Source organism: Rutidosis leptorrhynchoides, chromosome 9, assembly GCF_046630445.1.
Source record: "Rutidosis leptorrhynchoides isolate AG116_Rl617_1_P2 chromosome 9, CSIRO_AGI_Rlap_v1, whole genome shotgun sequence".
NCBI classification, from domain to species: Eukaryota; Viridiplantae; Streptophyta; class Magnoliopsida; order Asterales; family Asteraceae; genus Rutidosis; species Rutidosis leptorrhynchoides.
The window spans coordinates 369,547,996-369,620,084 of record NC_092341.1 but is presented as its reverse complement, the minus strand read 5'-3'; the positions used below and the strand labels follow the sequence as shown (position 1 = coordinate 369,620,084).

General features: G+C 35.7%; 2 protein-coding genes and 4 long non-coding RNA genes across 11 annotated transcripts in view; 1 reads left to right on the top strand and 5 right to left on the bottom strand.

The window, feature by feature from the left end:
• Window positions 1-779, bottom strand: part of LOC139866091 (TOM1-like protein 4) — a 4,699-nt gene extending 3,920 nt beyond the window's left edge. Inside the window, exons 1-2 of one of the 2 annotated variants that reach the window (XM_071854225.1) lie at window positions 665-779; window positions 283-442 (exon numbers count right to left, since the gene is read on the bottom strand). In XM_071854225.1, coding sequence (XP_071710326.1) covers window positions 283-410 — 128 coding nt within the window. In that variant the 5' untranslated portion in view covers window positions 411-442; window positions 665-779. Of the gene's footprint in view, window positions 1-282; window positions 452-664 lie in introns of both variants that reach the window. The other variant, XM_071854224.1, reaches the window with a different exon arrangement.
• Window positions 780-14,011: 13,232 nt separating this feature from the next.
• LOC139867631 (uncharacterized) lies at window positions 14,012-15,551 on the bottom strand. Of its 2 annotated transcripts, XR_011765900.1 has the most exons (5): window positions 15,359-15,551; window positions 15,142-15,277; window positions 14,944-14,987; window positions 14,719-14,823; window positions 14,012-14,096 (listed from the first exon to the last, which is right to left on the bottom strand). It is a non-coding gene; the product is annotated as an uncharacterized lncRNA (long non-coding RNA). The 2 variants fall into 2 exon arrangements; XR_011765899.1 differs by having other exon boundaries at window positions 14,944-15,277.
• Window positions 15,552-19,412: 3,861 nt separating this feature from the next.
• Window positions 19,413-24,486, top strand: LOC139865973 (uncharacterized). Of its 2 annotated transcripts, none has more exons than XR_011765180.1 (4): window positions 19,413-19,602; window positions 19,690-19,980; window positions 20,207-20,488; window positions 23,921-24,486. It is a non-coding gene; the product is annotated as an uncharacterized lncRNA (long non-coding RNA). The 2 variants fall into 2 exon arrangements; XR_011765181.1 differs by lacking the exon at window positions 23,921-24,486 and adding an exon at window positions 20,997-21,182.
• Window positions 23,054-26,244, bottom strand: LOC139865972 (uncharacterized). Of its 3 annotated transcripts, none has more exons than XM_071854095.1 (5): window positions 25,909-26,244; window positions 25,667-25,729; window positions 23,695-24,438; window positions 23,375-23,572; window positions 23,054-23,287 (listed from the first exon to the last, which is right to left on the bottom strand). In XM_071854095.1, exons 3-5 carry the CDS (start codon window positions 24,163-24,165, stop codon window positions 23,258-23,260), a joined length of 699 nt encoding a protein of 232 aa, XP_071710196.1. In that variant the 5' UTR covers window positions 24,166-24,438; window positions 25,667-25,729; window positions 25,909-26,244; the 3' UTR covers window positions 23,054-23,257. The 3 variants fall into 3 exon arrangements, with proteins under 3 accessions (XP_071710196.1, XP_071710195.1, XP_071710193.1); XM_071854094.1 differs by having other exon boundaries at window positions 25,667-25,957; window positions 26,069-26,244; XM_071854092.1 differs by having other exon boundaries at window positions 25,667-26,244.
• A 5,706-nt stretch (window positions 26,245-31,950) lies between these two features.
• On the bottom strand, window positions 31,951-35,517 carry LOC139869436 (uncharacterized). Its single transcript, XR_011766060.1, has 5 exons — window positions 35,335-35,517; window positions 34,669-34,731; window positions 33,712-33,837; window positions 33,118-33,638; window positions 31,951-32,240 (listed from the first exon to the last, which is right to left on the bottom strand). It is a non-coding gene; the product is annotated as an uncharacterized lncRNA (long non-coding RNA).
• A 113-nt stretch (window positions 35,518-35,630) lies between these two features.
• Window positions 35,631-38,145, bottom strand: LOC139866191 (uncharacterized). The gene is made up of 3 exons (XR_011765291.1): window positions 38,040-38,145; window positions 37,466-37,596; window positions 35,631-35,821 (listed from the first exon to the last, which is right to left on the bottom strand). It is a non-coding gene; the product is annotated as an uncharacterized lncRNA (long non-coding RNA).
• Between the last annotated feature and the right edge of the window lie 33,944 nt (window positions 38,146-72,089).

The window sequence follows — 72,089 nt, the reverse complement described above, 5'->3', positions numbered from 1 at the left end:
TGCAATTCAAGCAGACGTAGGAATCATCTTATGTTCCAAACAAAATATTTTTAAGTACTATAATCTTGCTAAATTACTCATCAGATAATCACTTTAAAAACCATCCTAACACCCCTTAACTAGAAGCATTTAACTACTTACTACCAAAATTGTAACGCAACCAAATAATTAGAAATCATTATAAAGAACCCACATCCTAACAATCCCAACTACAAATCTGAATTAAGAAGTAATTATAAATAAAATAATGAATAATAATAATATTAGGATAAGAAATAATACCCAGGATTCATATTAATAAGATCACAAAGCTCAATGTTAATAGCCCAATCCGGGCCACTTAATGAATCACTTGTTGCCCTTTCCACACACTCTGCTGGATTGTTACCAACACTATCATTATTTGCCATTACTTTACTTAACCCCTTTTACAAGTCTCAACCTGCAAAAACTTCAAACGAACCCACAAATCAAAATTGGAACCTTGAATTCAAAAAACTAATTAAAAATCACACCCATACGTGAAAACTCGATAAATTTGGTTACTTTTTTACAAAACCCTAAAAGGGGTTGAAGATGAAGGAAAAAAAGTTGTGATTTTGATGATCAAAATTGATAATCTAATAAAAGTTGACAGATTCTTGAAATTGAGTTGGCTACATACCGATAATTATAATTACGTTTCCCAGCTTAAAGTTTACAAAAGGGAAAGGAACGATCGGAATAGATCAAAATAAGAACGGAAGACTGTGATGGAAACAAAGAGATGGGTGTTTTTTAACATCAGCTGAGATTTATTTATTTTTAGTAATAAGATAAAAATAAGGGGATGATTCTCGCACACTTTTTTTTTATCGTCACACACCCTTTTACCCTATTATTAGGAGGAGTTAAAGTAAATTGGTGTGTGAGGATCAAAAAAAAGTGTGTGAGAGTCATCCCCTAAAAATAAGGGGAAAGGGTGTGTGAGGATAAAAAAATAGTGTGTGAGAATCATCTCCCAATAACTAAAAATAAATTACAAAAAACCATCATGGTGGTTGTTATCAAAAGATAATGTAGTTGTGAAATTCTACTTGGTTGATCTACTTTCCAAAATATATTACTTTTACATTAATTGGTCCCAGCCTCTCAGGTTGCAGATTTTAGTAAGGAAAAATAAGGGGATGATTCTCGCACACTTTTTTTTATCGTCACACACCCTTTTACCCTATTATTAGGGAGGAGGGTGTGTGAGGATAAAAAAATAGTGTGTGAGAATCATCTCCCAATAACTAAAAATAAATTACAAAAAACCATCATGGTGGTTGTTATCAAAAGATAATGTAGTTGTGAAATTCTACTTGGTTGATCTACTTTCCAAAATATATTACTTTTACATTAATTGGTCCCAGCCTCTCAGGTTGCAGATTTTAGTAAGGAAAATTTCATAAAATAAAAAGTCCTACTTAGTTAAAAGATGTTCAACGTATTTAATATAAGGATAAAGCCACAAATTGACTATATACTTTTTCAAATGTTTCGATGTCAGCCATATACTCATTGTGTTCCACTGTCGTCTACAAATTTTCAAAAAATGTACCGATATCGCCCATTATACTTTTTTAACTGTAACGAAAACAATTGATGACGTGACTTTTAAATAGTCATAATACGTCGGTAATACATCAGAATAGAAAATGAAAGTATATGAGCGACATCGGAACACAACTGAAAGTATATGGGCGACATCGGGACATATAAAATGAAAAAAAGAAGTTAAATAATTAACTTTACCGGTTCAGCAGGTAACCGGTAACGAAATGTTGACATTAGTACATTTTTTGAAAGTTTGTAGACGACAGTAGGACGCAAATGAATATATGAGCGACGAGACATTTGAGAAAGTATATAGTCAATTTGTAGCTTTAACCCTTTAATCTAAGGAGTATTTTTCTAGCCAATCTCAAATGGTCAAACCCACCTATCACCCAAATAAGGGTTCAAGTGATTTGAACAGAATGACTTGAAACATTTGAAAAAGGGATGTTTGGTGGACTTGTTCTTAGATTGCTTAAAATTAAAGATTGTAATTTCTTTGGAATTTATATATTTTCTCAAAAGATAGTTATATTAAGCTGTGAAAATATTTATTATCCAAATTGCACTAGAAAATGTGATTATTGTGTTACATGCAAATAGTTAATTAGTTGTAAAATTAAACTCACTTACTACTCAGTAGGCATTGGTTAAAACAAAATAAGGTCTTGAATCTTGATTAAACTTGTCCACTCTAAAGAATTTGGGCATCAAACATCCCACTTGGCATACCCACAACGTCCCCAACATAACTTGGAGTGCATTTGTTTACCTCTTAATGGAATAGTTCAGCACTGAATGGTGAACCATTCAGCATTCAGTGTGTTTGTTTCTGACCTCCGAATGAGATATGGTGCTGAATGGTTCAGTTTTCAGTGCTGAACCATTCAGAGTTAAAACACTCTCTTAACCATTAAGAGACTAAATTTTATGTGATGTTCTTCTTAAATCGTATCCAGAACACTTATCAAATAAGTATATTGAAGTTTTTGTTAATGTTAAACGATAACAAGTTGATTTAGTTGATTCATATTGTTTATTCAAAATGATTATCAAATAGCTTATTGTCATTCAGAACTAAATTCATTAAGAGACTCTGAACCATTCAGATTATAAACCATTCAGCATTAAATCATTCAGTTTTATCAAACGCACCCTTAAAGAGCGTTGTGGAACAATAATTTTGAGATGTGGAACAACTTTACACCAATCATATCATTCATATTTTTCCTTTTTTAACTAATGTGAATTTGTGACTTCTAATAATAAGTTTCTTTTCTTAAGATGGGAATCCAAGAAGGTTGGCTTTTACGAATGTCAGCAGCATTTGCTTTCCATAGAAATCAGCAACCTTCTCATATTACCCCTTGTAAAGATAAATTTAAATAGCCATATCCATCTAGCCGAGTTTCTAGAAATGTTACAATATGTTGGATTATATTGAGCTACTTCACTAGATTAATTCATGTACATTATTCACATTGGCATATCCCATGTTAACTCTTTACCAGTTTACTAACAAGAGTTAGTTACAACAGATATTTAGAATATATTATGAACGTGGACATATATTACGCAGGTGAACACACAGATATTAATATGCCCCTGCAAGATGGAGGCTCCATTGGTAACTCCAATCTTTGATCGAAATTTGAGAAACGATAGTCGAGAAAGCGGCTTTGTAAAGGTGTCTGCGATTTAATATTAAATGCTGATATGGTGTACTTGTAATGTGTGATCCTGAATTTTTCGCGTACAAAGTGGTAATCGAGTGCGATGTGTTTCATGCGGCTATGGGACACTGAATTTGCACAAAGATAGGATGCCCCAATGCTATCACAATATAGTATAGGAGAGCTATGCCAAGTTCAAACCACAGATTCTTTAGTCAAAGGATTTGAAATGTTACATTTGCCACTGCCTTGTATTGGGAAATGACGGCCTCACTAATTTCCACCACTCAGCCCAACAATAACAGTAAAGAAATAAGAACAATCCACAACAAAATAAAAAAATGAGAGAGAGAGTGGGTGAGAGAGAGAGAATTTCGAGAGCAGCGAATAACGGCAACAAGAGGAGCACGGCGGCGGCGAGAGGCGACTACAACGGCGACGGCTACTTCAGACGGAATCATAGATCAGGCGGCAGACAGATAACATCTTTTTTGTTTTACAATTATCCACCCTCATGGGATGTCCCAGAATTATGGCGATTCTTCAAACAACATGGGAAAATCAATGACATTTACATGGCCAAACGAACACTACCCAGTGGCCAGAAGTTTGGATTCGTACGATATGAAGACGTCAGCAATCCAGAAAAATTCGCTGAAAGATTAAGATCTTTTAAACTGAAAGATTTATATCTTAAAGTCTATAAATCAAGAAATGAAACAGAAGCAAAGCACAGAGAAGACAAAAAGTCACGTGGTGACTATGCCAATACCACCATGAATACTTCACCCAATCTGCAACCGAACCGCTACCTTCAAGACTTTCCTCCACTAAACACCCCTCACAACCCTCCCCACCATAACCAACCTCTACCACCATGGCACCCCAATCCCATTCCCAAAACACCTCACAACCTCTCTCGGCGCCGGGCACCACCACCACCTTCCTACACTAACACACGTCATCCTCCTCCACCTCACCACACAAACCAACGAACCCACAACCACCTTCACCCACAACAATACACCTATCGACCAAAACATACCTCCAATAATCACAACCACACCCACAAACCCTACATCTCCACTACCACACCCCAATCCAAACCAAACAAGGAGAGACTTGTCCTACTTGATGATGAGAACATAACCAATTTCGATTCAAAAACCCTAATTGGTGAGGTTCCCAACATAGACATATTAGAACACATCCAGGATCTATGTCATGAAGAAGGTTTAACTGATTTCACCCTCAAGTACCTAGGCGGACTTGAGGTCATGATCATGCTTGAGAATGATGAAACAGCACAAAACATCCTTTCTAATGATATACATGGGATAAAAAGATGGATACCAAACCTTTGTACATGGAAACCTAATCGACCATGCCCTGGTAGACTAACGTGGTTAAGCATATTTGGAGTTCCACCCACCCACTGGAATGAATCCACATTCAAAAAAATTGCAGCATGGTGGGGTAGAATTTTAAAGTTAGAAAATTGTTCAATCAATGATAAAAATCAAAATCTAACTTCAGGCAGAGTTTTGGTAAATGTGCGTGGACACGTCCCAATTCAGGAAACGGCTATGGTCAAAACAAACAGTGGTATTTTTTATGTGAACATCACGGAACTAATTCGAGATATATCTGAACTAGATATTAATGGCGAAGAATTCTCCGAAGATTGGCAATCCGACAATAACTCGCGTGTAGATATTAGTTCTGATGATGAGGATGCCGATTCTATACCGGAGACAGAGTTTCCGGTGAAGATTGATCGGAATATGGAAGAAGACAAATCATCAAAGTGCATGGGGACTGCTGCAAACTTCAGTGTCCACAATAATGATGATGAGATCCCCAAGAAGGATGTTGCCCTAGAAAAAGATGAAAGCAAATCTGCAACATCTTTACCGAAGTCGAAAGGCTGCATCAGGCCACACACCTACACATCCCCAGGTAACGATCCATTTCACGCTGATCCTCTTAACCCTAGTAACCCAACCCACGTTTCACCTACCCAAAAGCCCAATACAGGAGAACCTTCAAGTCCATTAAACCCAACTCAACCCAGCCCAATCTTTAATGAAAATGCACAACCCAATTCAAGAATGCATTCAAGCCCAATTCACCCAATCAACCCAATCAATTCAACACTTCTTAGTCCAATTTTAAACTCTGATGTCCCCAAAGACGATAACCGTACCACCCCAACTAGACAAACCTTAACCGCCAATCGAAAACAAACCCCAAAACAAAAGACATCGCAACCAAAACGAAAAACGACACAACCAAAAAACGCCACACCAAAATCCCCAAACCCTACTAACAAGTGTCATAAACCAAATATTCCAACCAACACCTCAAAATCCCGTCTCATAAACCCAAAATCTAATCCAAACCCTAAGACGATACCCCCCACCACATCACCCCTACTCAATAGCCCAACCATTGGTAAACCTGATAACCCCATGGATAACTTGATCAGTCCAATTAGAACACTAAATTTGCAAGAAAAATTTTCTCATATTCCCATTACACAAACTCAAGTGCCATCAACCCAGGCTCCCATGACTGATCCCACTACCAACCAAAACCGATTAAAGCCCAATAGGCCCAATCATGAGGATGTATTCAATTGCTCCAAGCCCATCAAACCTCCCAAACCAACCTGTGTTCGTGATCCCATTACCCCCATTCCCCCACTTACGCACAACTCCACTTCCAGTCAACATCTACCTACTCCCAAAAAATGTTCAACCTCAAAACCCAAACCACGTATCGATCCTTTGTGTTCTAAATTCATTCAATTTAGAAACCGCACAAAAATCACCCCTATATCCCTTTCCAAGCAAACTTCCAAATCTAACCAATCCAACCAAACCTCCAAACCTTCAAAAAGTTCTAAACACCAGATAAGCATCTCACATGAATCTTCGGCCAGTGTGGGTCTCAATGAATTTGGTAACAAATTGGGACTGAGATGGGAGGAAAGTACCCATTGATGACTTCAGGTCACTTCTCGCTTCCTTATGTTGTTTAATGAAGATCATGACTCTTAACATTCGAGGCTTCGGGAAAGATAAATCGGGTAAAAGTAAGGTAGACTGGTTTAGAAAGTTGAGACTCAAGGAGAACCCTGACATAGTTGCAATCCAGGAAAGTAAACGTAATCTTGTTGATGATAGTTGGATCGAAAAGATTTGGGGTTCATCAAATTTCCAGTACATCCAAAAACCAAAAATAGGAAAGGCAGGGGGTATACTGCTAATCTGGGACCCTCTTATCTTTGAAGTCAACGAAGCAGTGGAGAAACAATTCTTCTTGGCAATTAAGGGTAGATGGAAAGGAAAGTCTATGGACTCGATTATTGTAAATGTTTATGGTCCGCACAAAGACGATGACAAGAAGAAATTCTGGGATAGTCTTGAGGATCTACTTTCCTTTTCGAATGCCGAGTGGGTTATCGGTGGTGACTTCAATGAGGTACGATCGGAGGACGAGAGACTTAACTGTGATTTCAACGCTCGGAGAGCAAGTTTTTTCAACAATTTCATAAGCAACAACAACTTGATCGATGTCCCAATAGTAGGCAAACGTTTTACTAGAATTAGCGACGATGGAACTAAATTTAGCAAGATTGATCGATTTCTTGTATCGGAATGTTTTATGAATAATTGGGGAGACGTTTCCACGCTATGCCTAGATAGACACAAATCAGATCACTGCCCCTTAATTCTTCGCGACAAATACATTGATTTCGGACCCAAGCCATTTAAAATCTTCAACGCATGGCTGGAAACGAAAGATGTCGAACCAATCATTACTGATGCGTGGAACAAAAATGTCACCTCGTCAAGACCAGATTGTAGATTTCGAGACAAGTTGAAAAACGTTAAGATTGAATTAAGAAAATGGAGCAACTACCGATACGGTGGCCTTGACATGGAGATTGAGAAATGGAAGAAAATGGCTACTGAGTTCGAGATAAAAGCAGATACAGGTTCCATAACTGATGAAGAAAGAACTTGTTGGTTGAATGCGAGGTCTACCTGGTTCCAAAAAGAAAGCGAAAAGGCAGAGATGTTGAAACAAAAGGCCCGATTAAAATGGGCCGTTGAGGGGGACGAAAACACTGCCTTTTTTCACTCCTCCATTCGAAGACGAAATAACAGCTCCAATATCAGAGGACTTTTCATCAACGGTATGTGGCAGGAGGACCCTAATATCATCAAATCGACTATTTTTGATTACTACAGGAAACTGTTTGAAAGAAACCCGAATTGCCAACCTGATTTCAACAGTCTAGTTGGTATCCCCTTAAGTCGAATCAATGATGAGGACAATGCTTTACTGGAAAAACCGTTCACTGAAGAAGAATTATGGGAGGCAATAAAAAGCTGTGATTCTTCAAAGGCACCGGGGCCGGACGGATTTAACATGTTTTTTTACAAGAAGTTTTTTTGGTTGGTAAAAGACGACCTCATAAGGGCAGTCGAATGGTTTTGGCTTAATGGAACCATATCCAATGGATGTAACGCTTCCTTCTTTACGCTTATACCCAAGAAAAGAGATCCTCTAAATCTTGGAGACTACAGGCCGATAAGTCTAATCGGAAGCTACTACAAGATCATATCGAAGATGCTCACACTTAGACTGCAACGTGTCGTCCATAAATTAATTGGTGTGGAGCAAAGCGCGTTTTTAAAAGGTCGATATATACTTGATGGTATTCTCATAGCCAATGAAACTATTTGGAATCTGAAATCACAAAAGAATAAGGGTCTCTTATTCAAAGCCGACTTCGAGAAAGCTTTTGATAGTCTTAATTGGGAATTCCTATCCATGATAATGAAGCTGATGGGTTTTGGTAATAAGTGGTGTTCATGGATCGAAGCATGTTTAAGCTCGGCATCGATTTCTATACTCGTCAACGGATCTCCTACCAAAGAATTTGCTCTTCATAGAGGCGTACGCCAAGGCGACCCGTTATCTCCCTACTTGTTCATCATTGCGGTTGAGGCACTGAATGCACTAACTAAGAAAGCAATCTCACTAAACATGTTCAATGGCTTGAAAATCGGTTCGGATTCCATTATCTTGTCTCACCTCCAATATGCCGACGATACCGTTTTTTTCGGAGAATGGAATAAAAGAAACATTGGTAATCTATTCAAGATACTAAAGTGCTTCGAAATCTTTGCAGGCTTGAAAGTCAATTTCTCAAAAAGCTTTCTTTATGGTATTGGAGTACAACCACGTCAAGTTGAATATATGGCTGAGTACATCGGATGCCAAGTCGGGTCACTACCATTCACATACCTTGGCCTCCCAATTGGTAACAAAATGACCAAAGCGAGTGAATGGGCTGCTATAATCGAAAGGATGCAAAATAAACTTGCGGATTGGAAATCGAAATTGATGTCTTTCGGTGGTCGTCTCACTTTGATTAAGTCGGTTTTAAGTAGCCTCCCGTTGTATGCATTCTCCCTCTTCCGTGCACCATCTAATGTCCTCAATTCGCTTGAAGGTATGAGACGCAATTTTTTCTGGGGCGGGACGAGTGATAAGTCTAAAATACCCTGGGTTAAATGGGAAAAGACCCTATTAACCTACGAAAAGGGCGGGTTAAATATAGGGTCCCTCAAAGCAAAAAATCTATCACTACTCGGGAAGTGGTGGTGGCGTTTCAAGAAAGAACCCAATTCATATTGGGTTAAAATTATCAAAAGTCTGTATGGGCGGGAAGGGGGGTTAAGCTCTCACGATTTACTTAATTTTCGAAGCAGGCATACTACCTGGGATGGCATACGAAAAGCTGGAATCACCATAGAAGGCCTGGGAATCAACTTTTTAAATTCTTTCAGCAGAGTTATTCATAACGGAGACAACACTAGATTTTGGGATGACGTATGGATTAACAACGCCCCGCTAGCGGTTCAGTTTCGTAGATTATATCGGTTAGATACGAAGCAAACATGTTCGATCAGTGAGCGGGTAACCAAAAATCCAAACGGCTGGGAATTCGTTTGGAGTTGGAGTAGAACACCAACTAGGAGAACAAGCTGTGAACTCGATGATCTTGTCCAATTACTCCAACAGTTCCCGTTTCCAATTGAAGATGGTGAACAAGAAGATGGCTGGATGTGGAATTTAAATAGCAAAGGAGTTTTCTGTACTTCGGATCTTACAAAATTAATCAATGAGAAGGTGCTATCGGGAGGAACAAACGCAAGTGCTACAATGACAAACAATCTCGTGCCAAAGAAAATAGAAGTGTTTATCTGGAGGGCTGTCCAACGACGATTACCGACTTTAATCGAGCTAGATAAACGGGGTATAGACCTACATACGGTCCTATGTCCAATTTGTAGCAATACAGTAGAAACGATCGACCATATTTTATTCAACTGCTCATTCGCGGAGGACATTTGGAACAGATTGTTCCGTTGGTGCAATGTCGTGACTCCAACCACTCTAAATTTCGACACCATGCTGAAGGGCAACACGCGCATCTCCAATACAAACACCGAATCAAAAATCTGGCAAGGAATCGAATGGATAGCGGCTTTTACAATTTGGAGAAACCGTAACCTCACAGTTTTTAAAAAGGAAAAAGGAAACGGAGCTGTAACACTAAACGAAATCCAAGTCAAATCGTTCGAATGGTTGTCCAAACGCTCGAGAGGAAAGTCTATAATATGGTCGCAATGGCTCATCAACCCGAACGTGTTCTTTTAGGAACTATGGATCCTAATTGTGCTAGTTTTTTGTGATTTTGTGTTTGTTTTCTAATGTAGCTGATATTAGAGGCACTCTCTCATGCCTCCCTTGTAATGTATAATTTTTCTTATCAATAAAATTTTTCTTCTGCCTTTCAAAAAAAAAATAAGAACAATCCACAACATAAGAAGTTTAACTTGGAAACTCCAAAACCGGAGAAAACTACGGGCCCCCAAAGAGAGAATACACTATATCACAAATTGTTACAATGATATAGACGACTCTCTTAATCCAACTACACTCTCCAAAGTATTTAACTAATAGAACTCTCAAACAAGGGCAAGAAAGAAAGAAATAATCAAATACTTAAAGTGTATTGATTGGTGCAAATTGGAATATGCCCATGACCCCCTTGAATAACCAAAGGAGTCACCCACACTTTCTTCCATGGGACAAACATCTTTATAGCCAAAGACTATGTAACAGCCGAGCCCAGGGGATTCTTGGGTGCAACAGTCCAGCTACCTCGTAGCATAATATTGCCCGCTTCGCCCGCAGGCGCATGCCTTTTCTTGGCGACCACACACGAGAAGCACTTTCCCAGGAGGCCACCCATCATGGTAGTGCCCTCGCCCGAGCACGCTTAACTGCAGAGTTCTCATGGGATCTGCTACGCTTGTAGTCCCAAAACGCGTCATGCTAGGAAACGTCTCAACACCCTTATAAGGCATGCTTCGTTCCCCTCTCCAACCGATGTGGGACGGATGTTACAGACTATATCTCACATTTCTTCCATTCATCAATGTGGGAAAAGTAACCATACCATTTTTCAATCAAAAATAAACCAACAAATCTCCACATTTTTGATAGAAAATATAACCATACTTTCACATTGCAAAGATAACCGACGTAGATGCTTCCTCGACGACAACTTCAAGAACCTCATCTCCATGCCGTTGACATTATCTTCCAAGAGACAAAACTTTGCATCCTCATCGAACATTGTACATTGTCAAAACACGACAATCATTGTCTTCATAGACAATCATAATTCTTAACCAGAATTATCATACTCCACCGTAAGAGTATAACCACTTAGAAGATCCCATTCTAAGAATTTCACCTCGGCAAATATTGAATAACCAGCTGAACATTTACGGTGCAACTTCCCCGTTTGGCTTTCTTGGAAGTTCCATCAGCTTCAACATCAGTTTCCACCACACAACCTGCACCAATGCCAGACCAGTGCCCATGTGCAATTGTGGAACCGCTAACGAACATCCCTTTTCATGGTGGCGCAGACACACTATGAGGATGACATGACTTTAGAGGAATTCGTCATTCTCCGTAATAACGGAGACATCATTAGCGCCTTTGGAGTCATTTGCCGAATTATCTCCACCTGGACAATTAACCCTTACATGTCCAATCTTCCTGCACTTCCAGCATACCAGATTCTTCCCGGAGTTTCTCTTCCGCTTATCCGAACACAACAATACCGTACTTACTGATGACGAGACCCCGTTACCTTCCAGTCTTTTCTCCTCGGATAGGAGCTTACTAGTAACGTCTTCAAACTTCAGAGTTTCTTTCATATACATCAAAATAAGTTTCATGTGCTCATAGGACGATGACAAAGATAATATCAACTTCAGCTCAAAGCTTTATCTTCATCTTCCACTTTAACTCCAATAGTCTTCAGTTCCGAAAAAATACCATTGAGAATACTCAGATGATCTGAAATCTTTGAACCCCCATCCATACGCAAAGTATGGAACTGTTCTTTAAGACATAACCGAGTTGAGATGCCCTTGCCCTAGTACAACTGCTCCAACTTATCCCAAAGTTCTTTAACCGTTGATAACCCATGCACATTTGCAAGCACATTCTTTGCAAGACATAAACGAATCGCATTTGCCGCCCTCAAATCCATATCAACACATTCTTCTTCATCGAACTTACAGCTAGAATCACTGCCGGAAACAAATGTGGGTTTACCTTTCAATGCCTTGTGTAAATCGGATTGAATCAACACATCCTTGACTTGAACTTGCCACAAGCCAAAATTGATCCTCCCATCAAATTTCTCTACATCAAACCTCATTGGACAGAACTTTGACATCGTATCCTTATCTTATGAACAACACTTTCTCTGATTTTGCCCACGTTTCAACTGCCTGACAGATGTAGTGGAGAGGCAGGATCTGTTAAATTGGAAAATTCAGCAACCAAGTCCACTACAAATTCTTGACACCACTCATGCCGAATCAGAAAAATATTGTTTAATCAGATACCCTATACGATCAATAAAAGTAATTTCTGATGTGGAAGCTCAGTCAAAGTCGCGACCACAGAGCATACTCCGACTCCTATAATCGAGACCCTCCGCCAAACCTGACGCTCTGATACCAGTTGTTGGAAAATTACGGCCTCACTAATTCCCACCACCCAACAATAACAGTAAAGAAATAAGAACAATCCACAACACGAGAATTTAACGTGCCCCCAAAGAGAGAAATACACTATAATGACATACACGACTCTCTTACGCCAACTACACTCTCCAAAGTATTTAACTAATACAACTCTTAAACAACAGTAAGAAAGAAAGAAATAATCAAATACTTAAAATGTATTGATTGGTGCAAATTGAAAGTCCATGACCTCTTTTTATAACCAAGGGAGTCACCCACACTTTCTTCCATATATCAATGTGGGACAAACATATTTATAGCCAAAGATTACATCTCACATTTCTTTCATTCATCAATGTGAGACAAGTAACCATACCATTTTTCAATCAAAAATAAACCAACACCTTGTATTCTGCTACGGTGGAGGATCTTGAAACAGACTTCTACACAATCAGCTGGATTGTTACTACTTAGTAATACTATCATTATTTGCCATTACTTTAATTAACCCCTTTCACAACTGTGTACCTGCAAAACTTCAAATGAGCCAAAAAAAATCAAAATTGGAACTTTAGATTCGAAAAACTAATTGAAATCACATCCATGTGAGAAAACTCAAAAAATTAGATCTCTTTTAAGAAACCCTAAAAGGGGCTATAGTTGAAGAAAAGAAGTTGTGATTTTTGATGATCAGAAGTGATACTGTAATTCAATAAAAGTTGACAGATTCTTGAAGATAATTATAATTATGTTGAATATGATACCCACATGAGGGGTTTTTTCTCCGAGATTAATATTAACTTGTGGCACCCACTTTGTTGGGTCAGATTTTTTTCTTTTTGGAGGATGGAAACAGTTTCAAAAGTGGATTAACCTCCTTTAGCCAATCACCATGAATAACCCTGCATGTGATGTTACATGAGGATTGTACACTTTTAGACCAAAAGTGTAATTGACGTGACAGTGTCACTCTTTGACCCTCAATAACCCAAAATGTCACCAATTCGTGTTAAATTCGAGTAGGGTCCACTATTAAATAAATTTAATATATTATTTAAAACACTAAATTATTTTAATATTCATAAAATAAATAAATAAATAATTGAAAAAAAACAGTACGAAACAGAAAAAAAACTGGAAAAAAATACAATCCAAAACTGAAACAAAAAAACTAGTCGTCTTCGGATGAGTCGATGTTTTGATCGTCGTTTTGTGTTAGCGGCGGTGTTGGTTGGAGCAAGTGTGCATATTTGTCGAGAAACACTTATTAAAAGTCGATGTTTATCAACGTCCATCTCAACCCCATCTCGACCGACTCGACCTTTCAAGGTCCTGACGAATTCATCTTCGACTCGCATCTTTTCAACCTTGAGTATCCCCAAAGTGTGTATATTTAGAGATGCACAAAACACTCTAAATTATTTCTTTTAACAAATAACACGATTTACACCACCATGTTTGGCACTTTCTTTTACTTGATAAAGAGGTTTTCATGCCAAGACAACCCGACCCAGAGCAAAGAGGTACCCATTATCTGGGATCTAAACCCATCAATAGTACAACAACAACAACAATACCCAATTCCACTAGAGTGGAGTATGGGGGAGGTTAGATGTAGACAGTCCTTCGGTAAAATTCTAGTAATTTGCTTCATTTCTTCCTCAAAGTTTGCTTCAAGAATCCAATCACCTTCATCGATCACAAAGTCCTGCCGACCCCCAAAATTTTAAATTGTATGAAATGAAACTAAACTTCATAGTTACTCATTTCACTTCACACTTTATAATTAAGAGGTAAAATCAAATATCCGCAGCAGTAGCAAACATTGAAATTAATATGTTTACTACAACTATTTTCTTAATCAAATTGCAAGATTCGCTACCCTCCACTTCGGTTCATTGAATTGAGAAGATAGTTTGTATTTCATCGTGATCAACAAAGCATTAGCATCATGCATTAAGTAGAGCAAACAGATTTTACCTTAAAGTTTAGAGCCCGTAGTGGTTGTTGTGGGACAACAAAATAGCTTCATTGTCACCCATAATGTATGGTCTAAACATTTAACTCAGCAAATTTGTGGCAAATTTAAAGGACAGTCATCAGATGCACTCACAACATTCAACCCATCAAATACACAATTTATGAAAGAAAATATAAACAAAAAGGTAAATTATTATACATAGCATATTAAATATAATAATAATAATTATACACAACTACATTCATTAGAAAAAGTACTTGCCACTACACATTAGAAAAACTCTTTTCTATTAGTACACATTATCCTAATAACTAATTAATTAATAATATGAGAATGTAAAGTTGCATACCTTCTTCTATTTCGATCCTGACATGTTTGTTTTCAAATAGGTAAGTGCTTTCCATATACTTAATCCTTAGATACATCAAATCAGTGGGGATGAAGCTAATTGCTCCTACAAATATACTGATAGAATTGTGTAGTTACTGAACAAAATAGGAATCTTGATACATGTTGACCCATGTTAAAATACTAAATAGGAATCTTGCAAAAATGAAGCAAAAGGTTAGTGTACCTGTATTTAAACCTGCACCATTTTCAGTTTTAATATGAATTCAACTGAAAAAAGTATATATGATAAAACAACAAAGCATTTTTAGGTCTGGAAGCTTAAACAAGCAATACAAAATATATAGTATCGACACAAATAATAATATAAGGTGAATGAAAATGCTTAAACTACAATTGAAATAAAAATAACTAAAAAAGGTACCATCTTTACAGTGTTTTTCTCCTTCAACTTATTATCAAATTTTGTTCCATCATTGGCTCTCTGTTCCACATGTAGATTATACACCTGAACTGAAGTCAGAGGTCTACGAATATTTTCACGAACTGGAGTAGGGTCACTGCAAGATCATGCAACATTATAGTTCTACACTTGACTAATTAGTTACAGACTGGTGTGGTTACAAAAAGAAACTTCTTACTCTTTCAGCATTTTCATCTTCGCTTCTTCATACTTCAACTACTTTGTTTCTTCCATGTCCCACTGTAACTCCTATTCACACCTCATGAGTATAATGTGCACATGAAAAACACACTTAATTAGATACAGAATGAGTCGAACGGGTTAATTTATCTATTTTGAACCCACCTTTGTTTGACCCATTACCCAACTTGCCCAATCTGCCCGACTTCCACCTCATTAATGATGTTTTCATACCAAAGGATGATCTGTTATACAAGAATATTGATTAGATAATAAAAGAAGCTTGATAACTTGGCACAAATAATAAGAAGTCGCACAAAACCAACAGATAAAGTTATTAAATATAGTTAACTATTGGTTGAGAGATCTGGTAATAAATTGACAAAATTGTGCAAAAAAAAAAATATATTGAAGTGAAATTCATACCCAAATAGGTTATGAACAATCGACATCTTACTGGCATAAAATTTGAGCAACTTGATATCTTCTCATTCTTCTTATATGATAAAAAAAGACTCACTGCTCGAAATCCCTTGTAATCTCTTTCTTCCATCAATTTCAGTTGTGAATATACAGAGCTTGTAAAATCAATGCTTGGATTCATTGTTTGAACAACATTAGGACACGAAGATTATTACCTTATAAAATCAAATCACGAAAGGGATTAGCAAGTTGCTGCAAATATTGTTAGTGTTTACCGATTAAATCATGAAATTGCTTGAACTAAATGTTAGGGTTTGTACCTGAGGCGAGAAAGAATAAAAAAATAGATCTTAGGGTTCGTACGCCATTTGCATCTGCAATTCAAACGAAAACACTGGAAAAAAAGTTTCTATCTATTTTTCATTTACCAATTTCAAGCCAACGCCATCATCGGAAAATACAATGGGTTGATTGTTACGGTTGACAATATGGCCAATTTCAAGCCAAGAGAGATGCAATGATCACTGGATCGTTAATGAAAAACGCATGCAGAGATGGTTTAGGGTTTACGATCTATCAATGTTGTTTCTAAGAATCTCTTATGGTTAGTGAATTCTCTGGAGAAGAAGAGGCGTACACGCATTTAATTGATTGGAGCATAGGGAATTTAATTTTAATCTAAGGGTAATTTAGGGACATGATGAAAGTAATTTGGTTTATTAGCTGATAAGTGAAGATGTTTAATTTTGACAATTGGATTAAACGGTAGGGCGAAGTCTTTTTTGATCTAACGGTTTTAAAAGAGGTTTTGAGAAGATTTATTAGCTAACTAGTAAAATGATCCTTGAAATCACGGGTTTGTTTAAACGAAACAGTTTAATGATATGTTTTAGGTATTAAGTGAATGTAAATGCTAAAGTCATTTGGTTTAATAACCCGTGGAACCATAGATTCCGACTAAGAAACTTGGTCAGTATAAATGAACTACATTTATTCTCCCACCACCTTGTTTCAATTTTCATCACAATTATTATTTTTTTACCATAAAAGCTACATTACAACAGTTTATTGGAACATGTATTTCGCATACATATGTAACGTAATTAATCCCGTAAAGATGACCCAGTTTTGAATGATAATAATATAATAATATTAAAGTTTGCTCTAAAATTGAGTATTTATATTTAATTCATAATAACAAATGTCTCTTTAATTTTATTTTTAAAAACACTAAAATACAATTATTATATGAAGGCTGTACAATATGCTTCAAAGTTTGTACATGTGTTAATAAGATGGTTTATCATAAAGTTGTATATATATGTTTCAAATATTGTACATATGGTCATGGTAGTATTTTACCATAAGGTTGTACATGTTGCTTCAATATTTTGTACATATGATCATGCGAGTATTTTATCATAAAGTTATACATAATGCTTTATATATTATACAATTAACATGTTAATAATTTTATTTAAAATAATTAATTATTTTAATGACATCATCAAGTTAGTTACTATAAATACAATTTTTTTAATTATAAAATATTTAGGATTAATGACATCATCTAAGTAATCTAGATTTTTTTTTTTTTTTTTTTTTTTTTCTTAACAAAGAAATTTGCTTAATTATGACATCATCAGTTTAGCATTTTATATTTAATCTCTTTTATTGTATCGAGGAGATTTAACACATGATGGTTCTAAATTGATAAAATAATTTAACAATCTATCATTTTTTATTTATCATATAGAAATTATTCATTCCCCTTGTACTACGGGTCTTTCAACTAGTATACAATGTAATGTTATGAACCTATCTCCATCTCCATGTTAGCTTCATAACATGCCACAAATCAAGAATAGAACTCCTGTTAAAAGCTAGCTTTTGGAATGAGTTTTCATTTAGGTTGTGCCATGTCAATGGCATATATGAGATATGTTCATAACGTGTAATTTATCTCTTTGTAAACTCGTGTGTTTGTATTTGTGTTTGGTGAACTTTTTTTTTTTTTTTTTTTTTGAAAGATCAACTTTTATTAAACTATAAGGGATTTTACAACAAGGGAGGCAAAAGCCTTGATACAATCACGAAAAGCACTATACTACTTACAATTACAAGTGAAATCACGAAAATATAGATTGAAAAAGGGGAGGCTTGTCAGGAAAACACCCTAGCCACTTGTTCTATTGCCTTAGTAGAGATGCGAACTTGAAGTAACAAGCGGAGGAGCCAAACGATATACAGTGCTATCAATGTAGCTACAAAGTATATTGAGACTACTCACTTTATCCCTACACAAGCAATCAACCAAGGGCTCGGGAAAAAAACCTGGGATATTAGCCGATTCCCTCCTTTTCGATTGGGTTTACATCAAAGATCAATGGGTTGTGCCACTCAAGCTTTATCTTTTTATTTCGACATGTTATCCACTCAAACGTTTTGACTTGGACGTCTGCGACGATTTTTGGAGGGCACATTTTATGTTTACCGAAGGTCGTGTTAGTTCTATTTTTCCAAATATAGTAGCACGATACCCAAACAATTGCTTGCCATATACTAGCACCTGTGTGGGTTTTAAGGCGAGCGTCCACAATTTTTGGATTCTTTCCCAAATATCCTTTGCTTTTGAACAATTTAGGAGGAGGTGATCAAAGGGTTTCAATGTCATCCTCACACACTGGACATCTAGTTGAATGGAGATCAAGTCCACGCGCATCAAGTTCGGATCTTACCGGAGCTTATTTTGCGAAGCTCACCAAATAAAGATACCAACCTTTTGTGAAAAAAATAATAATAATAACAAAAGGCTGATCTTCTCAAAATTGAATATCGGATCTAACCACGTTATCATTTATCATTCTTTTTTATAATCTTATTATTATTGCTTAGATCTAATTGTTTGTTAGTAATTATTATCCGTATGTATTTAACGTGATTAGACAGTTGTGCTGTTTATGTTGGTTAATTACTAGCTATAGACTCATCAACTAATAGATATCGTTACATGCTGTTTACGCTAAATTCCTAATAATTAATTAATACCCTGTATTTGAGATATCAGCTGTTAGAACAACAAAGTCAGAATCATTAATTGTAGCTAGATCGTTAGATTATAACTATGCCACCACTGCATTGTTCTCATCGTTTAGTTGTTTCCTGGACTTCAGAATCTTTACACTCATATACTAGAATATGCTTTATCTTCTACAACTAAAATCATGAAAGTAAAATATAATGAGTGTATTGCTTCCCAACAATGACTTTTTGTACGGATATGTACTTACTTATATACAGGTTGACTTAGTTTTGCTTATTCGGTACAATGAATTCAGGTTGTCATCAAATGATTGACTTAATTTTTCTTATTCGGTACAATTTAGCCTAGTCTATACTGCTAGCCTATGTTCATTTATCCATAGAGGTAAAAACAAGCAGAGCTACAACTGCTGATAAATGAAGTGAGAAACCTCATAAATGAAAATGAGTATGTACTTTTATTCAACTTCAAATCTAAATCCAAGTATTAACAAGTAACAACATTTTTTTTTTTTTTTTTTTGTTATTTTATAATGGTACCGCCCATGACCTAATGATATGTTGAATATGTAGGTGGGTAATGGGTAATAAGCTTGGCGGAGCCACTGTTTAGGAATTGCATCAGTTAAAGTAACAGTTCAATGATAGATCAACGTCTGCCCATCGCTTAACACTATGGTGATTCATTTTTGAAGGTGTGAAAAAGGGATAGTAGCATTTGAAGGTGAATGATCTGTGATCTATGATCTATGATCTATGAAAATGAACAAGAATAAGGTGATCTGTGAAAATGGTTATGTACATTTTCTTTTTGTAAAATTCAGTACATTTTTATTTGTAATATGTGTTAATTTCGTGTTATAGGATTTGGTTTTAATGAAAGAACATAACATCAATGCTGTTAGAAACAGCCATTATATATCCCCAACATCAAAGATGGTACGAGTTACGTGATTTGTTTGGAATGTACATGATAGATGAGGCCAATATCGAGACACACGATTTGGATATTTCTCAGAAAAGGAACTGATTTGGGCTCCTCTATAATAGATCGCGCTATTGGCATGGTAGAAAGGGACAAAAACCATGCCTGCATTATTTCTTGGTCTTTGGGTATGAAGCAAGTTATGGCACCTACTCATTTTGCTCTTGCTGGTACAATGATCTTTTTTATATATTGATAGACACCAAAGGTGGCAAAATGGGCAGTTTGGGTAACGGTTATAATAGGTTCTGTTATTAATAGGCAAAAAGAAATTATGGGTAGAAATGAGTCAGGTTAGGTTTACATGTAACACATTTTTGTCCCATCCTTTTCATACTATTTACAAATAATAATAAGGGTTTTTAATATGATTGTGGAAACCATTTCACTGTGAAGGTGGTAGATCGAGGACTGCGTCAACAGACATCGTTTGCCGTATGCGCTATGTACTTGCGTATTTGGGACTGTCTGTGTTAAGATATCACAAGATCGTTGAAACAAGACCATTAATATTGTGCGAGTAAGCTCATCTTTTGATCATGGGATGAAACATGCAACTAATTTATTGGCTTAATACCCAAAATGATGTGACGCAAATACGTAGGTGGTATTCACATGCTATGCTATGCTATGCTATGTGACGCAAATGATGAACTCCTCATCCTGCCCTGCTGCACGGTGATTACTACTACAAACTATGTATTCCGTATTTCATTATTTTGTAGGGGTGGTGAAATGGGCGGGTTGGGAAGGTTGGAATATGAGTAAAAAAAAATCGGGTACCTTATAGTCCATAGATCCTGCTGACACGCTAACACGTTTTTTAATGTTTAACTTACAACAAGATGAGATGTTATACGGAGTAGTTATGTATTTGAAGAATGGGGAACATGTTATATCCATCTTATTCTTATTAAATAAATAAATAAATGTAAATGTTTAGATTTAAAAAAAAAACAAAAAAAAAACAGATTATAGGTAAAAGAGTGGAATGATGAGGAATACGGTTTAATGACTCCTTGAAAATGGACAGAATAAGTTCAAGTGTTTCATGATCAAGATTTCAATACCCATTTCCATTTAAAACCCCTACTATAAAACAAACATTCCAACATGCTGATATTGTCTTCCAAATTGAATCATAACAATTCCAAACCCAATTTAACATTCTTTTTCCATTTTGCAGCATGTAGAAAAGTCAACATTTTGGTTGGGATCACATGAGTAGTCTGCAACCCAATAACCAAATACCATTTCAATCATTTTTTACCTTAATATAGCAGAAGTGGTAATTCCAGCCCATTTTTTACTTTCCGAGTTGACCCAGCCACCTATGGGTCAAAAGTCACCCAAACTTTACTTTACTGTAATATACAACAACAACAACAATACCCAATCCCACGCCTGCGAGGTATGGGGGAGGTAAGGTGTAGACAATCCTTCCTCTACCCTAAACTAGAAGAGAAGTCGTTTCTGTTACCACGAGTCGAGAGAATTCTCCACCCACGGTAAAGGAAATTCATCCCCCTCTCTACTCCAGGGTAGAGAGATTGCTTCCGTGAGGACCTCCGGCTAAAAAAAGACTTTTTTTTTTTTTTTTTTTTAATTTAAAACTAGAAAATAGAAATTAAAAAATAAATTAAAACATACAAAGATAAATAAAAAATAATAATAAAAATAATAATAATAATAATAATAATAATAATAAAATATAAGGGGGGCGCCATGAAAATGGTAGAATCAGATTTTCATGGGGTTTAAAGCATGCCTAAGAATCAATTTAGGCTCTGAGCGGCAGTCAAGACGCCACTAAAACGACGCTTGTCGTTGCCTCAATAAATAGAGCCAAAAGACCTTGTGGACAGCAACTCGAGGGCATGCCGGGTGGAAGTTGTTGCGCAAGCAAAGAGCCAACCACCCTTAGCAAACCAAAAACCACTCATGCACCTTTACGGTAGACACCCCCGAAACCACCCAACTAAAAGGAACCAACCAAGCTCTAGAGCAAGGGAAGTCGTCCTCAGCCATAATGGTCCCAAGATGCACCGAGCGATGCGAATCACTTGATCATACATACATGCATACATACGTACATACATACACACATACCTAAACCTACATACACACCAGACATACCTACGTACAAGTATGAAACATACCTACGTACATACATACATGCATAAAGCCACACATACAACCATACATACATAGCATAAACACCCAGTCCTACATAAACCTATTAGCAAAACATACATACATGAGTGAATATACCACACCTGCAGACAAGTAAAAAACAAGCATACATACATACCTACCTACAAATATACATACATAAAAAACAAACTCACATACAAAAACGTGTGTAACTGCATCACACCTTCATTACAAAACCTACATGCATGCATACATACATACAAACATACAAGAACCTACGTGCATACGTACAAACAACTAAGCAAGCATGCATACATCCAGAACCAAAGATACCAAAAACATACTCATTTAATAATATTAGTAACAGTACATAAAACTAATAAAAACGATAGTAATAGTAATACAAATAATAGTAATAATAATAGTTCATATAAATATTAATAGTAATAAATATTTGTAATACAAATACTAATACACTAATAATTAATAATAGTGATACAAAAAATAATAATAATAACAATAACAATACTAATAATTGTAATAGTAAGAATAATAACAGTAATAGCAGTAATAGCAGTAATAACAGTAATAACAGTAACAATAACAATAACAATAACAATAACAATAATAATAATAAAAGTAGCCCTACTCAACTATTCTTATTCTAGCCCTCCACGCATCCCTATCAGAAGTCATGTCCTCGGTCAACGAAAGCTCCCTCATGTCGAGTCTTAGTCTATCCATCCACCTACGAGTAGGTCTACCCCTTCTCCTTACACCATCTACCGTGAGTGCCTCAACTCTCCTAACCGGGGCAATACGTGGTCGTCTCATCACATGCCCAAACCAACGAAGTCGTTCTTCTCTTAGCTTGTCGATGATGCTACTGACTCCAAGTTTTTCCCTAAACACACCATTTGGGATCATATCTAGCATGGTAAAAAATTTCAATAGATATATAACCCATTTATGTAATATATAACCCATTTATGTCCATAGATTCATCAAAATTTCAATAATTCAATGGTAAAAAAATATACACTAAACGGGTTCAAAAGATAACTCTTTTAGGTTCAAGCAAGTCCTGAACAGATTATCGTACATAGATGAAAAAACAGATATAACCAAAACGATGTAAAATTTAAGTAGATTCAGGTTCCAGAAATCAAAATACACAACACACATAGTCATAGGTGTAGGTGTACAATAGTAGTAAAAATACTAATGCGTTCAACTCTATGTTAAGAAACTAAAACATTAGTTCGAAGTTGCTCCAATATTCCCATAATCTGCTCACAAACTGACCGTGCAACTGTCAAATGCCTAAAATTATATTTTATATTTTGTTAACATAGTAAAACAATTAAAAAATTTAATAAAGAATGACTAAAGTAATAAATCGATGCCTACCTCTCGCAACTCCTTTAATGCTCTTTCAAGAGTTTTGTCTCCAGGGTAGTTTTCACGAGCATAATCTCTCACTTTCACACCCCAAAGCGCGGCTAACGTTTCCAGGTTATGACGTGCAAGGGCGTCTGGCGCGGCTAGCATTCCCAGTTGAGGTGCAAGGGCGTCAGCAGTTTTTAGCACGTCCATCTTCATTTCTATCTGCGTAGAAACCACTCACATCAGACATGATAATAAAATGAAAGAACACTAGACCTTACAAAATCATACCAAACTTGAAGCCATACCATGCTTATAAAATAAAAGTAAATGAATGAACTTACAAAAGCAGGAGTCTCTTCATTTGGGCTTGTGTCTGGAGGTGGATCCACTGTAGGATCCACTGTGGGATCCACTGAATTAAGCTGATTTCTAAATGCAGCAGTTGCTGCATGTACCGATGATTCGGTTTCGGTAAAAGCTACAACGGCTGATGCCGTCGCCTCTAAAATACGAACAATCGCTTTTGCCTTCGGGTTATTAACAGAGCTGTCACTTGCTTTTTTACAGGCTTTTACTGTTGATGAAATTATTCTTCCCAAGGCCCTTGAGGGCAGATTGGCCCAAGTATCGGCCACCTCAAACATATTTGCCGTTGAATTCCCAATAGAGTAAAGTACGTCCTCAAGCTTAGCTTTCCCATCGAGCACGTTAGTTAATTCTCCAACTGAATCCACCAAAGAGTTCATGGCATTTTTGGTAATGTCGACGGACTCGGTGGTACACATATCAATATCTTCCAAAATATCAAGCATGTAAGCAACAGCTTTAGATCAGCGTTTCTTAGACGATTTCTTAGACGATCCAGGTTTAATAGACTCCTCAAGCCTAGTGAGGCCTCTTCGCATCAATAAAGCGGAGAAATCACAAGAATCCGATATGGCGTTCTTAGCCGAATTTATAAAGTCTTGAGTTATTGAGGATTGGCCACTGTGAATCAATTTTAGCTGTGGCAGAAGGTCTTTTACATCGACCCACTTACTTTTCATCTTCATGTTTGCACCCGCAGTGGATGAGGATGCTGCCATCTGTAACCAATAAACAATAAAATTATATAAATGAGCCAATAAACTGTCTTGAAGATAATAACTTACATAAAAGTGTATATATATATATATATATATATATATATATATATATATATATATATATATATATATATATATATATATATATATATATATATATATATATATATGCATCATTTTTCAGCATAACATAACACACACACACACACACACACACACACACACACACACTCTTACTTGAAAATAAGAAAAACGACAAACATTTTTTTTTACAAAATACAACTTAATTATTAACGTATAGTTTGCATCATTTACTTGGAAACAACCAAAATTCAAAAGTTTAAACGAGAACATAAAAGTTATAACTACCACAACACATATCCCAATTTAAACCTTGGAAGAGCACTTAATTCCACAAAAATACCATTACGTTTATGTACTACTTAACATGGTACTTTGACCTCATAAACCATACACAAAAACTATGAGTTTCACAACCAAAAACATATGACACAATAACTCAGTATAAAAGAGATGCTAGATAAAGTCTAACCAAAGCCCAATTTCAATGAAAAATCTACAAGCCTTCTCTCAAACTACCTTGCCTTTGCCCTTGTCACTTTCCTTCTTCCATAGAAGAGATAAGTAATTCGAATTGTAAGTAAAAAATAGTAATTAGTGAGTACTAAAGTAAACATGTACATGATTTACCATAAACATTACACAATTTGATTATCAAAACTTATCTCTTTCAAGATGCTTTAATGCATACTTAAACCCTTAAAGTTCATATTCAAATCAAAAGCACGCAAAGCAACTAATAATTGACCCATCAATTACAATCGTTAAACTATAACCTTCAACTTAAGACAAAATAATTTCATAAATCACTCTTCATAGCCCTTAAGGCACCTTTAGCCGTTACAGCCTTCAATATAGCAAATTATCACATTTAGCCCTGATAGGCAACATATTAGCCTTTATGGCAACATAGTAGCAGGTAAGGCATTGCAATATCCCTTATGGCATTACACCAGCCCTTATGAAGACTAGCCCCCTTTTTGGCAACAGAATGGCCCATACTGCACATTCTTCGCACAGCCAACATATTCATATCATATAATATCAACCAACAACAGTTCATAACTTTATAAATTTACAAAGTAACAATACATATTACATACCATAATTAATCTAGTCAATGATTTACCATCAGACAACAACTCACCTTGAGATGGTGGGCTGTTAATCACACTTGCTAGCACAATGGTAAAATAACCAATTTAGAAACCTGCATCATTCAGTATTACAAAATTAATAACACAACTACTTAGAGAACTTAAAAATCACAAGTTCACTTTTTCCCAATGAATTTCTTTCCCATGTATCTCTACTACCCTCCATTAGGGCTTATGCAAATCTAACGAAATTTTTTACCAGTTTATTATACTTCAATTTCGTTACCCTTACATGCAACATGATCCTTCATAGTTCTTGTAGTTCACAACGCCTTTGAAATCTTTATGAATAAGAATACTAATTGGGGTTTTAAATGGTGATTTTAATCTATCATCATCACCCCTAACCTTTAAATGTACATTACCTACAAAATTTATAAAAGAAACCATACCTTCAATCTTAGGGTTTGGAACCCCAAATCTTCTAATTCAAGAACTAATATAGAAAAAAAAAAATGCTACAGAAGATTATTAGGTAAAAGATTTGGAAGATTTCAAGGATTAAAATGTTGAATTCGAAAGATGATAGCCTCCATTCCCGGCTTCCTGGTTTCGTCGACCTCACTCACGCCACTTAAGTATTTTCTGTTTTGTTTTGTTTCAATTGAAATTGAAAGTGAGAAAATAAGTGGGTTGGTATATTAATATTAATATTAATATTAATATTAATATTAATATTAATATTAATTAAAATTAAAACTAAAACTAATTTTATTACAGGCATTTTACACTACTACTCTACTAGTAGTAACTTCCCCAAAGTATATTGGTAGCATTACTTATCAGTTATCACATAGCAGTATAGCACTCAAAATAATCATAAGAAAATGTGAGGAATTATATTTACTCCATCCGTCCCAACATTTCTGCTCCACTTTAACTTTTCAAGTCTTTTTTATACAATTTTGACTTTAAACGAGGATAAAACCCCCACGCATCGCTGTGGAGTGATTTTAGTCGGTTAACGGTTCGGCTAATTAAACGTTAAAAGAAAATGGAAACTGTTGGTCAATTGAATGTTTAAAAAAAATAAAAGAATGAAAAAAGAAGGTGAATAAAAAAGTGAAAATTGAATTTCATAAAATCAATCAAACGATTGATGGTTGGTTAATAGAACGTTAAAAGAAAGAGAGGTGATACTCACACCAGTTTTTGGCCATACACACTTTTTAGCATAAAACTTACAATTATATCCTTAAATTTATCTAGAAAGTTGAACCAAATGTGTATGGATTAAAAACTGGTGTGTGAGTATCACCTCCCTAAAAAAAATAGTTGGTTAAAAAAAACGATTAACAGTTGATTAATTGAACGTTTAAAAAATAAACGAATGAAAAAAAAGGTGAAAAAAGTAGTTGAAAAATAATTATAAAAAGTTTTTTTTAAAGGAAGACTACCAAATTACCCACAAAGTTGAGGGTAATTACAAAATTGCCATTATGAGTATCTCATGGCCTTTAGTATATATACTAGTGAAATGACCCGTGAAACCACGGGTTTGTTTAAATGAAACAATTTAATAATATGTTTTAGGTATTAAGTGAACGTAAATTCTAAAGTCATTTAGTTTAATGACCCATGGAACCACAGAGTCCGACTAAGAAACTCGTCAGCTGAACATTTCATCAAACACCTAAAATGCATAGTAAACAATCCACATCCAATCATAAGAGATAATATTGGTTATTTTAAAAGTGTAAATTAAAATATAAATTTAGAATTGGTTTCTTTTTGCCTTGCTTTTATACCTTCACGTACTCAATTCAAAATAATTAATTGAAATAATTCAAATTTATTTAATTTTAATAATTAAAATAATTATTAATAAAATTTAATAATAATAATTAATTAATAAGATTTAATTTAAATTCAAAATTATTTATATTAATGACACCACCCACCATGCTTAAATTTTTTTCTTTTGTTTTTTATTTTTTTTTTTTGACAAAAGAATTAGCCTAATAATGAGATCATCATTATAGCATTTTAATAAAAATTATAGATAAATAATAAATAACATATAATATTTTGTTTGTGTTATATAATATTAAAAAAAGTTATACTAAGAAAAACACGTTTCAAAATCGAATACATTCATATAATTTTTATCAAATATTATATAACACAAATAAAAATATATACAGTCAATATAAATAAATAAATAACATAAGAAAGACTTGTGAAAAATCAAACGAGAATAACATATTAAAAACAAATTTAATTAATTAATTAATTTTATCACAGTTATCATACAATAATACTCTTCCCTAAAGCATATAACTTATCACATACCACTCAAATTAATCACAGAAAAATGTAAGGAACTTTAAATAACTTAATTTTATACTAAAACAATACATTATTTAAATTATTTATTTATTAATTTTACTACAATCATCATGCGATACTCTTCCCCAAAGAGTATAACTTATTACGTAACACTCAAAACACCTATGTCTTAGTTTCCATTCACAGTCTTCCGTTCTTATTTTGTTGTTGAGAATTTATGGACCCAAACAATAATCACCAATTCAGATTCGGTGATTCCACGAACAACAAACGAACGATAATAAAGAAAAGTAGAGAAAACGACACAAGAATTACGTGGTTATATGCAATCGGTTAGATTGCTTTAGTCCACGCCAGCTAGAGTGATTTTTATTGATATTTTCGTACATACACTTCAGGGAGTGATTTTTATTGATATTTTCGTACATACACTTCAGGGTTACAATATGATGTATTTATAGGCATAAAACAACAAAGAAAAACTTATGGAGCAAGAAAACACGTTTTTTCTCGTCAGCCTCCCGAATATGCTTAGGTCGCGTCGTGCCTTTGAATCTTCCATGTTGAACCGCTCTAACACTTTCTCAACATACTTGGTTTAAGACAAAGTTAAAGTACCTTCAACCCGATTCCTTGTAATACTCATCCCGATTATCTGTTCAGCAGCCCCCAAATCTTTCATTTCGAACTCAAGAGATTATTGTCTCTTTAACAACTTATTGATCTCCGACATGTCTGATCCTGCAATCAACATATCATCAACATATAGTAACAATATAACATAGGAGGACTTGAATTTCTTCAAGTAACAACAATGATCCGACTTGCTTCTCATGAAGCCTTTTCTAGTCATAAAGTCATCAAACTTCAAGTACCATTGTTGAAGTGCTTGTTTCAACCCATACAGACTTTTCTTTAATTTGCAAACCCACTTCTATTTACCAACTACCTCGAAGCCCATAGATTGCATCATGTAAATCTCTTCATTAAGATCCCCATGTAAAAACGCGGTCTTAACATCTAACTTTTCTAGATGTAAGTCATCGGCAGCAACAATACTAAAAAAAAACCGAATATTAGTCATCTTCACAACCGGCGAGAAAATCTCTTTAAAATCGACCCCCTCCATTTGTTGAAATCCTTTAACTACCAACCGAGCCTTGTACCTCTTTTTCCCGTCTAACTCATCTTTGACCCGAAAGACCCATTTATTGTACAACGCCTTTTTATTTGGAGGTAATTTCACTAGTGACCATGACTTGTTCTTTATTAGTGACCCCATCCCTTCTTTCAAAGCAAGCTCCCACTGTATGAATTCTTTAGAATGTCTTGCTTCAAAATAACTGTCGGGTTCACCATTTTCAGTATAGAGTAAATGGTTTGCCGATGGAGAAAACCCAACACTAGGTTTGAGCATTCTACTTAAGCGTCTCAATGGTGGTGTAACGGGTTGTGATGATTGAGTTACATCTCCACTATCTCCACCATTAGAGCTCCCACTACTTTCGGAGCTTTCACCACTCTCCGAATCATCCTCATCGTTTTGATCCCACCATTAATCGGCAATTCAATAGTTTCCGAACTCCCACTAGAACCTGTATTCACATCAACAAATTCATCAAACATAACCGGATCATAATTGAAATTAACCGTTACCTTAATGCCACACAACGAGTTTTCATCACATCTCGACTACGAATCACCTTCCTCGCCTCATTGTCCCAACAACTATACCCCATGTCATCCAAACCATACCCGATAAATGTACATCTTCTTGATTTTGCATCAAGCTTGTCTTTGTCAATGTCTTTGGTCTTCACATAAACATTACAACCGAAAACCCTTAAGTGAGCCAAACTCACCTTTTTACCGGTCCATTCTTCTTCAAGAATCGGAAACTCTAACAGTGTCGAGGGTCCCCTATTAATCAAATAAGTTGTCGTGTTTACGGCATCTGCCCAAAACATCTTTGGTAGACTCGCATATAATCGCATACTCCTATCCCGCTCATTGAGCGTCTGGTTCATGCGTTCAGCAACCCCATTGTGATGTGATGTTTCCGAAACTGTTTTCAACATACGAATACCATGTTCCGCACAATAGTCTTTAAACTCTTTGTTGATGCATTCTCCTCCATTGTCATATTTCAAGCACTTAGCTTTCAAGTTAGTCTCGTTTTCAACAGCAGCTCTCCACACTTTAAAAGGTAGCAAATACATCATATTTAGCCTTAAGAAAGTAAACTCATACCTTCCTTGTGGAGTCATCAATGAAAGTGACATAGTAGCAAGAACCACCATGTGACTCGACCGTTGTAGGTCCATAAACATCGGAATGAACAAGTTCAAGTTTCTCCTTCTTTGGCGCAGTTCCCGATTTCCCGAATGACACCTTTTGCTTCCCTAAAGTACATGGTTCGCAAAACCCGATATTCACTTTCTTTAAATCTGGAATCTTCCCATTAAAAACTAGCAACTCCATCTCCTTCTCACTCGTATGCCCTAAACGACGGTGTCATAAAGTAGAATCGGCCCCTACATTACTCGTCACATTAACCTCATCATCATCGAATACCTCGACAATGTATAAAGTTCCCCTTTTATGTCCTGATGCCACGATACGACCATCCCTTTTAACTTGCCACTTGCGATCACCAAAGGTAGTGTGATTGCCTTCTTCATCCAATTGACCAACTGAGATAAGCTTCCGTTTTAAATCTGGAATGTACCTCACATCTTTCAACGTCCAATCGGATCCTTGGGATGTCTTTAATATCACGTCTCCAATGTCTCTTATGTCTAGCGTTTTTCATCGCCAATCTTACTTCCCCCCGATACAGTTTAAAATTCTTCATCATCTCCTTAGTAGGATTAACGTGGAATGATGCACCAGAATCCATGATCCAAGTTTCAACCGAATTTTCAACACAACACACCAAAGCGTCATCAGTATCTCCAGAAATAAAGTTCACCCTAGCGTTATCCGCTTTCGGGTTCTTACATTGAGTGCTAAAGTGACCATTTTGATTGCAATTCCAACAAACCGCCGATTCTCGGTCCCTAAAGTTATACCTTTTCTTGAATTTCTTACCCTTCTTCGTACCCTTATCGTTCTTCCTGCCCCCGTTGTCAGTATTCAAGAGCGACCTGACGATTCTCCGGAATTCCTCCTATGAGTATCTTCTCCAAGAATCAAATCCCGAATCCCCTCAAACTTGAGTTTAGAAGTTCCCGTAGAACTACTAACCGTCGTAATGGTACCCGACCAACTTTCAGGCAAAGACGAAAGCAAGATCAGTGCCTGAAGTTCATCATCAAATACAATATCCACCGAAGCAAGTCTTGAGATGAGATTGTTAAAATCATTGATATAATCCGTAGCACTAGCACCCTCCTTCATCTTTTGGTTGAACAATTGACACATGAGAAAAACCTTATTGGCAGCATTAGGTTTCTCATACATGTTTCTAAGTGCGTTAATGCACTCAAACATAGTCTTCTCGTTAATAATGTTATAAGCAACGTTTTTGGCAAGAGACATTCGAACCGCCCCTAAAAGCTTGGCGATCTAGTAGACACCAATCCTCTTATTTAACATCATCAGGTTTCTTCTCCTTTAAAGGTAAGTGCAGTTTTTTCTAATACAAATAATCCTCTATTTGCATCTTCCAAGACCCGAAATCCTTCCCATCGAACCGATCAATTCTAAACTTCCCTTCGTCCGCCATCGCACCCTTTAATCGAACCTATGCTCTAGATACCACTTGTTGGGAATTTATTGACCCAAACAACAATCACCAATTCAGATTTGGTGATCCCACGAACAACAAACGAACGATAATAAAACAAAGTAAAGAAAACGACACAAGAATTACGCAGTTATATGCAATCGGTTAGATTGCTTTAGTCCACGGCCAACTAGAATGATTTTTATTGATATTTTCGTACATACACTTTAGGTTTACAATATGATGTATTTATAGGCATAAAACAACAAAGAAACAACTTGGGGAGCAAGAAAACGCGTTTTTTCTCGTCAGACTCCCGAATAGGCTTAAACCGCATCGTGGCTAAAGGAGTCGCGCCGTGGCTTAAGGCATGATTTCGAAACCGCCAGCTTTGCACTTTCGAACCTCAATCCAAGTGTTGAGCCTCGCCATGACTGGAGGAGCCGCGTCGTGGCTTAAAGCTGCAACGAAATTCTTCTTTGTTTTTGATATCCTTCACACATCCAACAACTTTGATCTATTACGATCGTTCCTTCCCCTTCTGTAAACTTTAAGCTAGGAAACGTCATTATAATTATCGGTATGTAGCCCACTCAATTTCAAGAATCTGTCAACTTTTATTGGATAATCAATTTTGATAATCAAAATCACAACTTTTTTTGTTCGTCTTCAACCCCTTTTAGGGTGTTGTAAAAAAAGTAATCAATGTTATAGAGTTTTCACGTATGGGTGTGATTTTCAATTAGTTTTTTAAATTAGAAGTTCCAATTTTGATTTGTGGGTTCGTTTCAAGTGTTTGCGGGTTGAGACTTGTAAAACGTGTTAAGTAAAGTAATGGCAAATAATGAGAGTGTTGGTAACAATCCAGCAGAATGTGTAGAAAGGGCAACAAGTGATTCATTAAGTGGCCCGAATTGGGCTATTAACATCGACCTCTGTGATCTTATTGATATGAATGTTGGGTGTTATTTCTGATACTAATATTATGATTATGACAGTATTATTTATTTAATTCTTTGATTTATATTTGGAATTGTTAGAATATATGGGTTAAAAGCTCAACTTAAAAGGGACTCTTATTGAACTATCAATTTTGATCATCAAAATCACAACTTTTTTTTTCTTCAGCTTCAACCCCTTTTAGGGTTTTGTAAAACAGTTATCAAATTTATTGAGTTTCAAACATGGGTGTAGTTTTCAATTAATTTCGTGAACTTACAGTTCCACTAGTTATTGACACAAAATTTGTGAGATTAGGGCATGAAGTTATAGTAATTTAATTATTCATATTTTGTTTTAAATAGATCAGTTGCAATGCAAGTGAGATTTGGTTAGTTGATACAATAAAGACCCACAAATTTGCGGGATCCAAAACAGTAAATTATTATGAACTAACTAGTTTAAAAGGGTGGGATAGATTCTTACAGAATCCTGAGCGAATATGAGTCATGCTCTTCGGAGACTTTATTGCTGGCTCATCTTGAATCCTAAGCAAAGATAACCAATTCTTGACCAATCACTTTCAGCCCACTACTGTACGGTCTCCTAAACAAATCAACCTTGTGTCCACGGTCTCCTTTCAAAACAACCTCCCTAAAACTGTAGGTCCCGGTCACTGACCTTACGATCAGAGTGGTGTAGAACTTACAAGATTCTCCCGGCTTAATGATCATGGCTACACGGCTTGTTTCAATGGCTACAGCTGGTGACATACTGACATACGAGCTTTGATCGTGTATGTCTCTTCATGATCGACATTTGTGACAATTCTGGTCACAGTTTGAGTTCTTATAATATGAGATACTGGGATGAAGGGTGAGTTTAGATATAGTATGAATATGAATGGCCAAGTTTGTAGTTTCATAGCTGGTGCCTGTAGTAGTTTAAGATTTCTTGCGAGTTGAGCCCAAGTGTGGTGCACAAGAACCCTAGATAATCTTCACAACCTTTAATTAATTAATAATAATAATCATATACTTATAATTAGGCACTTTTAATCATAAATCAAATAACCAGCACCTCTATCATGTGTTTTTGATGTTGCATCAAGGCTGACTTGATGTAGGCTGGGTTCCAGTGAGGGGTGGTGCTTCTGCTTCACATGAGCTGCAATTCCAGCTATATGTGGCGCATCCATGCTAGTTCCTGAGATCATAGCAAAGTGTTCTGCGTGAACAAAAATAATTAAATTTTCAAATTATACTGTTTTCAGTCAGCCAGAGATCCAAATATCCACCCATTTACTTAGAAAATATTTGGGTTATGTTAGGAAAATCTGAAATTTACTCAAAAAGAAAATGGGTCAAACTTATGGAACACAAAATACAATCTTTTGAATCACAAGACAATAATAGATTAATGTATCTAAAGACTTAAAAATATGTCTCCTGTCAACCAGACCCATTTTGATGCACATAAGAAATCTCCCCTTCTGACCTGTTACTTATCTGAACCAACCCACCCATCTTGCCACTACTATTGTGCACTTTTAGTCCATAATTGTACAGGTTCACAGAGCCATAGTATTATTTTTGTGTTCACAAAAGACATGTTGATTGTTCTCAAAGACGATAGAAATTGTAACTCGATGCTTTTACCCAAGTAATTGGCCTTGTATGTTCCATTCGGGGACCAAGAAACCCAAATTAAAGCAAAGAGTGCTAAAATATCAGGTATTAATTGATCGGCATCCTGATCGTTGTTATCTAGTATCGATATATCAAATGCATTTTTGAGTCCCACAACCACTTGTTACATTGAAGGTCTTTTGTAGCTTTAGCCCGATACAAGAAAGTGCTAAATTGGTCATACTTTCAAATGCCTTAAACAAAAAATACCCGTTAAGCTTTGAATCAGCAAACCCTGTCATACCCCTCCCCTCGTTAATGTGTGCGCCCAATCAACCACAAACAAAATATTGATCAAGGTTAATTTTTTATAACAATTGGAAGTACGGTGTGATACATGTATTCTTACCATTACTCGCTTTTAATTCAGTTTTGGAGGTCCTGATTCAGCTATTTTCTTATTTTTAGAAATCTGTAGAAATTAGATGTTTAGAGTTATAAGGGTTTGGATAAAGGATGCAAATAAAAATAGATTGATTTATAAGTAATTAGACAGTAGGGAGTATCCGTTTGATGGGAAATTTGGGATTGGATTGATATATATCACAATATGTCCCATTCAATTGAATCGACGATAGGATTCCATCCTAGTTTTCTAATCTAATGGATAATATGATGCCTTGGACTTAAAGGATTACTCATTTAAGGTTTTATTTTAAAATTGAACATATAGAGATAAAGAGCATAACAAAAAATTGCTGGTGATTTAGTCATCAACTCAACCCGGTCGATTAATACAGTACTTTCAGCGGATATATATAAATATACGTCCACTTAGGCTTAGAAATCAAACAGGTTTTAGGGAAAAAAAATTTAAGTTAATTGAGCTGTTCTCATCCAGGAAGTGTTTTAAATTTTAAAAAAGCTAGTCATGACCCGCCCATAAGTCTAGGCGTTTTGATCTGAGTTTGTTGACCCATACTATAAAGTTTCTGTCTTGACCCAAACACAATTTGATCCATTAACCATTATGGCACCTAACTTGTTTCAAAGGGGGATATTATAACTTAATTACCTGACATGTCTTTATTCTTACTCCAGTCATTGTGTCATGTATCATTGTATTACCAACTGTAATGTTTGAAACACAAGCTGGTGCACCATCTTCCCCAAGGTATCCAATGCTTATTCCCTGACCCGGTCAACAATCCACATCTTGTATGTTTACTCCCAGCATCCAGTTTGTATCAAAACACAATCATCTCCTATAGACGAGTTATTTAAGATGCTAAGTATTAATACACACCGGTCTTATATAATTAAAACGTTAATCATGTGCTTTATAATGTATAAATTTACCGCAAGCGAGTTTGAGAGTATGAATTGTGAAGTCTTGAGAATTTTGCTCGTGAATTTCGTCTGTAACTGGGCTGTCACCAGGGGATGAGACAGTAACACCAAAAACCTGAACTGATTGGTGGTTATCGAACTTGAGGTGAGCTTGTTGACTGTTTTAAATCGTTATATCCGTTACTGTCACATCTGAGCACGATCTTGGATTCCTGGTAACCATATGGCTCAATCATTTGATACATTGCACGTACAATTTTTTATCCGAGCAACAAACGAACAAAAGCTATTACCGGGTATTATATAACCTGATATATTTCCAACTAGTTTTATGAGCCCGTGCGTTGCACGACATTTGTATAAATTAGTAGTCGATAACGTAAATATAGATACTTATTACTTATCAAATGTATAATACAATTACAATAAAAAAATCCATTATTATTAATGATATTTGTATCCAAAACATTAGTATTAAATACTAATGCACAGATTAAGAGCCCGTGCGTTGCACGACATTTGCATAAATTAGTAGTCGATAACGTTAACATTGATACTTATTAAATGTATAATACAATTACAATAAAAAAAGTCTTGTATAACTGATAACATTTGTATCGAAAACATTAGTATTGAATACTAACGCATAGATTATGAGTCCGTTTAATCATTATAACTTCAATTGACAAATACTATCAAACACTGAACACGAGCCCTTAAAAATTGTTTTGAAATTAATTGTTAAAAAAAAATATTTATGTACATATCTAATTGTATATAAAAAATACTAATTGGGAAGAAATCCTCCGATTGTGTTTTTGTACGAAGTATTTTTTTTTAATTAATAGCTAAGTTGCTTATATATGTATCTTTATTATCTTAACAAATCACGGAGTATTTATATTTTTTTAATTAATAGTTAAGTTGCTTATATATCTATCTTTTATCTTAACAAATCACAAAGTATTTTTTAATTAATAATTAAGATGATTACATATCTATCTTTATCTTTTATTTAAGGTAACAATCACGGAGTATCTATTAATTTAAGACCATTGACATATATTATTAATTAATTATTAATTTAATATTTAATTTGGTTTAATAATAGAGTGACACGTAGGACAATTTAAATTTGATTAATTGAGAAAATGACACGTAAGCATAATAACACGTGCTTTATAATATTATAATAAATAACTAGTGAAATGACCCGTGGAACCACGGGTTTGTTTAAACGAAACAGTTTAATGATATTTTTAGGTATTAAGTGAACGTAAATACTAAAGTTATTTAGTTTAAATACCCGTGGAACCACATAGTCCGACTAAGAAACTCGTGACCTGAACATTTCATCAAACACCTAAAATGCATATTAAACAATCCACATTCAATCATAAGAGATAATATTGGTTGTCATTTTATTTTAAAAGTGTAAATTAAAATATAAATGTAGAATTGGTTTCCTTCTGCCTAACTTTTATACCTTCTCGTACTCAATTAAAAATAATTAATTAAAATAATTTAATTTTAATAATTAAAATAATAATTATTAATAAGATTTAATAATAATAATAATTAATAAAATTTAATTTCAATTCAAAATTATTTAGATTAATGACATCACCCACCATGCTTAGATTTTTTTCTTTTTCTTTTTGATTTTTTCTTAACAAAGGAAATAGCATAATAATGACCACATCATTTTAGCAATATAATAGAAACTATAGATAATAATAATAATGTATAGATAGATAGATAGATATATTTCATAGTAAATACGGAGTAGTAAATGTTTCTTAATTTTGCAAGACAAACATAAAAAGGTTGTTACTATAACAGAAACCATAACAAACCTGGTAGCACCATAAAATGATCGGCTTGAAAAGTTTCATTGCATATTTGGTGAGTGCAAAAGGATAGCTAGCAAAAACAATTCCCTTATTTCCTCGCTGCTGTTCATGGAATAGAATAAAAATCTCGCAAGCTGTAAACATTTTTAGGCTCATCATATATAAGCATATAGCGTTTTGTAATTTTAACCATAACCTTCATAATTTCAGGTACAGGTGTAATAAGAAAGAATGATCATCAAAGAGCAGAATAAGCAGATAGTAAGCAAAAAAGTTCAAATAAGTGATGCAACAATTTCTAAACTGTCACACCTGTTTTAATAATGGAAGATCTTCACACTTGTTCTAATATTAATAAATAAATAAAAAAAACCTTAATCGATTACAAATGTTCCATTTGGATTTTAAATTCGATTACATAAAAAACCAATTATTCAATAAAAACGAGATTTTGCTAATCGTTTATTGATGAATGAATTTTTGGTTACAAGATGGATAGAATCTCTTACAATCATCTCTGAACAATCTTGTAATCTTGTAATACTATTAATCCACCACAAATATATTATGATCGTACCTTTAACAGTTGTCAATTAGAAATCGACATGAATAGTTCAACCGAAAATCGTTGTGAATATAATCAATTATGTGAAGCGATCATGTGAAGAAGTGCCCTAGTTTTGTAATTTAAATCTTGAAATCGAAATACGTAAAAAAAAAAAATAAGAAACAGCGATTGAGATTAGTTCGCCGCATTTATGTATTAAAAATAACTAAACCAGGCAAAGACCTTCACCGTACATACTAGCAAATATCTCAATAGAATGCTGATCCAACGATCCTGATTCATTTAGGTAATTAATTAATGGGAGATATCAGTTGCTTCATCTTTTCACACGTGGTGGACTTATTTTCATTCACATTCATTTTCTCTCTCACATTAGCGTCGCATAAGTACAAACACTTTAACATTTTTTTCACATCCCTTTCACTAAACATTCAATATCATACACTCCATATCAAACTTTAACAGATTTAAAATTATTATATAAATGCAATAAATAAATACAAATAACATTTTATTAAATAAAATAAAAACATTACATTATTAAAAATTAAATCAAACACAAACAATTTTCATCAAACAAACAAAATCAAGAGTTTTCAACAGTTTTCATCACACAAACAAAATCAAGAATAATTCATCCAAACCTTCAAAAATCCCAAGAAAAAGATCATTTACTGATTGACTACACCACCATTAAAACTATATAATATATTTACATATTACAGATTACTATATATTTGAAAATATGAAGTGAAAATAAATAATCATACCATTATTGAACTTTCTTCTTGATCTACAAACTCACACAACCCAGGGTTGGCGACGGTCATCTTCGAACACATCTTCGCCTCCGTCGCCGGTGCCGGAATGGTATAGTTCATCTCAAAATTATTAGATTTTTGTAGATGTTAAAAAGAAAAGATCAAAAAGTAATAAATGGGGAATTTGAGTTTGGAAAAGAAAAAAAAGCGGGGCCCACTATCAGTCCCGTTACCCCCGTTGCAGGGGCCACTGGCTACAGCTTTCACGAAATGCTAGTGGTGGTGGTTACCATTTGGCGGCTGGTGGCGGTGGTGTTTCATTAGCCATAGCAAGTGGCCTAACTACGTTTTACCCGACTCCTTCCCTCGATCTACCACGTGTGTACTGTCTGCTGGCTCCACCGAACACTACCCCAATACATGTCCTCCATTTATCTCGTTTTCTCCCGCCACATGTCCACTATGTGCTGAGTCATCAAAACCCTTTCTTAACAAGTAACAAGTCTTCCCAACTTGTCCTACCTTCATTTGAAAGAAACGTATCATGCCTTCATTTAAAAGAGACGTAGGTGTTGTTTGTTTTTTTCTTTGAAAACCTTATTATATCTTTTATTTGTAAGTAGATAGACATTTTAATTTAAGACGGTTTGTTTTTTTCTAAAGACATAAAGACAAAATATGATCTTAAAATGCCTCCCATCTCTAAACTATTGCCTCCAAAATTATAAGACGTATTCATTTCCTTCCAAAATTCACAGCTACCATGACTCCACAACACCAAACATGATATTCGTTAAATTAGTAAGAATTAGAATTATATTGAGTAAGCTCTTATTCGAAGAGAAAAGACTGGAAGGTAACGGAGTCTCGTCATCAGAATGTACGGTATTGTTGTGTTCGGATAGGCGGAAGAGAAACTCTAGAAAGAATCTGGTATGCTGGGGGTGCGGGATGACTGGGCATGTAAGGGTTAATTGTCCAGGTGGAACTATTTCGGCAAATGGCTTCAAAGACGTTAACATTGTCTCCGTTGTTACGGAGAGTGACGAATTCCTCTGAAGTCAAGTCATCCTCATGATGTGTCCGCGCCACCATGAAAAGGGATGTTCGTTAGCGGTTCCACAAATTGCACATGGGCATTGGTTTGGCGTTGATGCAGGGTGTGTGGTGGAAATAGATGTTATAGCTGATGAAACTTCCAGGGAAAGCCAAACGAGAAGTTGCACCATAACATTTCAGCTGGGTATACAACATGTGCCGATGTGAAATGCTTGGAATGTGATATTCTAAGTGCTATATTCTTTATGGCGGAGTATGATAATTCTGTTTAGAGTTCTGATTATCTGTGAAGACAATGATTGTCGGGTCTTGACAATGTTCGATGAGGATGCAATGTTTTTTCTCTTAGGAGATAATGTCAACGACATGGATATGAGGATCTTGAAGTTGTCGTCGAGGAAGCATCTGCGTCGGTTATCTTTGCAATGTGGAAGTATGGTTATCTTTTTCTATAAAAAATGTGGAGATTTGTTGGTTTATTTTTGATTGAAAAATGGTATGGTTACTTATCCCACATTGATGGATGGAAGAAAAGAGGAGTAACCTCTTTGAATATAAAATGAAGTTGTCCCACATAGTTGGATTGAAGAAGTTGGAGATGAAATCCTTAGTTATAAAAGGAGTTCACTGAATTCATTCCAACTTGCACCAATCAATACACCTTAAGTATTTGATTATTTTTTTTCTTTCTTACCCTTATTTGAGAGTTGTATTAGTTAAATACTTTGGAGAGTGTGGTTGTCTTAGGAGAGTCGTCTATGTCATTGTAACAATTTGTGATATAGTGAATTTCTCTCTTTGGAGGCTCGTGGTTTTTCTCATGTTTTGGAGTTTCCACATTAAATTTTTGTGTTGTAGATTGTTCTTATTTCTGTAATGTCTTTTATTGGGTGTGTGTTAGGAATTAGTGAGGTCGTAATTTCTAAACAGGAACGGCCCTCGTGAACGACTCGGATCAAGTTCCAATCTTTATGGCCAAAACCAACCTGCAACTCAACCACGACCTGGAGCGGCCCAAGCCTCCCGAAAGGGCCCTCAAGAATAACTCGGATCAAGTTCCAATCTTTATGTTTAGGAAGGTAGGAACGACGTGGGAGAAAGGTTTTACCCAAAATTGGAACTAGATGAAGCCTTGAAGCTTCCGTTGTGCCGAAATTATGTCATAATGTCATACTTTTTAAGGATATCTTTAGAAAAATACTATTAATTAAAGAGAGAAATGTGATAAAAGAAAGAAGAAAGTTGTGTGTAAACGATATGGGAACTGATAAGGTATTTATAGGTGAATAGAGTAAAATTTTATTTAAAATAGATAAATAATATATACGTTGCATTTTGGCAACGGTCCAATTTGGTTGGCAACAGCTCAATTTCAACGAAAAACGCCAACTCTCATTTGTGCTGAAAGAATGATGAAAACCAAGGCGGACCAAGACAGGCCGACCAAAATCGAGGGCGGATTCGTTGCCGTCGGCACCCTGTAGTGCGGCTAGCCGGGCGAGATCCAGGGCGCTTTCGTTGGAAGTGGTCTAAAGGCTCTAGCAAGCTTTAGGGCTTCTTCTAGTTTCATTTTGTTGGTTGAATGTTGGTTAATGAACTAAACGATAAACTTAAGTATGATGATTAACCAAAGAATATGTTTTGATGATGACACATACATATGTATAAGTAATGACAGACATCTTAACATAAAATACGCAAGGTCAATAATCCATACTTTATCTTGCAAATGACCAAGTCAAACATAGCTTAAAGAATAGAATTAAAGTTCAGCTAAATACACGGTCAAGGTACGGTCGATCGCATAGCCAGCCATTGAACTCCAAACTGAATTGCAACGCAGTTTTGTGAAAACAAGTTGCACGGTCGCCACCACGGTCAACCGCAGTGCGACCGCAGTTTTCTCTGTTACCAATTTTGACCAAATAAAGTTTGACTAGTTACCGACATCTATAATTCATGAAACCTTTCTCAACACGCTTAGAATAGATGCATTCTCCATACTCAATTGAGTTTTGGTCATAAAAACACTAATCGTGGTTAATTACGCCTAATGACATTTTAATAACAAATTAACCAAGATTAGGTATAACACATAAGTATTAATCAACAACTTGTGATCTTAATTCTTATCTAGACATCCTTAGTATGATCATCAAGTACCAACACACTTAAGCAAATGTCACTAGAACAATAATTACTATTAAAGATGACTTAGTGATTAATTAAGGAAAAATAAAGAACAATGCTTTCAAGTGTAACTAGTAAAGACTTGTAATCCTAAAATACACTTAGATACATTTAGGATGGTCACCAAGTCCCAAATAGAGATTGCTCTTCCCTTGTGCATGTGTTGGACATTAATGTGTGATTACACATTAATCATGCAATATGTTATATTGCAAGTAAGCTTGCTAAAATCTTAAATTACAAGTTGTGCAAATATCTATATGATTGATCTTAGGTTAACTATCTCTTGCTATGTGTGAGTATTACTTGCTACTTGCTAATATGTTTAATACTCATAAATTTGTCAACTTGATCAGCATGCTTGCTATGTGCTTACTAGTTAGGATTCAAGTAACTAACCTACTCCAATAAATTAAGTGTAAAATAGTTCACAATGAAATTATAGTCAATTGTCTATTTGGTCTAGTCTAAGTAACTAAGTGTGATTGCTTATTCAAGTATGACTTAACTTTGATGTCTCTACATACTTAATGATTATCTTAGAAAGACATCATTCAATTAATCTCTACCTAAACTCAAATGGAACATGACTTGTGATTAATTGAAACTAGGAAGTTAATGACATAGTGACTAGTCTTTAGAATTGAACCAAAGGCATTAATGTGACTAACTAAGTCTTGACCAAAATGAGATTTCCCAAAATATCAATCAAGACACTTCTCCAAGAATGTTCGGTTTACCACTTTTGGAATGTCAAGTCACTTTCACACAATAAGACCAAATCTCACACACTTAATGCATATAGTACTTGCATAGGGTGTTTGGTTTCTTTTGCAGGTGCTAGAAGGAGTAAAGGTGCCAAAATGTGGTGTTCAAATTTGAGTCAAACGGCTCTACAACGGATACCAAATTTGGACTGGAGCACGCACGCAACCGTGTGTCAACGGCTATATTATGAATCTTAATATAAAAGGCAAGCATTGAAGAGAATTTGAAGTTGACCCTCTTGCATATTTCAAAGGCTTATTTCCAGAGATCACAAGGGCTCTAATTACTACTCAAATGCGATCAAGCAAGAGAAGATTCTATAATCTTATAGATATAGAATTTGGTTATTGTAAACTTACTAATCAAAATCATTAATCTTGTGAGTTTACTTAGTGTAATGTATGTCCTAGTATTGTATTAGGATCATCATTGCAAAGTGTATAAGTCTTGTAACTTCAATTAGTAGAAGCATAGGCTAGCTTAGTGATCTACTGTGATGACCCGGAAATTTTTAATCAAATTTAAACTTTATTCTTTATATGTTCCCGACACGATAAACAAAATTTGGAATGTTGAGTCTCGAAAGCTTTGAAATCTATATTTTCAATTAATCAATTACCCTTTGACCATGCCTGACGATTCACTAACAATTATGTGTAAATAGATATGTATGAATATATACATATGTGTGATTGTTAATTTGAGAAATATTAACAAAACATTAAACGGTTTTAGGAAATCTATTTTATGACTTGTAAAAGTTAGCAAAATATTAAACATATGATGATATACATATTCGTTATAGATAAACATTTACGTAACAAAACATGTTATGAGAATTGTGTATGTATGTATATAGACAAAGTATATTGAACTTATATATTGAGCGGTTTCGAATACAATTAATAGATATAGTAACACTTGATTTTTATTAAACAAGTTAACACAAACTTATAAGGATTTAAGATAAAAATAAGTTCTAGTAATAAAATATGTGATCTGAATATAATTAGTTTTAGAAGGATAAACTCTATAATAGTTAATTGATTTAATTACAAACGAACGAAAACGGATTTCAGTCTAAAAAGAAGTCTATTATGAAAACGTTTCATAATGTAAATTAAGAATGTATATAAAACTTAAATAAAGTTTATGCTATATATATTAAATCACAAGTACATATAATTATTGTTTTAAAAATATAAAACGTACTATGATATATTTCGAAAGGTTAGTACATTTTACAACATGTCAAGATGTAACTATTAAGTTTAATATTGTTATCTTTTATTATTAGGAATTTTAGAAATTATGTAATATGATTTAAATGTCACGTTTTCTTTATAAAGGAATATAATTTTATAAATATCTGGAACCACTTTTGACAAATTGTTAACGAGTCATTTTAATAAGGATAAAGGTTTTAACGATTATCTTAAAAATTTAGAATCTTTCTAGAAACCTTTTGACAAATTTCAAATGATAACGGTCCGTGATTTAATTAAATATAAATATTTAAATAACTGGCAACGTGTATTTAAAACGTGTTTATTAAATATATATGATTTCAAATTAGTATGTAAACGATAATAACATTTGTTTATTTGATTCGATTGATATCAAGATATATTATTTAGAAAGTTTATGGAAATTAAAATAAACGTTGGCGCATATAAGAATTATATTAAATTAAGGTTCTAGATCGTAAACGTTAGGCGATATAATAATATCTATTACTTAAACGATTTAAACTTTGAAATATAATTAGTTTTGAAAATCTAAATATTGTATTATTAGATAAATATTACAAACCTATATATTAGGTATATATTTAGATATTTTAATGTAGTCATAAAACGTTTTGATTTAAACTAATATTATTAATTATACCTTGATAAATAACGAGGCTTTGATTTATAAAAGTAAATGATCAAAACACTCAAAAGATTAAGTTACACTTTGAGTGAGTTAGTTTTCCATTAATTTAAGTCTAATTATTAATAAAGGTACGTGTCACAAAACGTAAAGTGCTAGTTTGCTAAGTGTATGAAAATGAGTTCGAAAAACCGAAAGTGGTACATGAGTCGAGTGACAACGTACGAGTCATCTTTGTAAAAATTATATTTTTACCATGAACGTAAATATAATATAATATATAATTAATTATATAAATTAAATATAATATAAATATATAATAATAATTAAGAGAGTGTCGGCAGCCTTTAAAGTCACAATTGTGAGCTGGAAACAGTGTCCATGCGATCGCATGGCCAGACCACTTCAAAACCATGCGATCGCATGGCTTGGTTGGTGAGGCCACATCCCTTTTTAAGTCGAACAAATTTCATTATGTGATTCATTTTCTTCTTACACTCGTATAAACTCACACACACACACACACACACACACACACACATATATATATATATATATATATATATATATATTTATATTATTATTATTATTAATATTAAGATTATTAATATTAATCTTATTATTAGTATTAGGAGTGATATTATTATTATTAGTATACATAAAATACTACGACGGGGTTCTGCTCGCGTGTTTTTCAAAACAGGTTTTATGAGCGGGATAGAGCTAAGAAAATTATGGGTTATAGCTAAGGAGGTTATGGGTATGGTACGGGGGTTTTGCTCGTGAGTCAAACTAGTGTTTATCATCTCCGTTGCGTCTACGTACTTTCCTGCAACATTGAATCTCAATATTGATATGTGAGCACTCATAACTTAACTTTTATATATTATTAGTGTATCCCTGACTAGTGCTCGAGTATTTAGGATTATGCATGCTTGTATGCTCATTATTGTCGTTAAATACTTTATGATAGATCATGGATTAGTTACATATGCGGTTAAGATAAGGTATAAGATATGCATGTCGTTGGAAAGCAAGCGAAAAACTATAAACTTTTCATTTAGATATCGAATGGATTCGATGAACGGATTAGAAGTTATTGTCAATTGAATTTTTGTATTATTATTAAAAATGATTATTATTATCGTCGTTCTAGTTTTTATCTAATTATTATTATTATTATTATTATTATTATTATTATTATTATTATTATTATTATTATTATTATTATTATTATTATTATTATTATTATCATTATCAATAAAAGTATTATCATTAAAAATTGTTATATTATTATTACTATCATTATTATCGTTAAAGTTATAAATAGTATTATTATTATTATTATTATCATTTAAAATAGTTATTAGTATTATCATTATCATAATATTTATTATTAGTATTATTATAATTAAAACTAATATTAGTAACACTTAATTATTATGATTACTATAATTATCATTAAAATGAACGCGATATAAAAGACGATTTAAAAGCTATTAACAAATTGATTAGGAAATAATGAGTATGAGTATCATGATGAAATTTAAAGATATTGATTTAGATAAAATTATCATTTTTCATTATTTTTATCACTATTATTATTAAAAGTATTATTATTAATATTAAAAATATCATCTTTACAAAAATTATTATTTTTAATAGGAATATCATTGTTAATATAAAATTTCATTATTAATAAAAATTATCATATTGTTATAATACCATTTTCATAAATATAAATATTGTTATTATTATTAGTAGAATAATAATAATTATTAATACAAAATAATACAACTTTTACTTATTATTATTATCAATGTTATTTTATCAAATAAAAATATAATACAAATAATATAATTACCTTAATAAAACCTATCATAATATTTTTATGATATTCAATGAACGTTATAAATTTTATTATCTAAGATATATAAAAGTATATTTTTATATAAAGTTTTATTTATTAATAAATGAATTATATTATTTACTCTAATAAATCTTTTAAAAAATATAAAACGACGATATTTTAACTATATAATAATCATGTATAAATTTTGGAAATCATTTTGAGTCAAATTGACTTTTGTTGACTTTTGCATATTAGTCTCGAGCATTAGGATTGTGATACGCTACGACTTGACCTAAATTGTTAGACAAATATTGACCAACATATAAATATATATAATTAATATAGGTTCGTGAATCCGAGGCCAACCTTGCACTTGTTCAATGATGTTATATGTATTTTTACTACGAAATACAGTATGGTGAGTTTCATTTGCCTTTTTACCCTTTACATTTTTGGGCTGAGAATACATGCGCAACTTTTATGAATATTTTACGAAATAGACACAAGTAATTGAAACTACATTATATGTGTGAATGATCGAAGCCGAATATGCCCCTTTTGCTTGGTAACCTAAGAATTAGTAAACCAATCTACTAATTGACGAGAATCCTAAAGATATATCTATGGGCCCGACGAACCCCATCCAAAGTACCGGATGCTTTAGTACTTCGATGTTGTTTTATATCATGTCCGATGGATTTCCTGGAATGATAGGGGATATTCTTATATGCATCTAGTTCATGTCGGTTACCAGGTGTTCACCATATAAATGAATTTTTATGCATGCAAGAACTGGAAAAATATGAAATTCTTGTGGTCTATTAAAATAATGGAAATGATTGTTTATGATAAACTAATGAACTCACCAACCTTTTGGTTGACACTTTAAAGCATGTTTATTCTCAGGTTTGAAAGAAATCTTCCGCTGTGCATTAGCTCATTTTAAGGATATTACTTGGAGTCATTCATGACATATTTCAAAAGACGTTGCATTCGAGTCGTTGAAGTTCATTAGAGATTATTATTAAGTAAATGACAGATTAGGTCATTTATAGTTTGGATATTATGGAATGGTATGCATACCTGTCAACTTTCAATGTAATGAAAGATTATCTTTTAAAAACGAATGCAATGTTTGTAAAAATGTATCATATAGAGGTCAATACCTCGCAATGTAATCATATGTTATCGTATTCGTCCTTATGGATTAGGACGGGTCGCTTTATCTACTTCCTTAAAGGGACTTAGGAAGTTGATTAATCTTAAAGGGACTTAGGAAGTTGAATTGGGGATGGGTTCATAGCCTCCTCAATCATTGGAGACAAGAAGAAGGTGATCCATTCCATCCACCACATTGCCCTCTTGGCGATGAACCTGAAGCACTTACCGGCGAACCTGTTCGAGACACCATTTTCTCTCTCATTTCCAGAGTATCTCGCCACGATTATATACTACATTAAATTTTAGATTTTATCTATCCGCTTGTCCAAACCGACAATCACCCCGGTGTAATAGAAGAAGTCAACGAACTTCGCGCCCGGGTAGTAGCTTTGGAGAATATGGTGCGAAGGTTACAAACACCATTAGCAGCACCAGCAGCATAACCAGTACCTCCAGTAACATCAATATCGCAAGCCTCAATACCCTAAGCACCAACAGCATCACCGGCATCAACGGTATCACCATCATCAACACCAACAGTATCATTACCACCACCAACAACCACATCCGCATCACATGCCTCAACATCACAATCTGTACCTCAGATATCAATATCACACGTACCATAGATACCAAGGAGTACCAACAACAACAAACGATGAAGTATTGATTCATAACTTCATCGGAGAAATATCCTGCAGTGATTATGTAATCTCTAAAATCATAGAGATTATCTATTTTAGCCTTAACCATAAATCAGATGAGTGGACAGAAATGATAGAAGGAAGAATAGAAACCCTGACAAGAATGGTGCGCAAGGTACAAGCTAGACTTGTTTTACCAACAGCATCAATAGTACCCTTAGACTCACCAACACAGTCAGTGCTACCAACATCGTTAGAATCGTCAGCACCTCTAACATCACACGCTCCGCAGTTCAAGAATCACCGTGGACATCATTACGAATCAATAACGTGTATATTGTATCAACAAATTTTGAAGTATTAACTAAATTCCTCTGAAGAATTTATATGTATATCTTATATATATATAAATTTTGAAACCATCATAAATCTTTTCGTACTAAGATATTAAGTATGAATTGAAAAAGGGTAGATACTACTCGTTTAAATTCATATTAGTAATATGTACATCCTTCGATAACGACTTAACTATTGTTAACTACAATCTCTGTTCCAAACTCAATGAATTCCAATTCATAATAAATCAAGTGTATTAAGCAATTACATATTTGATTTTACACTTTCATCTTCGATATGCTCGGAACTTTTTAGAAAACATCATTGGTGCTCTGAGAAGTTCACAAAAATTTCACAAACATTCTTCACCGATTAAAATCAATAGTAATAAATAAGGAAGTATGATTCCATTAGTGAAATACTCCGTGAAGATTATGTAATCTCTAATGTTTTAGAGATTATTCATTTCTAATTCAGGCCGAAAATCAAATGAGCTTAAAATGATATTAGCTCATTGAATCTGTATTACATCTGAAGAAAATATACCTACATATATTTTCATAAAGACTGTAATGAAAATTCTTGTTCAAAATATTATCTGTGAATTTTGTTTTTAACGGGTAGGTAATACCCGAGAGATATATAAATTCACAATTAATATATTACATTCTTCGAATCTGATTCCGCAATCATCAACTATATTCACTACTTTCACAACAATATACATTCTTATATGAAAATCAAAACAACCATACTCATTCGAATCTAATTACATATTCTGATTTTGAAATCTCAGAATTTAATTCGAGATATAACCGAAATCACCACTCTTAGATTCCTACATCTTCCAAAACTATACTTTGACTTCAAAACTGTGCTAGAACATCATATATATTAACGAATACAATCTGTGTTTAAATCCCTCGAAATTCCTGAAGACATTTTGTCACGACCCTACTTTTTCCATTATCTTTTACCGTTAATTATTTAACGACCGTTAACTATTAATTGTGCCACGTCATTCTTATGACCTATATTATTATTTTTATAATAATATATATATTAATTATTAAGTGTTATGTGAATATTTGTATTCATATTTTAAATTATACGTTTCTACGTGTCGCGGATTTATATCCGGCGAATCTTTTAGGTTTTCAAACCAACGGTCGAGTGTTTGGGATATCTAAATCCTAATTATTTTAAATATGATATTTTAAGATCATATAATTATATATAGTATTTATATTTATTTTTTGTCGCATAATTATTATCTCTCCGAATTTTTAATCGCGTAAGCCTGTTTTCGCGTTTCGGGTTCCGTTCGGGCTTTCAGGCAATAAGGAAATGAACATTTAGCAAATTGGGCTTGTGGGGCCCACCCCACACACCCCATTCGGCCGAGACCAAGCGGTAGGGGGTATACCCCTTTCATTTTTGCACTACTCCTCTCATTTCCACATTTTATTTCAAATTAGCAAAACCTAAATTTATTTTGTGCTCTCCTTCCTCCCTTCCCTTGTGCCGTCGCCAAACACAACCACCAACATCATCATCATCATTCAATCTAGCTTGGATCATCCATTGTTATACATAAACGCGTTCTACTAATCATCCTCTACACGAATCAATCACTTGTTTCTCGATTAGGGTATAAACCATAACCCTAGAACTTTTAATTTTTCATTATTTTTCTGTTTTTGATGTCTATTTTAATAGTATGTTAGTTATTAGTTATATGTTGTTGTAATGATGTTTGTATGCATAGAATTGCTCAAAAACATATGTTTTCGGTTTGATTTAATTGGGACAGCAGCTATTTCGTTCATTTCTGATATTTTGACTGTTATAAAAGTGAAAATAAAGTAGTTAGATGAGTTCCTCTCATCAAGACATTAATTTTAGACTCCGGATTCATGTCGTTTCGATTTCCGGAGCCCTAGATATGATCAAAATGGTATTTTGTTAAGATTGAAATGTGATATTGATATGAACCAGGTTTGGTCCGACTTTGTGACCACATTTGGTGACTTTAGGGTGTGTTAGTGTGTTAGGATTAATGATGGGACGAACTTTCATGTTCGGGTCATCTAAATCCGAGCCACGAATCACCCGTTATGGTTAAAACACGATTTTGATTGAATTGAAGTTCCAAGTGGTGTCATGGCTGATCATCACGACTTGTGGACTGTTTTTGGTGTGTTATTGAGTGCACCAATATGTCGGGTGGTTTGATTAGGCGGAGATATATATAAGGCTCGCCAAAAACCGACACCCGGGGCTCAAGATATGACCCGATGAACTTTTGATTTAAAACTTATGATTAATTATTAATCTTATGATATAAATAATGAATTTCATTATCATTTAATTACTTATGATATAAAAAGTAATCATTATTATTTAAGACTTATGATATGTATTTATTATATCATTTATTAATTAATTATGATTTAATTAAACTTTAATTAAACTTATGATAATAATACTTTTATTATTAATGGAAAATACTTATGATAAGTATTAAACTTACATTATGAGATTATTATTATAAGACTTATAATAAGGATTAATTAATTATTTAATTTTTATAAGGCTTACTTATTATTTAAGTATAATTTAATTATTAAATACTTATGATTTAATAATTGTAATTAGAAACTTATGATATGATTAATAATTCATTATTAATTAATAATACTTATGATATGATTTAAAATTTATTATTAATTAATAATACTTATATTATGACTAATATTTAATTAATTAATTAAATACTTATGTTATATTAATTATATCATTTAAACTTATGTTAACTTTAATACTTCATTTTAATTTAATTAAACTTATGATATGACATAATTAGACATATTTAACTTTAATAAACATTATAACTTACATTATTATTATAACTTACACTTTTAAAATTAACGTTGACTATGTTTGACTAAGGTTGACTTTTGAGGTGACTTTCGGTTAACTTTGACTTTCACTTGACTTTTGTTGACTTTCTAATTAAGGAAACTTTCCTAACTTATAAACTTTCTAAAAATAGCAACTTTCTAAATATGGAAACTTTCCAAAAATAGAAACTTTCCAAAAATGGAAACCTGCTAAAAATAGAAACTTTCTAAAAATAGAAAGTGTGTGTCCGTACGCTGTTCCGATCAAACCGATGCATGCTGAGTATTGTTCTATGTCTACTTGCAACATGTACAATAGCTATCATACTAAGACTTGACCTAAGTTAGTTATTTATATCGACCTGCTTTATTTATAGGTCGGCGTTGTGATCATTCTCGATCGCTTTACTTTGTTGCTGTTCGCTTTATTGTGTGGTTTCTTCATTTGCTGTTAAGGTGAGTTATAGTCCCGTTTTTACATACTTTTCAAAGTATATTTTTGGGATGTGATTACATGCAATTCATTTTACGTTTAGACATAAGTGACAATTAAATTTAAATTATTCATTGTGAGTTGGACAAAAATATTCCTTAGTCTGGTAACTGTAATCATTGGTTTCTACCGGTGAACGCGAATCCTACGGATAGATCTATCGGTTTTGACAACCCCATTTCGAGCTAGTCGCGCTAGCAATTTATAATCGGAATGTTTAGTACTTCGTATTTTGTTGTAGATACACTGTCCAGTGTATATTATTATTGTGTTTGGCAAGGGTAAATAAAGGGTTAAGTGGTTACCAGGTGGCTCATTGATAATGGAATAATGTTTAATATTTTCTAACATTTTAAATCTTGTGGTCTAAAGTTTATTTACTTATTTAAACCTATAATTCACTCAACCTTTGTGTTGACAGTTTACTCGCATGTTTTCACAGGTACTTGAGTTTATATGATGCTTCCGCTGTGTTTAGAAGAGTCTGCATGCATTTGGGCAGATTCTTGTGAAACAATTATGAAACTTTGAACTTACATTCTATTTTTGGATAATTTAAACTTGTAGGTTTGTTGACAATGTTTTGTGTCAACTTTGATTTATTTGATATGTTGGGTTATTTTAAACTACATATTTTGGTATGCTTTCCTTTTTGGGAAACTTTTGAAATAAAAGAATGCAATGTCATTTATTAAATTCATTTAAGTTCGATCAAGCTGTGGGACCAAGTGACGGAGCCGTTAAGTGTTTTGACGGGGCCATCACAGTTGGTATCAGTGCTCTGGTTGTAGGGAACTAGGCGGCCTTAATGTGGTCAACCCGTGGTTCTTAGGGTGCATTAGAGTCTAGTCTACAGCCTGACCCTTTTGCTATAGCATTATTATGCATTTCATTTCGTATGAGTTATATCATAAGCATTTATTCTATGTTGTATGTGGTTTGCGGTTTTACTGTTTGCAGATGTTGACTTCGAGCAACAACTCCGTTCGTGCTCCTGCTCCTTCAGCTGCTGCCAGACGATGTGCTGATCAACCTTTGATCGATGATCCTGTTCACTACTACTTTACTACCCTCACTCACATGAATAGAGCTTACACTGACAAGAGGCGTATTAATGCTCTTAGTGATTGCCTGCGTACTTTGCCGCATAACGAGGTGATGGACAAGATTCGTGCCGATATGAGTAGGTTTGTCAGTTTCACGCATAAGGTTGAGGACGAGAATCGTAAGCGCGATCGGGAAGTGAGCGCTAAGTTCGAGGCTCTCGAGAGCACAGTTCGTGGTTTGAAGGCAGAGTTGGAAGAAGTGAAGGGGAAGTTGCGGAGGTATGAGACTCCGGTCGAGACTCATGCTGGCCCACTTATCACACCCGCTCTAAGCAGATGTGATATGATGATTCATGATTGATTATTTATTTCATAAGACTTAATGTCCTTTCATACATACATTTTTGGGTTATGTACGGCGTTTTACCGAGGATTTTATTAAGGTTTTTGTTATGGGATATAATTTTCATTATGTATGGATGGTTATTTCTTTATGACATCTATTATCATTATCATATTTTACTTCTAATGTTGTGACTCTTGGCATGTTATATTATGCGTAATGTTGATCATGTATGTTAGGTGCTATGTATGTTGTATGATTTTATCATAAAATATGTATGCATGTGGTGGTTATTTCTATAACAATCATAACTGTCATGTTATTACTCATAGTGTTCGTTGACTATTATTTTAATGGTTGATCGTTTCGTGTTCGATCTGTTCCTTTATAACACTAGTATTATTCTTAGTACTAACGGTTGTGTTATTCTGTTTTGAAGATCATGCCTCCTAGAGAGTCCAACGAAGCCCACATGCAACGTCTTATCTCCGAAGGTATAGCTGCTGCTATGGCAGCAAATGCAAATGCTGATGCTAACAACAACAATCAGGTGGGATGCTCCCACAAAACGTTCATGGCAAGGCGACCCCAGGAGTTTAGTGGTACTGAGGGGCCTATCGGACTCACTCGTTGGTTCGAGAAGATTGAGTCTATTTTCAGAGTTAGCCGAGTTCGGGAGGAGGACAAGGTTAGTTTTGCTAGTTGCACTCTCAAGGATAGTGCATTGACCTGGTGGAACAACTTGGTTAATAGTTTGGGTAACGATGTGGCGTATGGTTTAACTTGGAATGATTTTAAGAATAGGATGATCACCCGGTATCGTCCTCGGGGTGAACTCAAGAAATTAGAGGCTGAACTTAAGAATTTGAAAATGAAGGGCACCGATCTAGATGCCTACGAGCAGAGATTCTTCGAGTTGACTTTGTTATGTCCTACTTATTATGCGGATGAGGACCGCAAAATTGAAGCTTACATCGATTGATTATCTGAGAAAATCGAGCATGGGGTCGAGTCTAGTGAGCCCCAGACAATTGAGGCTGCGATGTCTATGGCTCATAAGTTGAATGATAAGATCTTGAGAAGAAGCAAGGCTGCTGTAACTGAACCCAGTGAAGAGACTGTTAAGAAAGCTGATAATTGGAAGAAAAAGTGGGATAATAACCGCAATCAAAGCCAAGGTCAGCAGAAAAAGCAGGATACTTCTGGTTCGAATAACCGCAGTCAGCGTGTGTGTCCTAGATGTTACAAAGCTCATGATGGTTACTGTACCGTTACTTGTAAGAGGTGTTCCAAGCAGGGACACATTGCAAAAGATTGTACAGTGCTTCTGCCGGGTTCTACTCCTCCTATTGCTGGTGGTAATAACAATGCTGGTAACAAAGGTGGGAATGGTAATGGTAGTGGAAAGTCGAATAATGGTGGTAATCAGAGAGTTTGTTATGAGTGTGGGAAGCCGGGGCATTTCCGTGATGCCTGTCCTAACAAGAAGACTACAGAGACTGCACGTGGTAGAGCGTTCAACATTAACGCCAAGGATGCTGAGGAAGATCCTAAACTCGTTACGGGTACGTTCTCGATCAACAAATTATCAGTTTATGTACTATTTGATTCAGGGGCTGATTTGAGTTTTGTGTCGAGTAAATTTAGTCCAAAAATCAAAACACCATTAACTCCTTTAGACAATACTTATGTAACAACCCAACCCGATAACCGGCCATAAACAGTCCCAAAAAAAAAAAATTAAAAGCTGCTGGACAGGGGAGTGTGCGGCGCGCATCCCCTGTAGTGCGCGGCGTGCACAGAGCATTCCAGCTTCTGTCCGAACTGTTTTTAACACACAAAAAGATGGACCACTTCCCGACATTTTTAGACCGAACGCTTTTCACAACAAACTTATATATGTAAAACTAACACGAATCAAACATAAAAATGATGTTTTACAAGCGGGGCCCACACGACCCAAAATACAAGTTTAATGCAAGTTTAGAGTTTCGACCACCAAAAAGTTTAAGTTCCAAACTACACAATGAGCATGGCATTTGGGATTAAACTACCCAACTACCGGTCAAACTCCAAGAGCTACTAAAGCCAAAAGCGTCCCCTAGCATCAAGCAGGATCTCTAGTCCAATACGATGCCCTTACCCTTGTCCAAAACCGAACCTATAAAATGGTAAACAACGAGAGGGTAAGCAAAGCTTAGTGAATGCAATAATTATACGAATACATATATAATTATACCTACTTGCATACACTTACACAAACCGCAAACATGCTAGCAACACAATTAGCTTATCGTCACATTAACAAGCTATAATCTCCAATACCACAAGCTAGCAACAACTGCATAATAATATAACTCGAAATGATATAATATGCTTACAACACAAGTAACCATGGTCGACCAATAGTACAAAGGAACGGCGCTCGCGAAAACGCCATCGGTGTTCATAACATCCATTAGGGCACTTAACACCTCGCACCACTAACCCCTAGGGTGGCACCTTAACACCTCGGCACATCACCCCGAGTGGCATCTTAACACCTCGATGCAACACTCATTATTTTACGGAGTGGTGTCTTAACACCTCGACACTACACTCCTAGGTGGCATCTTAACACCTCGATGCTACACCCGAGTGGCATCTTAACACCTCGATGCTACACCCTTCACGTGAAACGTGGTGTCTTAACACCTCGACACTACACCTTTCACGCTACAACAAATAGATACATTATATACATACGCATATAATTATTCCACTCACCTTAACAATTAGATGACGATTTCAACCTCCACAAGCTTCAAAGCAAAGTACCTAATATAATAAGTACTTGATCAACACACAAGCTAAGTGGACTCAATACTAACACTTACACATGAGCATTTAATGACTTAATGTATTAAATCGCCCATTTATACCAAAACCGCCCAATTAAAGTCAAGACCACCACTAATCACTTAAAAGCTAGTGATTAAGGTCCAACAACACCAACTAATACATAATTAGGGTAATTCATACCCATCTTTCCAAACTAGGTCAATTTATTACCCAAATAACCATTTTAAGACAACACACCCATTTCGGGTCATCCACTAACTAACCAACACCCATTTACTAAATAACTAGGTGTGTTAGCAATTAACTCACCAATTAGGGTTCATAAACATCATTTAATACTTTGAAACCCTAGACTAGTCACCAATTAGTATTCAAGACTCAATTTTACCCAAGAACACCCAAAATCACCAATAATGGGTTTTGTGTTCATCATTTACTCAAACCCTAACCCTTACACTAAATCAAAGTAAGGAAAATAAAATTAGAACATACCACAACTACCACAACGAAGCTAGAGATAAGATGAACGACTTTAATGCTTGAACTTTAACCCAAAACAAGCTTCTTCCTCTTGGATTTAAGCTTTCTCTCTTAAAAATCACAATCTCTCTCTAGAATTAAAGTTAAAGTGATAAGGTTGTTGATAATGGAGTAATGGTGCTCCACAAACTGACCTATCTGTCTTTAACCCGTCCATAAGTGAATTTACCAAAATGCCCATCAAAATATCTGATTTAAAAAGCTGGAACCCGGCTACAGTAAGGGGTGCGCGGCGCGCTCCCTTTAGTGTGCGCGGCGCGCACTAGGCTCAGCTCACTCAGTGACTTCTGTTTAACTGCACAACATCACCCACCCTCTATGTAACATATTTACACTGCTGTACAAACTGATTAGGGTCTTACAACTCTCCCCCACTTAGATTGGATCACGTCCTCGTGATCCGCACCAAATACTAGAAGTTAAGCACTCTACCTTGAACATTTCCGTCTCCAATGCGGAATTACACTTGTAGCAATCACTCATCAGGGTTCTCACTTCGTACACTAACGCATCATAATACAACAACCGTACTTCACACTTCCATTCGATCAAAATTCTCACCACTCACTCGGAAATACACCGTGAAAACATCATAATATATCTTTCCAAAAGCCATAGCACTCCATCATTTCACGATATCGGGTAATCAACCCACGAGACCCAATAACTACAACCATTTGCTCTTATGCCGAGTATCCAAACTCGTACCCTACACTCCACAATCGTCCTAAAAGTAGTACAATCCACTGACAATCATTGTCGTCACGCCTATCAATCGTGGAATATTCGGGAATCATCCCGACACTTTTCGAAAATCTCTCGTATCCCTCTATCGGGAACTTCGCCATACCGTCTCACGTCGCTAACTACCTTCGCAATTAACTCCAAAGTCCAACTTGGGACTTTTTCGAAGACCATCGAAGCTTTCCTTTCCTAAATGAGCGACACCTGTTCGCTCATCACGTCTACTAGATAGGAACTTTTCCGCATTCTCCGGCGTTGGTCATACTAAATAATCCTTCCAAGGACTCGCTATAAGATATTCGAACCTCGGTCTTTCAAATCATTTGAGTGTCAACGCTCGCTAAACATCACACTATACCACCGTTGTAAATTCGAGTTTCTCACCGGTACCCAAAATCAAAGCAATCACATCATCGGGGTCAAAAGTTACACTAGTAGGTATAAGGAGGCACCTGACGTTGTGTTATCCAACTCCGATTACTAACACCGAGTTTCCCAGACTCGACCCTTACGGGGTCTACTCCTGATGTCACACGTCACCTAACTACACGCGGTCACACAAATCTAACGAACCTTACGGCTCGACACCCATGACTTCCTAGCGGCACCTGCTAGTCACTATCCACCTAGGCCGCATAGCTAGTCTACTTATATTCCATCTCAACACTAAGGAGGCGCTTGGGACACCAAGGCTTACACCTTTCCAACTTGGTCCTAACCATTAACCCGGTTACCTACATACATAAGGATAGTTAACCACCAAGACTCTACTCGCACACGAACGCGATTAACGGAAATGCCTCTAGAACGGCACACCGCATACACCCCCAAAATCATAAAAGAAAAGAGTGGCCGTCAAGAGCGTACACCACTCTCCACACAATCACAAAACCGCCATTGAAATCGAATCGTCAATTAATCATTAATTCGAAGATTATTCCAATAACTAAATACACACTTGCACGAATTCCGAAACGTGCAATACACAAAACATCCGAAGTCTATAATGATCACTTAGAATACGCGAAGTCGTCACGTATTCTTCCAACTTCTCTAGGTAATCATTCTCTAAGAGTCAACATTATTAACCAAATTGTCACCCGCAATTTACTAAAGTCCACAATTCCGAGTACAAAGTTTGCTCAATCCTTTATATCGGGAAGAACTTAACCGATCTCGTGCCAAGATATCAATCCCCTAGCGTACCCTTACCAAGTACAATGCTAAAAACCACCAAGTCTCAACCTAATGTCAACAACCCAAAAGATGAAGGCCAAGTAAAAATGAATCCTTACGGATAACACCTTCCACCTAACACCCCTCTTAGTACACATACACGGCTAATACGCATCTACCACAAGTATTTGATCAGAACACGGCTATTGTATCACTAGTCACACAACATGGTCCTCATGACCGAACCACCGGCGTATACAACCAGTAGTTTTCAATACTAACAATAAGAAGGTTATTCAATACAAAACTCAAGGTGTACAAAAACGGCTATCGTGATATATCCGTTGTGCGCAAAAATGGCTATTGCAACACTACCAACAATATGTGTGTGAAACACGGCTACCGCACTATTAATACCAATGTGTGAGTAAAACCGACTATTACTCACAACCATGTGCACAAAACGGCTATGTGCACAATTCCTACGGGCAATTAAAAGTAAATATACAAGTAACGGTTCTTCCCGAGTGCCGCTTGCCATCCATCACAACCAAGGGTGGTAACGAAGAGTTAATCCTTCTGGATATCCCTCATCACCTATCACAAGTCAAACGCGGTCAACAGAGAGATGACCCCAAATAAACACATATATCTAATTTCCTCGTAGTACACAAAATGGCTATTTTGTAACTACTACCCAAAGTATACGACAATGAGGCATCGTACCCTTTCTCGAATCCCATTACGCTTCCTCGGTAGGAATATAAATCCTAATAAAGTCGACACAATTTCTTTGATGTAACACTACCAACTTCCCAACGTAGAACCTCGTTCCTAAATCAAATCGTCAAGATTACAAAGTCAAATGATTTCGCCATTTACCGTCGTACACGACCATACTTGGCGTCGGTCCCTCTTCCTGAATTCTCGAGAGCTCAATTCGATAATAATAAATACTAACGTCTACCGTCACCCGATTGCGCCACTAAAGTGATGACACAATGTCAACATAACACGTATCCTTTTAGAAAAAAATTACCGCTACCCGCAAGGTAGACTTTTCCAACTATCAAATCCTTTCTACCCGTTACCACTACGAAAGCATCCGGTCAACGATACACACATTCTCTCAAGGGTTTCACCCACTTCACTACAAACGCGAACACGCGCTCACAACCTAACGCCAAAGTTCGTTCTCATGGCTTAGCGGATTCATTTACCCTATCACTAAGAAATGCTTAATTGCACCAAGTCTTACGCCCTCGTCCGTCAATACAAATGTCATCATAGGGTGTTTCCATTAGGAATGTCACCTGCATCAATACTACGTATTACCACTATGCATTCGTCCCCAGGGCGCGTTTCCACGAGTCAACGACTCAGGCGCTACCCTGGTGCACTATCATCAAAACCATCAACAAACCGAATCTTTACCGAGTTCACTTGAGTCTAAATAGATCTCGAAGCAAAGTTTAAGTCCCTAATACATACACGAATCCATCGGCACAAATAAACAATAATAAGGCATATTTGCACCAAAGACGAAAATACCTGAAACATCATCGTTGGACCCTTGCGCTCCACTGATCATCAGATAGTCACGCTCTAACCTCCTAACCCGATCTACAAACGATTCGGAACATTCTGACTTACGGTGTCCCTTCTTTTGGCAAATAAAGCACTTGATCGTGCTTAAAGGTACACTCGTACAATCCCGTGCAAAATGACCTCGTCCTCCACACCGAAAGCACGTAGGCCCATAACCTGTCTTACTCCTCTTCTTCACTTTTTCAACACCTCCGGCGTACTTCTCGCCCTTTTACTAGGAGCACCTCTTGATTCTAACTTTCTCTTACCCAAAGAGTGATCAGCAAATTTTGAAGCATGAGATTCAATCCCCATAGTTGCTCCTTCGTCACCGTCACATTGAGGTTTAGGAAACCTCTTTTCTAACTCTTCCTTCACGACCTTAGGGACTCGGTCTCGAACCATCTCGGTCACTATTCCCTCGAACGACTCTTGGAGAACTTGCTTAACCTTGTTGGCGAAAATCAAGATATAGCGTTCGAACTCCGCCTCAATCCTTAATGTTAACTCATCCTTCCCCTCATGAATAGGCGCGTCCGTTCCGGTTCCATCTTCCGTCTTCATTCTAAAGAATGCATATAGATTAAACAACGAAACGAAAAGGAACGACATACATATACCACACCGCCTCATCTTGGTTGATACTCGTCGTACATTGCTTGTTTGACACATCTTGAACCCGTAACAATGGTAGCTAATCATTGTTACGCGAGCACGTCGCATTAACTTGCTAGTACAACGTCTATCTCGCTTGATGATTGCTAAAACAACACAAAACGATTAGTGCAAGGTTAGTTCACATAGACCTAAGCACTAATCAAATCCCCGGTCCGACCCGTCTCCTACAAGTCCCGCAAAAAATGCATACACATTAAAGTCTAAGTCTAGGCACCTATCTCAAGTCGCCTAAATCCCTTAGACCATGCTCTGATACCACTTGTAACAACCCAACCCGATAACCGACCATAAACAGTCCCAAAAAAAAAATTTAAAAGCTGCTGGACAGGGGAGTGTGCGGCGCGCATCCCCTGTAGTGCGCGGCGTGCACAGAGCATTCCAGCTTCTGTCCGAACTGTTTTTAACACACAAAAAGATGGACCACTTCCCGACATTTTTAGACCGAACGCTTTTCACAACAAACTTATATATGTAAAACTAACACGAATCAAACATAAAAATGATGTTTTACAAGCGGGGCCCACACGACCCAAAATACAAGTTTAATGCAAGTTTAGAGTTTCGATCACCAAAAAGTTTAAGTTCCAAACTACACAATGAGCATGGTGTTTGGGATTAAACTACCCAACTACCGGTCAAACTCCAAGAGCTACTAAAGTCAAAAGCGTTCCCTAGCATCAAGCGGGATCTCTAGTCCAATACGATGCCCTTACCCTTGTCCAAAACCGAACCTATAAAATGGTAAACAACGAGAGGGTAAGCAAAGCTTAGTGAATGCAATAATTATACGAATACATATATAATTATACCTACTTGCATACACTTACACAAACCGCAAACATGCTAGCAACACAATTAGCTTATCGTCACATTAACAAGCTATAATCTCCAATACCACAAGCTAGCAACAACCGCATAATAATATAACTTGAAATGATATAATATGCTTACAACACAAGTAACCATGGTCGACCAATAGTACAAGGGAACGGCGCTCGCGAAAACGCCATCGGTGTTCATAACATCCATTAGGGCACTTAACACCTCGCACCACTAACCCCTAGGGTGGCACCTTAACACCTCGGCACATCACCCCGAGTGGCATCTTAACACCTCGATGCAACACTCATTATTTTATGGAGTGGTGTCTTAACACCTCGACACTACACTCCTAGGTGGCATCTTAACACCTCGATGCTACACCCGAGTGGCATCTTAACACCTCGATGCTACACCCTTCACGTGAAACGTGGTGTCTTAACACCTCGACACTACACCTTTCACGCTACAACAAATAGATACATTATATACATACGCATATAATTATTCCACTCACCTTAACAATTAGATGACGATTTCAACCTCCACAAGCTTCAAAGCAAAGTACCTAATATAATAAGTACTTGATCAACACACAAGCTAAGTGGACTCAATACTAACACTTACACATGAGCATTTAATGACTTAATGTATTAAATCGCCCATTTATACCAAAACCGCCCAATTAAAGTCAAGACCACCACTAATCACTTAAAAGCTAGTGATTAAGGTCCAACAACACCAACTAATACATAATTAGGGTAATTCATACCCATCTTTCCAAACTAGGTCAATTTATTACCCAAATAACCATTTTAAGACAACACACCCATTTCGGGTCATCCACTAACTAACCAACACCCATTTACTAAATAACTAGGTGTGTTAGCAATTAACTCACCAATTAGGGTTCATAAACATCATTTAATACTTTGAAACCCTAGACTAGTCACCAATTAGTATTCAAGACTCAATTTTACCCAAGAACACCCAAAATCACCAATAATAGGTTTTGTGTTCATCATTTACTCAAACCCTAACCCTTACACTAAATCAAAGTAAGGAAAATAAAATTAGAACATACCACAACTACCACAACGAAGCTAGAGATAAGATGAACGACTTTAATGCTTGAACTTTAACCCAAAACAAGCTCTTTCCTCTTGGATTTAAGCTTTCTCTCTCAAAAATCACAATCTCTCTCTAGAATTAAAGTTAAAGTGATAAGGTTGTTGATAATGGAGTAATGGTGCTCCACAAACTGACCTATCTGTCTTTAACCCGTCCATAAGTGAATTTACCAAAATGCCCATCAAAATATCTGATTTAAAAAGCTGGAACCCGGCTACAGTAAGGGGTGCGCGGCGCGCTCCCTTTAGTGTGCGCGGCGCGCACTAGGCTCAGCTCACTCAGTGACTTCTGTTTAACTGCACAACATCACCCACCCTCTATGTAACATATTTACACTGCTGTATAAACTGATTAGGGTCTTACAACTTATGTTGTTGAGATAGCTAATGGTAAAGTGCTTACTGCTAAGACTGTGTATCGTAAATGTAATATTAATTTGGCCAGTATAGATTTTGAGATAGATTTGGTACCGATTGAACTTGGTAGTTTTGACATTGTTATTGGCATGGATTGGTTGTCTGCGAATCGTGTTGAGATTGTGTGTTATGATAAAGCTATTCGTATTACTAATGTGGTTGGAGAGCCGCTGATGGTTTTTAGAGATAAGAAGTGCAGACAGTTAAATCTTATTAGCTGTTTGAAGGTTCATAAACATCTTCGCAAGGGCTGTCATGCTATTTTATCCCATGTTGTGGATTCTGATAGAGAAGAGAAGAGCGTTGGTAATGTTCATATTGTTAGAGATTTTCCCGAGGTATTTCCCGAAGATTTGCCTGGCCTTCCGCCGCAGCGCGTGGTAGAATTTCAAATTGATCTCGTTCCCGGTGCTGCTCCTGTTTTGTTCGTTAAGAAGAAAGATGGTTCTTTTCGTTTGTGCATCAATTATCGCGAGTTGAACAAGCTTACTGTTAAAAACCGTTACCCTTTACCTCGAATTGATGATCTGTTCGATCAGCTTCAAGGTTCATCTGTTTATTCTAAAATCGATCTTCGTTCCGGCTATCATCAGTTGCGTGTTAAAGAATCTGATGTTTCGAAAACTGTTTTTCGCACCCGTTATGGTCACTATGAATTCCTTGTTATGCCGTTCGGATTGACAAATGCACCTGCTGTGTTCATGGACCTCATGAATTGTGTGTGCAGACCCTATCTGGACAAATTCGTTATCGTTTTCATCGACGACATCCTTATTTATTCTAAGAGTGATGATGAGCACGAAGAACATTTGAGGTTAGTGCTTGATCTGTTGAGAAAAGAAGAATTGTACGCTAAGTTCTCTAAGTGTGCTTTCTGGTTAAGAGAAGTTCAATTCCTTGGACATATTGTTAGTAAACAGGGAATACAAGTTGATCCTGCTAAGATTGAGGTGATTGAGAAGTGGGAAACTCCGAAAACTCCTACTCAGATTCGTCAGTTTCTAGGGTTGGCAGGTTACTATAGAAGGTTCATTCAAGATTTCTCTCGTATCGCGAAACCTCTGACAGCTTTAACGCATTAGGGAAAGAAGTATGAGTGGAAAGATGAACAAGAAACTGCTTTTCAGATTTTGAAGAAGAGGTTGACTACCGCTCCGATATTGTCACTACCTGAGGGTAATGATGATTTTGTTGTTTATTGTGATGCTTCGCGTCAGGGCTTTGGCTGTGTTTTGATGCAGCGGAAGAAAGTTATTGCGTACGCGTCACGTCAGTTGAAGATTCACGAACAGAACTATACAACCCATGATTTAGAGTTGGGGGCTGTCGTTTTTTGCGCTTAAGATTTTGAGACATTATTTGTATGGGGTTAAGAGTACAGTGTACACAGATCACAAAAGTCTTCAACATATCCTCAATCAGAAACAGTTGAACATGAGACAACGAAGGTGGATTGAGATATTGAATGATTATGATTGTGAGCTTTTATATCATCCGGGTAAGGCCAATGTTGTGGCAGATGCGTTAAGTCGTAAAGAAAGAGCTGAACCTCGCAGGGTTAGAGCCTTGAATATGATGATTAGAACAAACCTCGCTAGGCAGATTCTTGAGGCACAACAAGAAGCCTTGAAGGAGGAGAATTTTGTGAAGGAGAATATAAGAAGCGTGGCTAAGAAGTTTGAGGTACGAGCTGATGGTACTAGGTACTTTGCGGGACTTCTTTGGGTTCCGAAATTTGGAGGTCTCTGACAATTGGTTTTAGATGAGGCTCATAAGTCTAGGTACTATATTCATCCTGGTTCAGGAAAGATGTACCAAGATCTTAAGGAGCTGTATTGGTGGCATAATTTGAAAGGTGATGTGGCTAAGCATGTGGCTAAGTGTTTGACATGAGCTAAGGTTAAAACTGAACATCAAAAACTATCTGGACTTTTGGTGTAACCTGAGATTCCCGAGTGGAAATGGGAAGGTATTACGATGGATTTTATTACTAAGTTACCGAGAGTTGCTGGTGGCTATGATACCATTTGGGTGATTGTAGATCGACTCACTAAGTCGTCTCACTTTTTGCTGATTAGGAAAACAGATTCGATGGAGAAGCTTACTCGTTTGTATTTGAAGGAGATTGTTTCTAGACATGGTGTTCCTGTATCTATTATTTCAGACCGAGACAGTCATTTTACATCGAGGTTTTGGCGATCCTTACAAGAAGCTTTAGGAACTAAGTTAGATATGAGCACCGCTTATCATCCTCAAATGGATGGTCAGAGTGAAAGGACCATTCAAACGTTAGAAGATATGTTACGGGCGTGTGTCATTGATTTTGGTAATGGGTGGGATAAATATTTACCACTAGCTGAATTTTCTTATAACAACAGCTATCATGCAAGTATTAAAGTCGCACCGTTTGAAGCTCTGTATGGTAGAAAGTCCAGGTCTCCTATTTGTTGGAATGAGGTTGGGGATACTCAACTCACAGGTCCAGAAATTATTCACGAGACTACTGAGAAAATTGTACAGATTAAAGAAAGATTGAGAACCACCAGAAGTAGGAAAAAGAGTTACGCTGATAAGAGAAGGAACGATATCGAATTTCAGGTCGGTGATCATGTTATGTTGAAAGTATCACCTTGGAAAGGAGTGGTGCGTTTTGGTAAAAGGGAAAAGTTGAATCCTCGTTTTGTGGGATCGTTTGAGATCATTGAGAGAGTTGAACCAGTGGCTTATCGTTTGAAATTGCCGCAAGAACTCAGTGCTGTTCACGATGTTTTCCATGTATCGAATTTAAAGAAGTGTTTGGCCGAGGTCGACCAGACTATTCTTCTTGAGGAACTTCATGTTGATAAGCAATTACATTTTATTGAGGAGCCTGTTGAAATTATGGATCGAGAGGTTAAGACTCTTATGCTGAGCCGAATTCCTATTGTCCGAGTTAGATGGAACGCCAGACGCGATCCCGAGTTTACTTGGGAGCGTGAAGATCAGATGAAGCAGAAGTACCAACATTTGTTCCCAGATGCCGAGTCAACCCCTGCACCTGCTTAAATTTCGGGACGAAATTTCTGTAACGGGAAGGTACTGTCACGACCCTACTTTTTCCGTTATCTTTTACCGTTAATTATTTAACGACCGTTAACTGTTAATTGTGCCATGTCATTCCTATGACCTATATTATTATTTTTATAATTATATATATATTAATTATTAAGTGTTATGTGAATATTTGTATTCATATTTTAAATTATACGTTTCTATGTGTCGCGGGTTTCTATCCGGCGAATCTTTTCGGTTTTCAAACCAACGGTCGAGTTTTTGGGATATTTAAATCCTAATTATTTTAAATATGATATTTTAAGATCATATAATTATATATAGTATTTATATTTATTTTTCGTCGCGTAATTATTATCTCTCCGAATTTTTAATCGCTTAAGCGTGTTTTCGCGTTTCAGGTTCCGTTCGGGCTTTCGGGCCATAAGGAAATGAACATTTAGCAAATTGGGCTTGTGGGTCCCACCACACACACCCCATTCTTCCGAGACCAAGGGGGAGGGGGGTATACCCCTTTCATTTTTGCACTACTCCTCATTTCCACATTTTATTTCAAATTAGCAAAACCTAAATTTATTTTGTGCTCTCCTACCTCCCTTCCCTTGTGCCGTCACCAAACACAACCACCAACATCATCATCATCATTCAATCTAGCTTGGATCATCCATTGTTATACATAAACGCGTTCTACTAATCATCCTCTACACGAATCAATCACTTGTTTCTCGATTAGGGTATAAACCCTAACCCTAGAACTTTTAATTTTTCATTATTTTTCTATTTTTGATGTCTATTTTAATAGTATGTTAGTTATATGTTGTTGTAATGATGTTTGTATGCATAGAATTGCTCAAAAACATATGTTTTCAGTTTGATTTAATTGGGACAGCAGCTAATTCGTTCATTTCTGATATTGTGACTGTTATAAAAGTGAAAATAAAGTAGTTATATGAGTTCCTCTCATCAAGACATTAATTTTAGACTCCGGATTCATGTCGTTTCTGTAGCGACCCTAACAAATCGTCAAGTGACGGCGTCGACTACGTAGGTCCCATTACATGGTCATAAGTCTTTAAGACAACGTTTGACCAAAATATGTCGCATTCATTTCAATGTAAAAGGGTGTTTCAAGTTTACAAAAGAAGTTCGACGGCTAGTTACATTACAATGTTAAACGTACAATTGAAACCTATGCGACACAATTTAAAAGTAGCCAAAAAGATGCTCCAAATATGCATGTATACTCGACATCCAAGCAAGTATCAAAAGAGTGCAGAAGCATGTATCACTTAAGCATTCAAAACCTGAGAAAAACATAGAAGAATCTGTCAACGAAAACGTTGGTGAAATCATAGGTTTAGTAAGTAAAATGTATTGAACCACAAGGTTCTTTATGAATTGCTTAACCAAAATCGTTCACATTCCAAAATAGTATTTGTATCACGAGCACCCAATTATCAAGGCTTAACTGAATCTTCCCTCTGAATTTTTGAATTTAGTGTTAGAACTTACACTATACATTGTTGAAATTATATTTCATTCACTAACGGTAGCGAACCGTCTGAATGAGGGTTTGTTAAACCCGTATGGCCACACAACATAATTACACGCTTACACTTACACCCTGCAAGTGGAACTAATGATAATTGGATTGAGGACTTTTGTTCAAACTCGTATGCATCTTTGTATTCGTATTTGTTCACAATGTAAAAGCATGAAAAGTATATAAGTATGAAATGTATGTGTTTCTCAACCCACGATGTAAAGAATAAAAGTGATTGAAAAAAAAAAGTGGGACTATGATCTCACCTTGAGTGCAAGAATTAATAAAGTACTTCAACAAGTAAACGCGTGCAAAGACAAAGCTAGTCTTGACCTAAACATATATGTTATATCAATAACGGTAAACACAAACGGTCAAAGATGTTCAATTAGTCCTATGGCTCGTTACGACTCGATTATAAAGCATGTGAATCAAATTGTCAAGTTTCATGCAAGATACAAGTAAAGAATCATGTTAGAAAGATTGCATAATCATTTGGTTAAGTTTGACAAAAAGTCAAACTTTGGTCGGGTCAAAGTCAACGAAAAAGACAACATGTTCGGGTCGGGTCCCGGACTATTTTTCTATGCTAATTATTCATATATAAGTATATTAGAACAAGTTTCATGTGAATCGGAGGTCGATAGCTAGTCAAACATTTCGCGTGAAATGTGCCAAATGAAGCAGAATCTGGCCAGGCTAATCCGCGCGCCGCGCGGGGATGGGGCGCGCCGCGCCACCATCTGGGCAGACACTTTTCTGTTTTTCACAAGTATGCACGAGCTAAAACCAAATAACCACATCTTATGATCCGCAAACAATTAGAACATGTATCTTATATCATCGGAAAGGTAATTTGACGAGGAAAACACCTAGACACATTTCATCAAGCAATTCAACACTTACAACAACCCAAAACCGCATTAAACGTTCATAATCAAAGTTTCAAGTTCTAAAAACGCATTTCATGATTCGGGCAACCAATTTACATGTATGATATGCCGTTTTGAAGGTAATCAAGCACACATTGCAACCAAACACTTATCAACAACAATTCATAGCATTTGATGCACCAAAAGTTCATATAAAGCTTATCAAATCCTAATCCAAGTTCACAAAATCACTAATCATGTTCTTGAAGTTTTCTTAATCAACCTATACACCAAAACGAAGCTAATGATACTAGTAACACAATTAAAACATGGACTTTAACAATCTAACAACATATGAGCATCCAAAACACAAGATTAAGCAAGCATTTTTCATATTCAAGCTAGTTACACCAAAAACAACAAATCGAGCATACAAATTACATACACGACATCACAATGAGCCATAGACACTAATTAACAACTTTATAACTCAAAAATCTCAAGAACACATAAAATTAGTGATTTTAGAAAGTTACCCAAATGAGATGAAGTTGGTATCAAATTGAAGAGGATGAAGAGAGGATTCCAAATATGTATTTTGTTTTGATTGAAGTTTGCTAGATCATGAATGGATGATGAATCTTTGTAATGGAGAATTTAAGAAAAATAGGGAAGTATTAAAGAAAAAGAGAAAATGGAGAGGATAATGAATGGAGGAGGTGGTTTGACCACTTTGACCTAGTCAAAGGTTTGGTCTTTTGACAAGTCTAGTCCCTCTAGTTTGTAATCGGGTGCGGGAATTAACCAAACGAATTATTTTAAGTTACACGAGAGTACGGGAGATGTTATAATCCAATAACGAAAATATTGTAAGAATGTAGCTAATGGAGGATACGAATCGAGATACCGAGGATATAAAAAAAAAAAAAGACGGCGTTAAAAATAATTTAACGGAAAAACGCGGGATGTTACATTATCCACACCTCAAAAGAAATTTCGTCCCGAAATTTAGTTGGAAGTAATAATCGACGTCTCTTACTCGAGACCTAGTGTTGTAACTCTACGAAGGAGTGAAGGCACTTTCTTGGACATTCCACGAATCCGGATAGTCGGGGTGTTACGTAGTGTTGAGGTTTGGGTTCACGATCCATGATTTCAACCAGTTTTCCCATGAAGGAGAGTTTGTCATCAATGTTTGGTGCATCTAGAAGGATTGCACATTCCTGTTCCGCAGGACACGTTTCTAAGTTGTTACACAAAATGTAAGGTAAACGGAAACTTAATTGAGTCGGCAGCTCTAAACGGTAGGGAGCGGTTCCAATGCGCCCCAAGGTTTCAAAAGGATCAATATTGCGGATATAACCTTCCTCGATTTCCCAAATGGATTACACCTTTCCAAGGTGTAGTTTCTCAATATTACGCGGTCACACACTGGGACTTTGTGAGGTTTTCATCTAAGTTTGGTATAACTCTTATGGCAACTACGGGTCGTCTCGAGCCCTTCTCGGACTTGAATGATCTCAATTGTTGTTTCTTGATAAAGTTCAGATTTCGGTGTTTGCTTGCCACATGCGTTGGTCCAACGAATAGGGGTATGACATTTGCGGTCCTATAGGGTTTCGGAAGTGCGGCGTTAGTACACGAATGGTAACCGTAGTGGGAGAAATCAACTAAAAGCGACCATACAAGTTTGAAACATGTCCTTCCATGATGTAATTCATTCGTTTGTTCAGTTCGTCGGTTTGTGGAAGATACGCGGTACATATGTCTAAGCAGGTTCCCAAGGTCTCTTGCGAAACTAGAAGCGATACGAGTATTTTGATCTGAGGTAATTGGCAATGGTACACCGTATTGGAAAAGAATTTCGTAAGATATGTTTGAACAAGTTAGTTAGGGTTCGAAAATGTTCGTTAGGACTATTCACCCTCGTGGCGAATACTAATGTAATATGAAGAGTTTCTCTATCCATTGAGAAATGTTACAAGGAGTTTCCTCATACGGGGGTGCGAGCGATGAAGATAGAAGTGAAATGAGAACTTAGAGTAGAGTGAGTTTACATCTCGAGGTTACCATATCGTGCATCTAGTTGTCAAATGTTGAGGTTTGAAAAAGAAACAAGATAGTACACGTAGTTTTATAGTTCGGGGTTGAATAGTAGTTGACCGATTATCCGAAACACAAGGACGTTAAGTCAAAGAAGAGTGAAGTATCCTTGGATCATGGGTTGTCTTAAGTTCCAGTAATATCAGACGGTAACGGTGAAATAACAGAGGTATGTAATGTGGTACGTGATGACGAGAAAATTGATCGGATCCAATATTAAGTATTCAAATTTTCCGTGCTAAATAACGATTTTCAGTTTTCCTTTATTTCGAGTCGAGAAAGTATGCCTTTCAGGCGTTCAAGTAGAATTATTTCCATATTTGAGTTCCATCTGGTGCTATACGAATTAAGCTAGCAAGGTTGGTGTGAATAATCACGTTCAAGATTCGGGCACGTAGAGGTTTAGATTTCTACCTTAATGAGTTATCGACGGTAAAGAACAAGCATCACGAGGAAAATTCGAAATTGAATCTTTGGTAACAACCGGTGAGATCTAAGATTTTACGAGTATAAGTCTGAGTTGGGAGAGTTCCCTGATTACGTGTGGCTTGATTTCGAGATTGGTTGTAATGCCTCGACCATTAGCATCATGGTCTAGAAAATTGGACTTTGTTCAACAAAAATTCCCACTCGAAGAATTTGGTATAGAGTTGCTCTTTTCTCAACAGTTCGAGCGTAAGACGGTAAAGTTGTTCGTTTTCCTTCTTCACTTGAATAGGTTAAGATATCATCAATAAATACGATAACGGATTTGTCTAGATAAGTTTGCATATGCGGTTTAGGAGGTTCATGAATACGGACGGAGTCCTAGAATGGTACTAAGATAGATTTACAACTAACGTTGCGAGTTCGAAAATGGCTTAGGAGACATCGTCACCGGAACGGATGTCGTTTTAGGACGCACCCGGGATTCATGCAAAAATCATGAGGTCATGGATACAAGGAAGAGGGTATCGGTTTCCAACCGAAAATTACTTAGTTAGAAATCATCTAACACAATTGTAGGGAAAATAGTTTCTCCTTAACGAATAGGTTTTGAGCTCCTTAGTTCTATAGGTGTCAAGTCGAAATTCTTAACGTATCCCCTCCGATAAAATTTATAGGCACACAATATTTCCATCGGTCAC

Excerpts from the sequence above, each read along its gene's own strand:
- LOC139865972 (XM_071854092.1), bottom strand. The coding sequence starts at position 24,165 with ATGCTTGATATTTTGGAAGATATTGATATGTGTACCACCGAGTCCGTC. Across the intron at positions 23,573-23,694 it reads ATGAAGAGACTCCTGCTTTT|ATAGAAATGAAGATGGACGT; the intron begins GTAAGTTCATTC and ends GTTTCTACGCAG. Across the intron at positions 23,288-23,374 it reads CATTAAAGGAGTTGCGAGAG|GCATTTGACAGTTGCACGGT; the intron begins GTAGGCATCGAT and ends ATATAATTTTAG.